The 69726-nt window shown below is 50.7% G+C and overlaps 4 protein-coding genes across 6 annotated transcripts in view; 1 reads left to right on the top strand and 3 right to left on the bottom strand.

Moving 5' to 3' along the window:
* Positions 1-10678: 10678 nt before the first annotated feature.
* On the bottom strand, positions 10679-20674 carry EFCAB8 (EF-hand calcium binding domain 8; the record flags this gene model as incomplete). Its single annotated transcript, XM_082490889.1, is given in 6 exon segments — positions 10679-10760; positions 14388-14407; positions 14409-14519; positions 15822-15975; positions 17886-17989; positions 20639-20674. Coding segments are annotated over 6 exon segments (507 nt in total).
* Positions 20675-24158: 3484 nt separating this feature from the next.
* On the bottom strand, positions 24159-32790 carry MAPRE1 (microtubule associated protein RP/EB family member 1). Its single transcript, XM_082491002.1, has 7 exons — positions 32741-32790; positions 31888-32011; positions 29014-29159; positions 27597-27801; positions 27108-27217; positions 26255-26407; positions 24159-25862 (listed from the first exon to the last, which is right to left on the bottom strand). The coding sequence occupies exons 2-7, from the start codon at positions 32006-32008 to the stop codon at positions 25806-25808; spliced, it is 792 nt and encodes a 263-aa protein (XP_082347128.1). The 5' UTR covers positions 32009-32011; positions 32741-32790; the 3' UTR covers positions 24159-25805.
* Positions 32791-36445: 3655 nt separating this feature from the next.
* DNMT3B (DNA methyltransferase 3 beta) lies at positions 36446-55216 on the bottom strand (the record flags this gene model as incomplete). The annotated part of the gene is given in 20 exon segments (XM_082491063.1): positions 36446-36587; positions 39419-39504; positions 40159-40313; positions 40316-40377; positions 40578-40663; positions 40820-40965; positions 41536-41620; positions 41883-42066; positions 42458-42570; positions 42853-42932; positions 43278-43322; positions 43788-43916; positions 44288-44429; positions 45476-45583; positions 46299-46457; positions 48027-48218; positions 48669-48821; positions 50082-50191; positions 50928-51072; positions 55112-55216. Coding segments are annotated over 20 exon segments (2427 nt in total).
* Positions 55217-64434: 9218 nt separating this feature from the next.
* Positions 64435-69726, top strand: part of COMMD7 (COMM domain containing 7) — a 6006-nt gene continuing 714 nt past the window's right edge. Inside the window, exons 1-8 of one of the 3 annotated variants that reach the window (XM_082491109.1) lie at positions 64458-64567; positions 66119-66172; positions 66271-66373; positions 67985-68041; positions 68121-68158; positions 68710-68800; positions 68919-68968; positions 69436-69533. In XM_082491109.1, the coding sequence (XP_082347235.1) occupies positions 64484-64567; positions 66119-66172; positions 66271-66373; positions 67985-68041; positions 68121-68158; positions 68710-68800; positions 68919-68968; positions 69436-69501 (543 nt within the window). In that variant the 5' untranslated portion in view covers positions 64458-64483 and the 3' untranslated portion in view covers positions 69502-69533. Of the gene's footprint in view, positions 64568-66118; positions 66173-66270; positions 66374-67984; positions 68042-68120; positions 68159-68709; positions 68801-68918; positions 69399-69435; positions 69534-69726 lie in introns of those variants that run through there. The other 2 variants (XM_082491108.1, XM_082491107.1) reach the window with 2 other exon arrangements.

Here is a 69726-nt window from a genome sequence, read left to right on the forward strand (position 1 = left end):
GACTTTTCTGCATGTGAAAAATCAGCAGCACTCACCTCAGGCTTATTCTGACATCGGTCAGACTCGCATGGCCTGCGCAGTCCCCGACACCGACTGCGCTGTCTGGCGAGGGGTCTGCCAGCAGGACCAGCACGCTGTGGTTCAACCCGAGAGGGACGGCGCCAGGGATGAGGGCATTTCCACTGCAGAGGCAAAGCCACACCGAGTATGCACCACGTACCATCGCAGCTCCTGAAAGCCGCTCTCTGTAGGAAAAAGCAGGATTAAAACCCACTTCCCTCAGAAGCCACCATCGTTGCTGCCCTTCCCAGAGCCCTCTCTCGGCACAGCTCTGCAGAAGAGCCTCAGTTTCCGACAAACGCTGCTCATCACGAGTGGATGGATGCACTGACATTTCTGCAGGGGAACATGCGTACTTCTCAGGTGACTGCTATATCCCAAAGCTCTCAGTCTGCCGTGAACACCGTTGAACCCCAATACGCCATGGCTACTCCTGACCAGAACAGGCAGCATCTGAGCTGGCATCTCACCGCCCCTTCACTAGGGCACAGACCCCAGGAGCTGGGGAGCTGCTGAGAGCTTGACGCAAACCTGCACACTGCTAACAGCCTCCAGGATCCTCAGGAAATCTTCTTGGCTCTTCATCATCTACCATTTTTTGGGACTCCGCACATATTTTAAACAAGAAAAGACCTAGGTATAGCGTTTCATTTCTGCAAAGTTTCTTGATGAAAAATTTCTTTTCAAAAAGACACCTTGATCCCAAATCCAAGGACACACTTGGCATCGATTGGAAGAATTGTAACATTCATGATGTACAAACTGTGAAACAAGACTAGAAAACACGAGCAAAGGTATTTAGCCTCAGAGGACCCCGCAAAGCAGCTCCTGCAGGGGCCTTTATTTACTTTTAAAACATCAACAATACCAAAAAAAAACCCACCACAAAACAAACCCACCAACACCCTCTAAAGATGCAGAACAGAAGAAAGAACTGTCCCTAACAGCCCTGGCAGGAAGCGAAATGCAGAGAGAGGATGGAGAGAACTGAGGCTGGCTTTTTCAAGGCAAGTGTCCAAGGCTGTCTTTTCTTGCCAAACAGACACAATTATCCAATAAAATGGGGTTTTTTGGTTTTATTTTGCCTTGTCATTTCTCTCCAGATAACCCCTTGTAAATGGGGTCTCAGCTTCAAGTTGTTTGCAAAGGCCTCTCCCTCAATTAGCTTGTTGATCCTGCGGGCAGGCTGTAATGGATGTACTCAACGCACCTTTACTTATCACATAAGTTCCTCCTGCAGCCACCAGTTTTGCTATAATGCATACGACGCTCACTGCAGAGGCACCTTAGCCTACAGCTGGACCTCGAGACCTTGTCAGAAGACACAGAAGCATGCAGAAGCCTTTGTTCTGTTTGCCATTCACCCTTTGATAGCTATTGAATCCACCTTTAATTCTGGGAACGAGAATCTGCTCATTTCAGACTCCAAAAGGATATTTGTTGAATCTTCACAAACTGTAAAGAAAAGCATCGCCATTAGGACTAATGCTCTGGGTGCTGACCTGTAACTATGGAAGAGCATCTAAGCTGTCATTTTCGCACTCCTCTTACGGGAGGTAACACTCAAAGGAAGCACAGTGCGGGCTCTCTGTTTTCAGTCACACAATAGAATTCAGATTTCTGGATGTGTGCAGGTGCACCCAAGAAAGCAAAGAGACATTCGTGGTTTTAATTCAAGTGGATCGCAGCTGAAAAATAGCTGATGCTGTAGGATAGATGGAAGAAGCGAGTCTTTCAAAACTCGGTGGCGCTGAGGAGGAAGGGGGTCTACAAAACAAGACTGGCTTAGTTTCCTAAAAGAGATGACATTCCAAATGACCGGGACCTTAATAGGACATATAAACAAACAGGGCAGGGAGAAAAAGGACATAGAGAAATGCTTATGCAGTGTGCAGAACAGCTGGGATAAAACCGGACAGGTTTTGCTCACCCTTCTGTTATGCTTCTTGAGAGACGATGGTGCCTTCTGCATTTGAATCTCATGGTGACATCAGCAGACCACACAGGAGACACTAAAACCTTCATCATCTTCAGCCTTATTAACCGCCAGGGACACTCCCATCAGTACATCAAAGAGAATTCTCCCTTTGCCACCTTTCTCACTAATAATTTGGACAGACAGACAGGCATACCCAATAACGCAGAAAAGCGAGTAGAAAACCCTACAAATACATAAGGTGTTGCAAATTCTCTTTTTACTTTTTCTCTAGAATAATCCACCCAACATCAGTGACTTCAGAGCCTGAAATAGTTTGCAAGGCAATTCTGCATTGCTATTTGAAGCATACTTTTAAGTAATGCGAGTCTCTATTTTTACTTAACACGCTCTGATCTGTTCAGGGAACACAAGGTGGAAGCCAGAGGTCCTTCCCCCGGACAATCCAGCCCTGGCAACAGCTATTCACGTGGCAGCCATCCGACAAACCGCTCTGGGTGTGCCTCGGAAAACCCAATCCGCAAAGCTCGTCTGTGCAAATGTCTCATCGTGCGCTGTTACGACTCTCAATTCCCCAAATCATGAAACAAAGATCGTTTTGTGCAAAACATTCATAATAAATACAGCTAACATTAAAAAATAATAAGGAACTTGCCCTGTTGCTTTACTCTTATCTCTAATGATGAGAAAAATGTGCTTAGTTCTGAGAAGTTGAGTGATGAGATCTGGATACCAAATAGCCCCACAGCACAAAAGCTTAGGAATACAAGACACCAGAAAAAGGCCTTAAAATCTTAGGAAAATTAGACTGGAAAGCCAATGAATTCATACACCTTCCCCATGCTAGGACACAGAGGCAGCCTTAGCGCTGACTTCTCAGGCACCTGTCCCTCCAGGCAAACGTACCCCTCCTGAGCTCGCCTGCAGATCCTTCTGGCTGTGCCACCAAACCAAAGTCCTTCTCCCTCCAAAGTAAAATGAGCAAATAAACACACTCCATCCACAGCACGAAGTGAAGGCGCGCTGCTCCAGCGGCAGCCAGTGTACCAAGAACACATCCTGCAGTCCCTCCTCCTCCACCCTGCCGGCTCCAGCAGGTACCCGGAGCCGCAGGGAACCCCCTCAGATAGAGATCGTCCTGCTCCAGTTGCCCGAGCAGTGACCAGGCTGGAAATGGTCCTTCGCACAGGTCACGCTAATCTCTGCGGCGGCAGCAGTGACTCACAGGGTGACAGAGGAAAGGCCGACCCGCAGAATCATGCTCAGTGCAGGGCTTCCCCTGCTTACATGGAGAGCAGGATGGGACCCTCTTCCTCACGACCCCCCAGCGTCCTCTCTCCTCTCCCACCACCCACCCTGCGCAGCGCATCGTCGCATCGCCCGCAGGGAGGTGAACACACCCCGCTGCCAATTTTCCATGATGGAGGCAACACACTCTGCCCACCCGAGCCCCCGAGCTGCTGCTGGCTGTGATGTTATCAGCAGCCCTTGTCCAGGCTCTGCTCCGTTTAAAGCTACTCCATAGATAATACGACACTTCAAGGCAGTCCTGTAATTGCACGCTAATGACCCCTCCGAGAGCTCTGCACGGCAAAAGGCTCCTGCACAAATCTGCTAATTGCTCATCTGCCACTGCACAGTAATGCCACACGCTTGGCTATAGTCCCAGGGGATACACCCCAAAAATATATACCTATGTTTTAAGTGATATTTACAGATGAAATGTCAATACCCGGCATTTCTGTCGACTGCAGGCCAACAACTTAAGGCAAACAGAAACACAAAAAGCCTCCAGTAGCCTTTCAGGCACGGATGGACACCATCTGGGTTTGAGCACCGCTCCTTTTTCTGGCCATCCCGGGTGTCACAGGAGCTCTGTCTTACCCGTCCACTTGACCAGAATCCCTGCTTTGAAAAGCTCTGCCCTCAAACCCACCACCGACGGTCCCTTTTTGCTCTGCCCCCTTGCCTCCCACGCACAACTTGCGGCAGCTTTGGGGCAGCCAGCGCGAAGGCCACTCGAGGGGAGGTTTTCGCCTGCCCTACGCAGTTAAACGTGCCGCCTGACTCGTGTCAACTTAAACTCCGAGTTGCTATTTGGCTCACCGAGCGTTAGAAGATTTGCACATCAGAGGTAATCGGTGGTCTCCTGCAGCCAGTTTTATTTCACAGGTGCCCACCCCGGCTGGAGCTTTAACCCCTGAATTTCTGCGCTGGCAGTGCCCGTTGCGGAGCCGCAGTGCTCTGCTGCGGGGACTCTCTGCCTGTGCTGGCCCAGGTATAGCAAACAAAGCAGCTGCCTGCATCGTTGCTCCTGCAGTCTCGTTCCTCACCCAAATCCAAGCTTCACACCGCTCATGTACACATACACGTTTTACACAGAGAACTTATCTCCTTGATGTCTGCCAAAATTGTTCAGAAGGATTCAATAGATAATTCTTCTGGAATAAAACACCGCTCGCCGGGTTTGTTCTCTGTTGCCCCACTCGGAAGGCTGACAGCTTCCCAGCAGGCACAGCCAGTCCCCAGCACACGAAGAAAGGCAGGAGCCAAACTGACACGAGGGAGACAAAATGCTCCGGACGCCAGAAGGTCTCTGGCAGACTTATGGGGGCTGGTGGCAGCGATGCCATCAGGACCATTGTCAAGACTCTGCTGGGTTCCCAAGCTTCAAGTGATTTCACAAGTATATTTTTCTAGAAAAGGGATAATTATGAATTAATAAAATATCAAGGCACAGTGTACAGTGCAAAACATTGTTCCACTGCTTGTGTTTATGTTTGTGTTCAACATATGTACTCAGACAAAAAAAAACCCACACCAATTACTTGTTAAAAGAAGATAAATACCTGTTTCTCATCATGCATTTGCCCCATAACTCTAAATACAGAGGAGAGGAAGCATTTACAGGCTTCCCTTTCTTTCCCTACACCCAAAAAGGCGGCTGAGACTTCCAGCATGACACCTGCCCTCCGAAGGATGCTCCTCTGCCCTTTGCTGGGGCAAGCTGCTTCCCATCGCTTTGCACTCAGCCTTTTTAAGGCTGCAACCCAAGCCGTGCTTACAGTGATGACGTCGTGGAAGCTGCCACATGTTTAAGCTTTCCTAACTGTCCCCTACGGTCTACTAAGGATAATTACCAAATAATGTGCGTGAACATGAATGCGTCCTGGGCAATTAGGGTGCCGCCAGGGAAGGGATATCAGCCTCTCAGCTGTCTCTCTTGCTGAGGGTCTCTGGCCAGCCGCCGTTATCACAACACCTCATCATCTTGCACAAGTTAACGGAACACCATGCAACGCTCCACTTTCCCCTAAGCAAAGCTGCTGACAGGCTGTTGCTCAGGATTTTAGGCAATAAAAATAACAAACTCTCAGTGTTTTAAGGACTCAGTGTTCAGAGGAAGGATTATGAGCCTGTACTAACGGTGTATTCGCACTTCACGCCAGCTGCCTCCCTGTATAAATCCGCACGGCCAGGTCTCTTCCCCACCGCACCGAGTCTCACCTGTAGGTCTCATCCCTCGGGCCCTGTAGCCCCATTCTGCTCCAGAGCCAGTGCCATGGGACGGAGCTGTGGCCCCATTCTGCTCCAGAGCCAGTGCCATGGGACGGAGCTGTGGCAGACGACCACCCTCAATGCCTGCAATGCCACAAGGACTAAAAACGAGGATCACCTGGCTGGAGAAAGGACTGCAAAGGAGACATTTTAGCCATTGCTAAAAATAAAGTTCAAGAAAAGTCCCTTTTCTTGCTCTCACATCCCTGCCCTTTCCACCAGCCCTCTACCTGCCCCCAACAGATTTCACTCTCAGAAAAGGGACAGAGGCAGCAACATGCCCACGCTGTTTGTCGGCTCTTGAGCAACCTGCTCAGCCAGTGCTCAATGAGCACGGTTTTCATCGTCTGTGTTTTGAAATAATCTATTCCAAGGAATGACTCCGCTCTCAGAGGACACTGGGAGGCCAGCACGCCCACACCAGGCACCTGAAAATCCAGCCCAGACGGGGCAAGGCTGCGGGGGCTCCCGCCTGGCGACGCTGGCGTCCTGCGACACGCACGCCCTTCTGGGGAATGCTCTGCTGGTGATGGGAGCTCCACGAAACCCACAAAGTTCAGGGTATATTCACTAACAGTTGCAATTATTGTAAACATGAATATTGGCTGTAAATATTCCTGGGTCAAAAATGACAATGTGAGGTAACAAGAATTGCAGCATTTTTCCCACGATTTTCAATTGTATTTTGGCCAGGCTGAAATTAATTTTTAATTGCTATAACTCTAAATTTAAAGTGTCTGCCCCTAGAATGGGGCAGAATTCCAACCTGTTTGCTCTAAGAGCAACAGATCTTACAACACCTTAGGAAATTAAAAGCTAGAGGCCAAAATAACTAACGCTTTGCAGACAAGGCAATTAAAACTAAACAGAGAGAAGTATTTATGTCTTTCTTTTTAAAATCTGTACATAAGTAGGAGCCTACTGTAAGGGCTATCAGGAACCCTCCAGAGCCACAGGCTGTTCCTGCACTTGCTTCATTTCAGCCCTTTCAGTGTTTGCGCAGCACAAGCTCTGGAGACCTGCTGGCACTTCAGCTGGACGCAAATCCTGCTCCCTCATCTCCCACAACAACTGACCAAAGACTAAAAGCGTTTTTAAGAACGAGACCCTTTTGGTAGGAACCAGGCATCCCCCACACTTTCAAATAAGAATATACAGAGTATAAACAAATCACAAGTTAATTATAAAACTAGTCATAGCAGGTAATTAAACACTGGAAGGTAAATCTGCTCAGATGGGACCATTCTGCTACGGAACCAACGTCCCACTTCACAAAAGACCAGCTGATGCTAACTGGTGAGTATTCCGTGTGGTTGTACCTACCTATCTCCCTGACAGCTTCCACAGTGTCACACCGCAGTTGCTGCCGAAGTAATGATAAGCCTGAGACTTTTTATACACAAAATGTGAGATATGTTCTTCAAATGACCCTCCAAGAGCTCAGAAGCTCTGAAGGGACCAGGGATGAAATCCAACCATTCACAATCTGCTGAACAGATAAAATAAAATTCATGAAGATTCTCACTAAGGACACGTTCTTTATGCACGTTCTTGTCAGTTTAACCTTTACATCTTCTCCACTATCTAAATTATTTCTGTTGAAATTGTCACTGTGACTTTAAAAGACTGCAAGAAAGTCATCTGCAAATAAAAAAAAAAAAAAAAGAAAAAGGCGACTTTCATCCCTTCAGGGATATGGACAGCAATAACATAAACAACTTGTGGGTTCAGTAGTTCACAGCACATATTAGACCAAAATCTATGATTCTTAGACACAGCATGAATCAGTTGAGCACAGTCTTGTTTAGAGATTTGCCTGATGTAAAGTCAGGACCCTGCTGGACCATATTTCTGCATTCAGTAGTGGTGAGTACTTTAGGTTAGTTTCCTCCTGAAGATACTCTAATTCACTTTCATGCCCAGTCTAGAAGACCCAGTCACTAGCATCCGTAGCCATGGTCTAGGCAACTGCACTCACCTTTACAGTGCTCTGCTCAGGATTTGCCCAGCAACCCTCCTTTCTTATCTACTGATGAAGCATAAACGCAGCCATCCTCAGAAGTGATGATTAGCATAGCTGTGTCAGGATGTTATTCACGTTTCTGTTGGAAAATCACCTAGAAGGGACGACACAGAGCAACTCATGCACTGTCTGCTCTCCTTGTTCTGTGACCAGTGGGTAGGCTTCAGAGCAGGACCGACACTTCCAACCTTTTGTACTGCTGCTGCTTCACGTCTTACATCTTTCTGCCAGTTCTGCCCGGTTTGTTTTTCCTAAAACTTCAGTTTTAGCAGCAGCTCTCTGGTTCTTGAGAGAATTGACACATATCTTGACATTTTCACCTTCTGCTGGTTGTACTGTCTGCAAACGTCAGAAGCACCATCTCATGCCCAAAGCTCCCATACTTCAAATCATACCCCACAGACCATTACACTCCTGCTTTTATCTGAAGTACATTCTACATGTTTGAAGTCCACGACAGCACTTTTTGACGGGCGTTATTTCTTTCAAAATTAAACATAAGAGAATGTCTTGTAAAGGCAGATTCTGCAGCAACTTTACTGAGCTATAAAATAACCAGAATTAGAAAGCTATGCTGCTGACCAAGATGAGGCAGAGAGAGAAGCAAGAACGTTCAGAGGTGATGCTTCTTCATTTCTAACAGAATCCATTGCTTGGGAGCAGGATTCACAGAGCAGAAGCAACAGTGCTTATGCAGGGAGCAGTTTGGATCAAGTGCAACTCTGCTCCAGGCCTTACCTAAATCACAGAACCACGCTTGCTGATGTCCTTTTGCTTGAACAGCCTCTTCTCCTTTGGGATCTTTCATGAGAAGTGAAGCAGATGCCAAATCTCTGCAAAAGTAAAAACAGGAAACAGAAGTCTCTTTAGCACCCTGAGGCTCAGACTGGCTACATAAGCCCACCCAGCATGTTTTCCTCTCATCAGCCTCACTTGTAGTTCACACAAAAACTTTCCGTTTCTTTCGCATACTTCTCATGGATTCCTCTTGATTCTCAGTAAGTGTCTGACCACTGGAAATGAGTCATGTTCCATCATGAAAAGCCTCTACTGATTTTTTCTGTCTTTCTTTCATCATGCTGCATTTAATACCATTCATTGGCTCTAATAATAACCACTGACAGCAAAACAGCATCCACTACTAGAAGCACTCGGAAAAGTCGAATCACTTGTCTAGAGCCACGCCTGGCAGGATGGCTGCAGTGGTTTCCACTACAGTCAACTTATAATGGCTCCACTGAGAATCACAGAGCCATCGGCTCAGCGCAGGATCAGCTCCAAATCCAAACAATATTCATTAGAATACCAAGAAGATGAAATCCTCCCTTATTTTCCTCAAAATCAACTGCTTTGGGAAACCCAAGAACATGATGCATTTGCAAAGCACGCAACAAACCTGCTCCGGTGCTAGCAGCGCTGCTGGAAGAGATTCCGAGCACCAACATGTAAATCAGAGTGCTGAGTCACCATCGGAGTTTGTACCTAAATTTGTTCCATTGATGTGACAGAAGATTTGTTCCACATCAAGCTGTTTATGTTATGATGTGCACATGAGTAGTTTCAGTTCATGTTTCAGTCTTCTAGAAACCAGGATATTTCTAAGAACCACAGTCCATTTAATTCTACTTGTTTTTTACTGATAGAGTACTATTAATATGCATACTGCTTTTTATTTTTATAACTTCTCCACCACTCTTCAACTAGTTTCTAGTGGGCACTTCTCCAAAACCATAATACCTCTACAAATATTCACCACAGTTCCAGCTCAGGAAAGGCTCAGGACTGCAGAACAGCGATAAAGCATAACATAACAAAGCCCATCTCCATGTGTTAATTAGCACTGATAAGAAACAAATTTAATTTGTAAAAAAATTTCTTAAGTAAGCATAAGTGTAATTTGACGAGCTGGACAATATATAATTTGAGTGCCTGCATGTACCGAACAAAGCATTCATCAGAAGAAATGGTAATTGCATAGTCCAGAGAGAGAGAGGGAGCAGCTACGTGTGCACACCCAGGTCTCGGATACACCTACGCCATCAGGAACGGGATGACTTCACTACAGACGTGATTGCATCAGGAGATCAGCCCATATTTCCAACACCGGAAGACACACATATTGCAGTTTCATCCAGTGTTACCAAAGAATGCCTTTGTATCCCTGATGGATTGTGTAGCTGGGGCTCACGCAAGCTGTCCCCAAGAGGGGAGAGCACGCTCCATCACCAAGATCTCATCTGCTCTGCACCAACTCTTTATAAAACACAAAACTTCAGAACTATTCATTATACAAACTTACAAATGAGAACGAAGAACAAACTCATTACTAGCTCTTGGTGGAGACAGAACATGATAGCTATCAGACAAACGCAGTGGCATGATAACGGGATTAGGAGATCTATAAATATAGCTTATTGGAATTAGAGGCTCTGTAACAATTTTAAAGGAGAAAGGAAACAATGCCTTAAGGACATCTGCAGTGCTGTATTAGTAGTGAGAGTGCCATTAAAGTCCAGCATACACCAAAATACTCTGTCGTCACGCAGAGTTTGTCTAAATCATCATCTCCTTGCAGGTACGTGGAGGAATTCTCTTCTCTCTCCCAAGACCCTCTTTCCCCAGGAAGGTGGTGCGTGTGAAGAAGTTGCTTACTGTACTGTAACATCAACAACAGGACAATGGCCCATCAATATATTCCTGCCAGGAATGGTTTGCAGACAAAAGTGATCCATCAAGTGCAATGCAGTAAAATCGCATTAACATGCAACAAACATCATGAGGTCAAAAAAACTGGGAATCAGGAGGCAGAAAAATTCTAATTGCATGAATCCTACTTAGTTATTTTTAAGGTTACAAGAGAACCCTGGCAGAACATAGGCTTTATATAGCAGACATTGCTTTGCAGAAATTCCTACCAAACTTACTACAGTTCTGCCCTGCTACTAGAACAGTACTGCCATTAATGTGGACCAGCATCAACTGGCTGACTAAGACACAAATCTCAATATTACTAATAAAACAGCAAGCGTCAGAAATAATAGCCATTATAAGCATGTATGATTTCAGCTGCAGAACGGAGGAAAAAAAAAAATAAAGAACTTTTATGGTGTCTTGCCACTAACATTCATCTCTGGGGAACCATCGAAACAGAGGATGCCTTTCTCTAATGCAATCACTGATGGCCTACGAGCAGAGAAAATACACAGCTACACATGAAAATGACAGCAGGTCATTGGAAACATGTTGCAGATTCTCAGTGAAGGCTGTGTAGGAAAGGTCTGTGTGTCTGTCAAAGAATCTACGTGAAGGAGAGGAATCGCACGGTAAATAAAGAGGGCACAAAAGATAAAGTTACAGAAAAATCAGAGAATATTCAAGAGCAGGGATTGGATAAAAGGCAGGCAAGGCAAAGAAAGGAACAAAGGAGAGACATTTATAAAAGTATCCAAACTTTGAATCTCTGTAGTGGTCACAGACAGAAGTTCCTGACCTAAACAGATTTAGAAATAAGGCTCCATGCTCCACCCAGACAGTGAAGCTCAATCGATTAGATCCCTATCCAGGTAAAAAATGATTACAGAAGAGCAGGGGCCTTCTGGCCTTCAACTCTTGCGAAGTCAATGCTACGTGCAAGTGCTATGCAAATTCTTAACTTTGTTCCCAGAAGGAAAACCAGAGAAACCCAGCACACAGCTGGTCCCTTCACTCCTTTCCGAGGAATAAGAGAGGAAGAGCAAATCCCCTTTTGCAGTGGGCTGGCAGGAGGATTTTAGAAGCTGTTAAAGACTGCAAGGAAAAGGAAAGACAAAGATGCATGCTACCATGATCCATGTAGAAAACACAGCAGAGAAACAAGATGTGGAAAGAGCGGCTCAGGAGAGGGATCCAGCATGTGCTCTTCCTGCAAGCAGGAACAGCTATGAAGCAAAAATCAAGTGCAACCACTCTTCATACAATCCCTCGGATACCACAACAGCACAACAGCCAGGACCGGGCTCTGGCAAGGAACATAGTCCGTGATTTACAACCTAAAATCAGAGAGTCCTAACAGAAAAATAAGTCTGTCAGTGTAAGCGGTGGTGCCTGCAGAGGCCTGCCAGCCTCCCACTGCAGCTGCTTAGAGCAACCGCTGGAAAGGAAAAGGAATGACCAACCTGGGCAATGGGCTCTTCTGTTGGGAACGAGGATGAAGGGCATTCCTGTTTTGCTTTGGGGATGGTTGGCTTCTCTGGTTTACAAGACATCGCCCTGAGCAGAAGACTCAGACATCCAACAGGCACTTTCCAGATCAGTAGCACCCGGTACCCTAATGGAGGAAACACAGTTACAGCTAAACACTAGAACATTGGCAAAAAAGGAGGCGAACACTGAACACAAGTGAAGGAGGAAGCACAGGGCCAACTGATTAAAAACCAGGATCAACATTTGGCTTTATAAGGGTCCCAAACAAAAAGCTCATGCCTAAGCGTGTATCAAGATGCTTGGAAATTAGTATCTCCTTGCACTAGAGAAGACTGCTTTGCAAACAGAAAAGGCATTTCGAGAAGGAACCTCTTTTGGACTGGCATTCTCCATCCCCCTGCCATGAAGCATACATGAGAGATGGCTCTGAGCAGCAGTTCTGGCCCTGCAGCGTGATCCCAGATTTGCTCAATTCCAAAAAAAAAAAAAAAAACACACAAAAACACACACACACCACACACACACAAAAAAAAAAAAAAAAAAACCACCAAAAACACGCACACAACACACACCCCCCTACCAACCATGGTTTGAAATGATGCAGGTGTATAGATTAACAGCAGCAGTGGGCCCCCCAAAGAAACAATTTAAACAACCAACAGCACACCTCCAATGCCAAATTCTGAATATCTGGGGAGTACTCAAGAATTTGCAAGCCACTCACGGGCTGAAATTCCTTCAAACACAAAGCTGATGTGCAAATAACAAAACACACACAAAAAAAAATCCGCAGAGATGACCCAGGTTAATCCCACCATATAAAGCCTTCCCTGGAAAACCTACACACAAACCCAGGCTGTTTACAGCGCAAACGAAAGCCCAACAGTACCACCTGGTGGTAATCCTCTTCTGCTACAGCCAGAAGCACAAAAATCATTACATTCACTCAGCATATTAAAACAAGCCATTTTAAGCGGTGGCAGACCGTTACACTGCCCTTAGAATTCACTCCTCTACACCGAGAGGGACCACCAGAAGCTTTGGGCTTAAAAGCCACAAGTTTGTCTGAAGCACAGAAAAACCACTTTCCAGAGGGAGAAAGGCAACAAGCCCACGTGGAGAATAATCTCCAAATCACCGCACCATTTCCTTTAAGCTCATCTATCCAGATGCAAGAAAAGATGCACGAGAAAGATTTTTTTGGTAAGACAATACAAAATTTACAGACTTATGAATTATGACAGCCACAGAAGACTCAACATTATCCTGTCCACCAGCATAAAAAATGAAGCAGCTTAAGAGTCCAGGTGCCAGCAATTGGGATTTTTAGACTCTCGGAAATGGTAATTTAACATTCACATCTATTGTTATTGCAGAACTGTTTGGACAGGCGAAACGGCAGTTGCAGAGACCTACAATTTCCAGGCAGACATTATTCAGCCCAGGTTGCTGAAGAGCAGAGCACAGCCCGAATAGGTAAAACAGAGAGGAAACAGGGATTAGTGAGGGTGAAGAAAAAAGCATAAGCAATACAGCTGTAGGTAAAAAAAATTATCAGATGTCTCCCAACTTTATAGCAGACCAGATACAGAAACACGTTTGGACAATTGCCAGCATGCTAAATAGCAACTATGGGGCTTTCTGTTGTACCCCATTAGCTTGCAGGAGATGGTGGATTGCTGCCAGACTAAATGCATTATGAAAGCAGAGAAGGGGGATGGGAGAATGCAGAGCCACGAGAGGGGAAAAAAAAGTGAGAAACAGGAATGAAAAGAGGAATGAGATGCATATAAAGACGACACACAATCAAGGAGTATGAACAAAAAAAAAGGGAAAGGAAGAAAAGGGGAATTCAAATGGTGGGAAAGTTGAGTAATATTTGCAAGAGAAGGCAGACAAATAGGACTGAAAGGTGAACCAGGAAGTTGAGGGAGGTGATCGACAGGGAAGACATCCGGCTTCCTCCACTACCTCACCCCATCTCCCCGCAAACGTCTAAACCTCCCCAGGCTCACCCTCCTGAGGCAGCCTTCCTCAGCAAGAGCGCGCTCACACTCATCCCAAGCCTCCGGTCAGCAGCAGCGCAGCCTGAGCCTCTCTGCCACAACCCACTCCCCATGTCACCACACTCCATTCTCACTTCACCCCCCCACACCTCGACCGCCAATTCTGCCAAATGCAATAATTCTCTGCTGGCAGAAGACGACAAGTTTTCCCTCAGCCGTAAAGCCCTGAGTCACTCCACTCCCCTCGGGCTCCTAAGCCAGAAAGGAGAATGCCTTCGGACCCCCTTCCAACCCAACGGGATGCCAGCAAAGGGCAATGCTTCCTACAGAAACTGATCCTGTCATACCCAATCAGTCTCCTGCTCTGGAGCAGCTGTCCTCATACAGTCTAAAACAACTTTCAAAGGCTTCATTTATTTACAGGTAAAAAAAAAACAAATCATAAATCATTAAAAAAAAAAAGTAAGCCCCTTCCACATTTTCTCCCAACTCATTTTTCCCAGCAAAGTTTGGTGCCAGTACGTTCTATCTGGAAGGGAGGGAAAGTTAAAAGACCAGCAGCATCGCTTGATACCATTGTGCAATGGTTAAATTACAGAACAGAGGCAGAGACCTGTCTTACCGGAGTTTGCCTGTGTTATTTTAATGGAAGCGAAGTAAGCATCGTGGCTCTCTTATCAGCTGCTGAGCAGGAGGCAACAAGCTTGAGCTCAGGAATGAACTTTATCTGGTGGCACCAGTTCCCAAGGAGTGCCTGCAAGAGAGGAAAGATTTCACTTAATGACAGTGTGGTTTAAGCCTCAAAGTGTTTTACTGCTAACACCTTGCTTTTAGGGGAGGAGATGGGTTAGGAGGTCCATTCAGTCTCGTCAACTATTTCCGCTTCTTCAGAAAAGAAAGATCCAGTGGAACATAGACCATAAACTGTAAGTCTGAGGGGAAGCAGAAAACAGGAGGGAGTGGAGGGGGCTGGCCACAGAAGGTGGAGAAAAGAGAAACGCGATAGAAAGCCAAAGGAGAATAGAGGAGATACAGCATTCCTGTGCGTAACAGTAGTTTGGGATAAACAGAAGACTAAGCGTGCATCATTTGCACCGAATAAAGGCCACGAGTGTCTTAACTGCAACAAGAACAGTAACACTCTCCCAGAGGGATTCCTCTGTCTACAGTCCAGTAAGCAAAGGTTACGTGAAGATGATGCATTAGCCATCTGGGGCAGCGCGAGTGCTGTGTACAGGCGCGTGCTAGAGAAGGGTCACACCAAAGTCGCTGCTCTTCGGAGAGGTGGCCCTATGGGGGTGCAGACAGCAGTCACCCGCTCCCGGTGGCACAGAAGGCGCAGGAGCATCAGCAGCAAAGTACAATTCCCGTTTTGATACAGGAAGGTAGAAGCAAGGAGAGAAGTAGGAGTGCCACTGATCCACTGTTATTAATATTTATATGATGCCAGTATCTCATGAGCAATAAAAATACCCAAGAGTGATTTTATACAAAATATTCACTGCTTGTTTGAGATACACAGCCACAACAGTTTGCTGCACTGCCGTACAAGAAAAGAGTCTGACGTCTTCTCTGTAAAGTATGGAACTCTTGAAGAGATGCGTCAGGTCTTCTGGCAGGAGAAAAACGCATTGCTTGAAAACCTGGAAGAGAGTTACAAATGGTTGATGTTCAATTGTCTACATACCGTTCCGTAGCAAGAAGTAAAAAATATAAATAAGAAGTCCTTACTACTTGCAAAACATGAATGAGCAACAAATGGAGACTCGAATAAATTTATGAGTTACAAATAAGGGACTACCCGGCATTTAGCACCGTGACTACGCTGCCCAGCCTGGACATTGCGACACGCTCAGTGCAGAGCTCAGTCCCCACAAACTAAAGAGTTCCCACTCCCAGCGCTGAGCAGAATCGTCTCTGAGCATTAGGAGCAGAGAGCCCAGAAACAGCAATCATCATTTCACACCCCAGGGAATGCAACCGGAGCTCATAAGCACTGCTTTTCTTTTTTTTCCCCCGTCCTCAGAGACCTGTTTCGTGAAAGGGAGGCACAGACGTCTGCCCCAAAGTCCCGTTGTACAGAAGTCATTCGCCCATTTGGAGAAGCATCCCACCAGTAATCCAAGGCTGTGTCACAGCTGTCCCATTCAATGAGGCAAAAGATCCTGTCACATTTGTTGTCACCAATATCAAAGAATTTAGTGCCGGGTCTGCAGAGAGATCCCATGACACAGGGCTAACGACAGGCTGACCGCACCGTGGCTTCACACGCTTTTAACCTAAGCCATCCACAACCATTTTGACAGCGATTCATAAGCATGCACAGTATCAGACATGCTGGCAATATCCTCAAATATATAAAAAAAAAAAAAAACACAACAAACAAACAAAAAAAAAAAACTGACAAAGGCAAAGTTTCTTTGACTTTCAAGACAAAGACACTGTGCACAGCCCTAGAACAGGTAATTTTTGTAAATATTTACCAATAGTTTCATCAGCAGATCCTATCTCCAGCAAATTGACATTGCTCAGACCCACATCTTTTGATATAGTCCTTGATCAGTCTCGCCAAGCTGCAGAGAAGAAACAAGTTGTTGTCAGAATTCAGGCAAAAGGATGGCACCATCCGCCCCTCTGAACTTCACTGTCGTTCTAAGTGACAAACGGGCTTCCTCGTGACTCTGCTCTTGGATGAACTCCACCCCAAAAGAGCCACAAGTCAAATGTTTTTCATCCACAATAACCTTTACAGAAAAAGTTAAAAAAAAAAAAAAAAAACACCTCTACAATGTTAGCTTGAAGCTCACTAACGACAAAATGGAGAGGAACAGGAATCAAGGGTCTACTTGTACCTCTCCAGGATTCAACCTCGACTCGTTCCCTCGTGCTCAGTCTAAAACAATTGACTGAGCAGGCAGTAATTTCAGCCAAGACTAGATGCTTCTGTTTAAACAGACCCTTCTGGGAAATTAATGAAAAATATTCCTTATGTGGAAATTTTTTTTGTTTTCCCTCTTACATTTCCTAAAATGTCTCCAGGAGAGCAGTGGCAATAGAAAAGAAAACGATTTCTCACAGACATCTTCAACCATAAATTCACACGCACTTCCACCACCTTCTGACACCACTCCAGTCCTTGCTTTCTCAGCACCCAGATTTGCTAACTTTGAAGTCAGCTGGCAGGGTTCCACCCCACGGGCCCTCTCTGGATGGAGAAGAGAGAGTTGCAAGGCAAAGGAAAAAGATGGGAGTGGGATGAAGTAGGAGAGGGGACAGCGTGCTTTGATGATGAGGCAAGCGTACACAAGAAGTTCATAGTTCAGCTCACTGAAAACCCCTATACTCCCTAAAGAATCAGAACCACTTGTTTTATGAATCACAAAATCAAGAATGGAATCAGAAGGGACCTCAGCGCAGGGGGGATCTAATCCAACACCTGCCTACAGCGGAGCCAGCATCTTTACCTTTCTGCTAAATGTTTGACAAACTTTTGCACTCTCCTTAGAAAATCATGTTCTACTACTGTCCTGCCTTTAGTATTGGAAAGGAAAAAAATTATTTGACTGATGTGGAATTTAATTCCAGGAGTTTGTTTCACCACGGGCATGGCCAGACTCTTTTCTTTGCAACACCCTCTGATGCATACAAAGACTCAAGTCTCTTCCTCCAACCTCAGTGTAGTCTTCTCTCTAGGTTAGATTAACCTCATTCGGTTCTTTTCATCTTCCTAAATAGGCCATTTTACCTTTGGAAATCTAAAACCCGTGAAGGAGAATAGCTGTCATATCTTATAACCTGGTTTGCCTTCCTAACAGGCACAATCTACTAAATTCATGGTTTTACATACAGTGGCCAAACCAGACTGACTAAACCCAAAAGAGAACCCATTTAAAGGAGTCATTTATCACCAAAACTATTACTTTTTAGTAGATATTGTTCTTATACGAGGGACTGGTTTATTAAGCCAGTGTCATCAGGGAGGATGCTCACGTTTTCTATTTGATGAAAAAACGAGTGCTTAAGTAGTAGACGTTTTTCACGGCAGCACAAGAGAACCATTTAAGTGGAAGACAAATACAAGCAGCTCTTAATGCAGGATTGTGCCTCAAAAATACCTTACAGTGGGATTACTTTCTTGAGCATTTTGGAGAGCTGGTGTGATTTGCTTTCCAGCATGGTATCCTTGCTTCTGAGTTTGGGTAGCACGTAGCCCAGATACTCTTCCTGCAAGACAGACAGCAATTTCATTCGCACAGTATCAAAGGGAGAGCAGAATTAATTATCTGAGGTTCTGTAGTGTTGACAGAGCAACAATTATGGAAGATAGCTATGAAAATAAATGCTGCCCTACCACCAGTAACAAATGATGTTCGATTTCTTTCTTTTTTTTAAATAAATCAGGAAATTACTTTTGCAACTGCTACTCCTTAGCCCTCATCTTTCATCACAGAGGACAGTGTCATTACCCAGTCTATGAAGCGTCACAGTCAATGTCAGTCTTCATAACACGTCACCAATGTCTTTATTGTTAGCATTAGCTATAATTTCTTTCATTGCCCTGCAGAACTCATTCAAACTCATTGAAAACAAGCATTGCAAATTGAGATTTAGACCCAACCAGATAATTCGTAACTGTAAAAAAGATCATAAAGATGGCATGCTGTAATAGCGTTGTATCAAAGGTGAACCCAAAAAGAACCCTGCGGCACATATCTACAGTTTCCAAATCAGTGAATATATTTATTAGAACCCTAAATAGTGCAGTTCCCAGCCATTATGCACCCAGACAAGTATGGCATGCAGTTATTTTTAAATTGGCCATTTATGTATGCAGCTTTCCAGTTTGCACATGTATCTGCAGTAATTTTGCACACAAGGCACTATGTAACTTTGAAGTATTAAAATTGTGTTACGAATACCACTCACTAGTCAAAACTTTCCAAAATTGATCAAAATGGAATGAGAGGTTGCAGGTGTTATCTTGCCCTACTGTTAGAAGTCCCTAGCCTGTATGTTCTTGCCTTTAAATATTGGATGTCTGAAGGAGGAAGTGAAGTTACATTTTTCCATAAAGAGCATATCATAAATTAGGAGGAGAGGAAACTCTTTTTTCACCAAGTATTCTGAGAGATGGTTCCCAGCCAGCTCGTTGTGATCACCTACAGTTCTGATCACTGTAGGTGATCAGAAATAACATCTTCCACTTGCTGGGCACAGCAGATCTCTCCGAAGGGCAGCCTTTGACCTCTGCCTGAAAACGTCCTAGGCTGAAACACAGTTTGATTCAAGAATGGACTGCATGGAGCTTTTATGGCCCACAGAATCTCATAATTCTGTGTCCTGCAGAAACAGAGAAGAGTTGCAGTACAGCAAATACACTGGAAGACTCTTACAAGGTTACTATTTCTGACACACTATCTATAGCTATAAGAAATGGCCTCTGCTTGAAAAGCTTTATCATCCAAGGTAACCCAGCTAACATCTGCTACGGTAAGCATGCTTTAAAGCCCCATGAGACCAGAGCTAGCTGAGAGAAATTTAGGAGAACGCAAGTGTTAAACCCCAATTTTGATAGTGCTTTATGACAAATTTCAAGCCCTCCTTAGCAGCACAGGTTTCCATTCATAGCTGCGGTGCAGCTAACAGGAAATTACCAGGATAAAGAGGGCATCAACCCCCATGGACACACCTGACCTAGCCACGCTCCAGCCACCCTCCTGCAGTAGCTGAGGCTTGGGGGACTCTCGGGGCTCATTTGCCCAGAGAGCAATAGGGTGAAAGTAGTAAAGCCTCTGAACGCTTTGCTCAGCACTGAAAACTAAACTGCTCTGCAGAAGGGTTATGTAAACATGGATGTTTCCTGCTTAGAGCAGTCTCAAAGGTAGGGACAACCGCACACACATACCCCTGATCAAAGAGCGTTGCAGGACACTTCTAGTACAGAAGAAAACTTTTCTTCCCATCTCTAAGGGCCCCGAGAGCACTTCGCCCTCCTATAGATTTGGCTGGCAGGGTTTACACCATCTACTCATTCCAATGTATTTTGTGAACTTATCACTATTTATTGATCCATTAACAAAAAAAAAAAAAACCAACCACCACAATGTAAAACACCCAAAGCAGTCATCAAAAGTTTCAAAGAATCTTAAAAGCAATGAGTGGCCTATTGCAGCTGTTTCATTCAGCCCATTCAAATTGTGTTTTAATAGAGTTAAAGAATGAAGATTTTAATTTTTTTTGCTTTCTATTCACCTGCATCATTCACCTTGTGCTCTTTCTGAAGACAAAGAAATCATGAAACGAGAGCAGCCCACGTCTACCCTGAAATTTCAAATCAATGGAAGTAACCTCATGAACGTGCTCGCTGTGACGATGCCTTGACTGCAGCTCACGCCCGAGCTAGTTTAAGATTAGCCAGCTCAGATAATACTATCAGGGTAGCCATGGCAGTACCAAGCCCTACACATGCTAATCACCCGCGCTTAACCTCCCGGGCCCGCATGACTTGAACTAACCTTAATAATACAGCAGTAAGAAGGAAGATCTCTCATTCCTTTATTACGTATGAGGAAACTGAGAGCTCTTAAGCTTTCATATCCATCCAAGTATTTAATAAGGATCTACCACAACTGGGATTTCTGGGGAGGTTCAGAAAGAGCCGCCTTATCTGAAAAAGAAGGAAACCAGCTGCCACCAGGAGTCCTTTGCGTACCGTCTTTCAGCACAGTGCCAGAGTAAGACGGTTGTCGCTTCTTGTGGTGCTGCTCACCCTTGTAGCACCACAATTCATCTGTTCCCACCTCCCTGGGCATCCACTGGTCACAGGGAGACAGGTCCCAGAGATGACCGCTCCACCCCTTTGCCCTTCTCTACCTTTATGTGGGGGCTGCTGCGGAGCTTCACTATCATGTTGACAGCCACCGTCACAAACCTCTCTGTCCATTTTCCTCCTTGTTCTCCCAGAAAGCCCTTCTTTGAGAAAAAAGCAAAGATTAAATATGGTCTTGTATTCAGGTTTTGAAAACGGACCCAACAGCACTGTCTCCTCATTTTAACCTCATCTGCTCATCATTTCATAAATATCAATCTGCGGATCTTTGAATACGTCGAGATTTATATCCATACTGTCCCACGAGATTTAATGCCTCCTGAATGCCCATTCATCCTTATGCATCCCCTGGGGACAAAATCAGAGTCAGAGCACTATGAGAAGATTGACAGACAACCATTTTACAAAATTATTTTCAAGAGGAAAATGTCTGCAAAACATCTCTCAGACTTAAAAATAAAAACATCAGTTCGTTTCCTACAGTTCTGACAGCTCAGCCAAATATATTTTAAAATATATAAATACGTAACATGTGTATATACAATTTTAACATTATTATATGTTTATTGTCATATTATTTAAATATTTATATATCATTTAATAAATATTTATACATATAATTATATATCCATATGTTAAATATATTTATTATTTAAAGGCCACAGATCAAAGAGTCAGCTGTGTTGATGAAGAGAGAAAGGTAATTTTGAAGAGGCAAAGGCCGCTTTCTGTAAAAGCCAGGACTGCCTTCTGGGAACTTTCTTTTTGGTCTCAGAAAATTTGAAAAGTTAAGTTTAACTTTGTTCCTTCTCTATTAAAGAGAGAAGAAAAACATTTTCTTGGAAGATACAGATTGTCCATCTTAAACATCCTCAGAAATACTGTTTTCTTCCAGATAGTCTGACCCTTCAGTTTCACAGGTATTACTCAAGAAAGAAAACCCTTTTGTTTTCCATTTCTTTGGATGGACTTTGCCTGTATCAAAACTGGCTCCTTTTCTACCCAACCACATATTCCCTGTCCAGTATTTATGCACCCATTATTCCTCTTTTGCCATAGAACATCGCATTTTTCCTTCCTTTCCTTAAAAGTTTTCCCTCACATCACGTTCAAGTGTTAACTGTACCATACATTTATCTTGTTCCTTTATAAGTACAACCATCTCTAATCTCTACTTCCATGCCTTCCATGTTCTCTAGTCACTTTGTTTAACGCCCGCCCTTCCTCTCAGTCGAGGCCCATTAACTATCCAAACGGAACTTCTGTGAGGAACTGACAGCCACCGACACAAAACCTCATCCCCGGAGATCTGACTTACCAACAGAGCTTATTCAGGTCTCCTTTCAGCAAAACCACGGTTTGCATTTTTGCTCCCTGCGTTCTAAGCATCATCAGCTACAGTACTGTATACTCTCATCCAAATTCCTTGCAATTTCATATTCCAATTAACCAGAAGCGGATCTGCAATGGCTTCGTCTCTCCTTGCTTTCTCTGCATTAAAAGATCAGTAAACTCTTTAGCCGTCCTGCTAACCAAGCGCAGGTGCCCTGACGCACACCCGTTTCCCTGCCAGCAGCCCGCGCTGTTCGCAGCCCCTGCAATAACACATGAGGCCCATATTATCATCCCCTCTATTTCTTGCACCAGTATAGAAACTGAGAGGTACGGTCTGCGTACCACCAGGCTAGCTCGAAATCTACAATACAGCCCTCATTAGGTTCACATACTTACTTGCAAAAAATATCTTTCTTTTGTGAGAATGGGATGCCAGCCTTATCCGTGGACGGATGTTCTAAGAAAGAAAAACCCCCACTGCTGAAGTACGCACACGTTTCTGTGAACGGACGTTCGACTAGACAGACTACAAGCTACGGAGCACTCAAGCAGCCACATTAAATAGTGATATGATACAACAGCAAGTAAGTTTTTGGCCTTTATTTGAAGGCTTTTAACAGTTACAGTAAGAATTGTCATTGCAAACCAGGGATTTTTAAAAAATCGAACAATAAAAGTTAAAAAAAAACATCCACAAGTCCACCTGCAAGTAAGACATGTTGGTACAGAAAGGAGATGTGAGTTTTTGCTTCTTCCATTCTGTTCGTTTTTCAAATATCTGATAAAACTAAGATACTAAGAAAGGTTGGATGCTATTGGAATTGTTCCAGCAGGTGCGCATTTAATATTTAACAGCATATACTGTACCAGTGTAACAGAGTAGCTGTGTTAAGTCTATGGGTTTGAGTTGGGCTTATTGTTGTTATTTTCTTCCCAAAAAGGACATAAAAAAAAACAGATTGTGCCAAGACATCTACAATGCAGTCATAATTTGACTACATGAGTTTGTCCCCATTCTAATTATAACTCATCTTGGTAGCAAAGAAGTGATGTAAGCAATTGGAAATCTTAGCAGCATTTGACTTAAAAGACTGCACTTTCAATTTAGTTTTATAATGCACGTCCAATAGGTCCACACATTCAATAGTCTCACAAGACGCACTAGCAGTATTTCTGACTCATCATTCTCTTCGCATAAAAGGATATTTGCTTGCTTTGCTAGCAGAGATCAAAATCAACCTAAAGCAATCCATCTGATGACATGGGTGCTTCAGTTCCACACATGCAATCCTGTTAAAAAGAGACTTGAAGCAACCATGTCCCAGTGCGCAACTGGACTGCAAAGAGCAGACACTCAAGAAGTCCTCTTCAAATTCAGCCACAGACTATCACCATCTTTTGCTTTGAGTTGATGGAATAAGGGAATATTAGAGTCGAAAAAATATGCTTCCGACCTCAAAGCAAGTAAGTAATGGTAAAGAAGATTTTATGTGCATCAAACCCCCTGTTCTATGTCTGCACTTCTGTAGTCCAACACCAGTTTCACAATCCCAGTAGGCAATGCCAGCAATGCCTATTCTTTAGAATAAGGCATCCATAGAGCACTTCAGGGGCAGGGAGGGCGTTCTGCAGCATGATAGAGAAGCCCTGCAGGGAACACTTCCAATTTCAAGGTTAAATACGTCACATAAGCACTTCTCTGAAGATGCAGGTCTGTGCACGTACCTGGGACGGTAACATTTAAGCTCATCTATGAAACACACTTCAAATGAAACAAGTCAACTAAGTTTACAATCACTCTGCTCATAGAAAGCGGTGACAGATGCAATTAACATCTTATTTGTTCATAGCTAATAACCAGTGTTTTAGCAGTTTTCAAACACTTTAAACACACTTAAAGTCATGCGACAGCATTCCTGTTATACAGGACCATCTTCACACCATTAGAAGGAGGAAGCCAACAATGCACTCACATTTCATCCACTTTCGGGGGGGAGAAAAGGGGAGAAAAACAAAAAACCAACCAACCCAAAACTCAAGCAACGGTTTCCCCCAGCAGACTCCAAGGAAAAAGTTTCAACATTACTGCTACTCAAGTTAGCAATGACTGTAACTAGGACTGGTGAATGAAAGCTGATATTCCAGGTCCTGCAAGCTTCATCATGAAAAAAAATCAAACTTTAGCTTTCCCTAATTGTATCTGAAAGCATGAGACTCCAGTAGACATGACACTCTTGAAATACAGAACTTTATTTAGAAACTGCTTAAAATAGAAAAACCCTGTCAAGAAAAATCCAAGTCAAATATGGTTTCTCAGTAAAATGGAGTTTTAGGGCAACAAAAGTCTAAAAGGCCACAAGAGAAATAGCACCACTGCAATTTTAAACAATGGCTAGATTACTTGCATTTTTGGCATTCACTGAATTTGGGTTTTTCTCTGAATTTCACAAAGATTCATGCACTACACAACAATTACCATAAAATGCTCTCCTACACATTTTAGGACAAGCTACCACCAGAACAAATGAATACAAGCACAACAGGACTGATCAATCTCAGTAGTGAAGGGGGATCAGAAGTCTTGCAAGATCTTGCCAAACACAACAGTAATGAGGGGTATGATAGCAAAAAAGGACAGGTAAGTATTTAAATATTAATATTTAAGTTAGTCTCAGTACTGTATTTTCTGCAATAACATTAGCTCTGTTAGCCAGCATCTTTTAGTTTTTACCCCAGAAGACTACTGAACTGGCAAGTATTATTATTAGATATGCCCTGATTTGAAAGGGAGGAAAAAAAAAAAAAAGGAAACAAAAGGGACAGGAAAATCATCATCCTCACGTGCTCAATTCACTTTCACTCTAAGATAGTCGCACAGTGCAAATCCTGTTACAACTATTGGATTTGATCAGCATTCCTTGGGATAGGAAAGAGAAAAGAAGTGAGAGACGAAAAAGTATACCAACAAAAATAAAAAGAAACAGGACAAATAGAAGAGCCAGGAAGGAAAATTACTTCTGAAGAACATTTTAGGCAGTAAGACTGGATGCCCTTTGCTTTTTTTGTTGTTGTTTTGGTTCTTTGTTTTGTTTTTCTTACAGAAAACACAGTACATTTTGGCAAAGTCATTAGCCACAATGCCATCGAAAAAGGCTTTAGCACTCTTCAAGGTAATTTATGTGTCTCAGCTGTTCATACTCCCTCTAATCTTGTGACAGGCAACATTAAGGCCTATTTCATCGAGAACTAATCACTTAGTAAGCAGCTTTACATAGGAATGGAGTTTTGTTTTAATAGCCCCTTTTGAGCACTTGCTGACAAAGTGAGATTGCCACGCAAGGCCTCTCAGACAGCAGTGAATAGAGTTAAACAAGTGTCTACCCCAATATGAAGCACATAAAATCTCCTGTCACATTACTTCAATTTGGCATATGGAAGCATATTTTAAATACTCTTAAGGCATTTTACTATAATTTCTGTGCTGCAATTTCACATTAACTCAATCTTTCTGTGAGTCAGAGTCTTTAATTTCTCTACTACACACCACCTTAGATGCAAAAAGTGTCTTCCCACAAACCAGTGTTTTACCAGCAAACCATTCTGCAACAAGTTCCAAATATTCAGCCTCTTGCTCCCTAAATATACCACCTAGATATGAATACTGCTCTGCTACAAAGTGAGAAAGAGCTCCTAACTCAAACCCACTGTAAAAAGTGAAACTTCTGCAAAGTGCACTTTAAGAAGAGGTACTTTTTTTGCTTATGAAAGGAAACCAGTGAGTCCTCTAAGAATAAAGTGGAGTATTTTACAGTTAAGCACATGATCTGGGGCAAAGAATTCTGATGTTGCTGCTCTGCTGGTACAGTATGTGGTCTGTTAATACTCTTCTTGTTCCTCCTGCGGTGCTCCTTCGTCAGGTATCACAAAGCCTTCCTGAAGGGGAATAAAACAAGTGCTTTAATGAAAATCTGATGTCAAACCAGTTCCTGGTTACTCTGTATGCGCTTTTTTTTTTTTCATCTTTTACTTAGGATAGTTACCCTTAAGTCACCCTTTACAATGTCAAGATATATTACCAGAAGAGTTATTTTCCTCATCTTTGATCTATCTGTTACATACTCTTCATGAAAGGCTAACCTTGTTTGCTGCCTGACTGTAATTATGTTATCTGTTCCTTTATTATGGGAAAAAGCTAGGCCATAAACCTAAAGAAAATAAAAAGAAAAAAACCACAAGTAGAAATAGGGAGCCCTGGAAAGCAAACCAGCTTCCAATTACAAGGGGAGGGAGGAACTACGCGATACAATTTATACCAGATTACTTACATCTGTGGCATAAAGAATTTCCACAATCCTCTGCAACACTGGATCATTCTCCCCTTCATTCTCCTGGCAGATCAATTCAATGTTCCTCAATTTGCCAAAGTAGAAGTCTCTCTCCTTCTCCAGATCTTCAACAGTAAGTTTCAGGACATTGATCTGTCAAAGGGCATCAATAATTATTTATCCACCAAAGAGAGAATTCAGTAGTATCTATTCAAAAGGCAGGGTCCCCAAAGCTCTCAGAAGGGCGTTAATATGCAAAGCACTTCAGCAGTAACCAAGATGGGGCGGGGGGGAAGGAAGACTACAAGAGGAGGAAAAGGTCTATTTCTCAAATTGTAATATTACTGCCACAACACACACACACAGTCCAACACATGCAATATCACTTGGAAATTATAAAGGCTTATTACATGAAGTAGGTAAAACACTAACTGCCTGCAGTTTTCTTTGCTAACGTGTTCTTTCAAGACAACTCTCATGCTGATGGCGGTTTTAGTTGTATTACATTCAGTATTTCAGTGAAGTAGCAGCTGCTCATAGCTCAGTTGGAATGCTGTGATCGCTGCAACACAGCTGTGGAAATACTTAAAAACAATGCTATGTGTGATATGGCACATAGTAGGTTTAAATGTCTGGGTACTCATGTACTACAGAAGGGGTTTTGCTCCGATCAGGAGAGCAAGACCACTACAATGAAGGCTTCCAGTTAAGTGATTTTTAAATGAGTGTACTAGATTCGGATCATTTTCTTCCATCTGCCTGACCCAGTCATTTCATGCTATTAAAAAAAAAAAATCTGTACATAAATCTATAAAGCACAAGTCAGTACAGAGGGCCATTCTGATCAACACACCTGCTCAATCAATCCTGCTGATTCATCATCTCCTGCAGCCTTTTTGACCATTCCAGTACCAGTTTTTGGATTTGCTGCAGTCCTCTGTGTAACAATGGGCCTCTGTGGGGCTGCAAGATTAATTCAGTGTTAGTTCCTCTCAGAACATCTTTCTTCCTCCTGTAAAAGTACTATCCCCCTTCCAAATATGCTCAGGCATGTAAGAATTTGAAGATATGTTCCCTCCTTCTTCGTGACTCTATGCAACACGTCCATTTTTTTTGGCACGTGTTGGCTCCAATCCTTGCCATTTTCTCTTTTAGAAAATATTGTTCTTTCTGTAGCTTCCAGATAACTGGGAACTACAGGATGACCCCATGTTTGAAACCTAGCATCTCTGAAACAAGATGCAAAATACTGTAATTTCATATGCTGATTTGAAATAGCAACCCAGTCTTATTTTCCCCAGAGTTTTTAATGAGCTAGATAATTTTTAATCATTTTCTCTACCTGCACTGCTAGAACTGAGAGATTTCTTGGGTTTGTTCACAACTGGAGCAACGAGGTTTGGTGCTACTGTCTCTTGGCCTTGTCGAGCAGCAACAGGATCATACTCCTTCCCATCATAGTTTGCATCAAAAAATTTTTTGAACCACTGAACAAACTCAAAGTTGTCCTGAAATTTTCCTTTCACTAGTTTGTCCACAGGAATTATCTGGAGAGGGGGGGAAAAAAAAAAAGTCAAACTCATATTAAGGGTAAAGAACCTCTCTCTATATCTTTAGATAAAGTTTTAAAATAAGTGCACTCAGAAGATATGCAAATGTAATTCTTTATCCAGTCTACAGAAAATCCTCTTTGAACATAACTATGTCAAATAGTAGGATTTTTGCTAATAATTGGAATTAAAAAAAAAAATCATGCCCTCAGTGAGAGGGTCCAAATAATTTTAAATAGTTCTGCAAGGTTTCTGCTACACCGAGTTTCAACACAAAACTTCTTTCTGTAAAACTGAAGCTGGCTCATTCTGTGCTAACTTTCATCAATCTGAACTGCTGACCAATTTCATAGACTGCTATCACACAGAACCACTACAACATCTAAACCTCACCTTTTTAGAAGACTACAATTATAGTTTCTCAGGAATGAGGAGTATAAGTGAAGATTATTAAAAAGATGCAGCAAATTGTGAAGTCTTGTCTGTAGGCCATGTGCTGAGAGTCCACAACCTGGCAGGTGCCAGGAACCATTATCGTTACGTGATTATTCAGCATTTGGAAGCATGGCTGGCTGTCCAGTTCTAGACACACTGCACAAGCTACCTTCTCCAAACAGAAGACCAATTAAGTGTGTGTTGAAGCTGCTAGCCAACACGGAATGAGACGCCTTCTTAAAGACAGGTAAAAAGCTTTAACACAGAAATGTTCTGCATCATACCAAACATGCTGTCAGTAACTATGACCTAGATAAATCACCCTTCCATAAGCAGAACTATCATTCGATCTAAAAAAGCTTTTTCACAGATCTCATTTTCACTAGCTCAAAATTACATTCGCTTGTAAAGAGGAATTTTAAATCCTTAGGACTACCACACCTGGGAACATACCTGGTACAAAGATGGTTCAAACAGGAAGCTCAAGTAAACCTTACCTCATAGAAATTTCAATATTAGTCTGTGCTACATAAGTTGCACAGAATTAAAATGGAAAAATCCATCTAATCATTAGGAACTGGAAACCTAACCTCATCTGGAGTAAAGCAGATATTGTCCTAAATCAAGTGAGGTCCCCAATGCAAACCAAAAGCTTTGAGATTTACAAACCAAAAAGCAATCTCTGTTGCCAGATTTACCCAGCTCTAAATTTGAAAGTGCATTCCATCTACTTTGATATTTAGAACACAGACAATCAGTTACAACCCAGCTTACTTTGTCAACACCCATTCGTTTAAAACCTGCTTGTAGAACCTTGAAGTTTTGAATGTACTCATGTTCCAATTTTGCTTGAAACTTCACTTTCTTGAGTGCTACAGAACCTGGGAAGAGCATGTCCATAAACTGACAGTATGCAGCACCTGACAAAAGAAAAAGAATACAAATCCCAGGATGAATCAAGTCAGCTCACTAGCCTACGTAAGGAACTTTTCAGTCAGATCAGCAAACTGACCTGACTCATTACTCAGCTACAGGCAACAAAAGCAAGAAAGCAGGAACCTTCAGTCTCCTGTTTTAGTGCAGTGTGGCCATAAATAAGCTTAAGTAAACTGCAGAACCAAACTTCTGGTCTCAAGACTTGAACTCTTAAGAACAAGAGCAATACTGCCTCCAAAATGCCAAAAGAAAAAAAAAAAAAAAAAAAGTCCAGTGAGTAATTTGACTTTCCTTTCTTCATGGATATCAGTACAGATCTGAGATGTTACATGTGTCCAACAGGCACGTAACCTCCTCTTATCAACACTAATAGAACTAAACTAGAAAAATAATTATTCTAAAAGTTATATTTAATCATTATTAAAATAGTGATATATTTACTTACTACAAACAGAACCTATACACAATTCACAGTGCCCTCTAAGGTAAGAGGCTAAATTAAGCTGAATCACATTTAAATCAAGCCCTAATCAAAGAACTGAAACAAGACAGTGTTTCTTTTTATTCATTTTAAATCCTTTACGTCGTTCAATTCAGCTCTTACTGTAAGAGCAGAAGAGGGATTCAGTTCAGTCACAAAGATAAGACAACCACCTCCAAAAAAAAAAAAAGCTTTGTAGAACATACACACCCATTAAAAAATTTTATTTTTTTTTTAAACTATACCCTCATTCTGCAGTGATGATATGCAACTGTGTGCCACTGAAAATGTAAGCACAACATTCTGAGTATTATTCCCCCCACCAATATCAATGAACTAAGTGTACACGGAGAGTAATGGGAACCATAACCTAAAACATCAGCAACATGACACAGTTTTGTGAGATATCTAAAGGCCAAGAAGGAATACCTCATGGTGTTTCCCTAAACCAGTCTATTCATCTCAGCCACAGGTAACAGAAAGTCCTACCTTGTTCACTTTCTATCACAATATTTTGCAGGTCTTTTGGGGCTCCTACTTTCACCTGCTACTAGAAGATTGCTGCTTATCCACTGGTGCAAATAATAAAAAAAAAAAACTTGCTGTTTGATCTCCACTGTCTTTCAGTTACTTGCTGAAGAACTCCAATGCCCAGCTCAAAAAATAGATGACTTGCTAGAAATCAGGGTTTTTCTAACTATTGGTAGTTTGAGCGATAAGCGTGATGAAAAAAAAAAGAAAGATCACAGTGTAAGTCAAAGGTCGTTTTTTGTGCATTTATGCAACCTCAAATTGCTGCTGTTACTACTGCCCTTGCCAAAGGTAGCAAAGCAAGCTTGGAAACTCCTGTTTTCACATGACTATGACAGACAGTGAAAGCCACTTCCATACCTGCAGAGGCATGAAGTATTTTTGCAGACACAGGAAAGGGACATTACTCAGCGCGTACCACATAACAGCTCTCAGCCTTTTCCTGAAAACAGGTGAGCTGAAATTCTGCAGAGCCAGTATTAACTATCCTCACTTCTCAGGGACAGAGCTCTCACAGAATCCAAGACTCACACCAATTCTAAGCAAAAGTTCTCACCCATATAAATCAAAGCTGCACACAACTGTTTTTTTAATCTGCCTATCTGAAAGCAGACAATGCTTACAATTTCCTTTACTTCTGTAGTTGTAGATCTTTAGTTCCTTCATCCTTACAGCTTTTCCTCCATCATCTCACTAGACAAAAGCCACTACAAATACCTGTCAGATGTCTATTGTAAGTCCCCTACTTCCCTGTAATCTTTGTGAATGTTTCTTCCATGATCTCAGCCACAGGCTGTACTGACAGTCCCAAAATTATTTTAAACTTTATTCCACCTCCAATTTCCACATCTCTCATTCTGTGAGCAACACCTTATCTCACACTCAGTGCATGAGCTGCACTTCCACTTTTCACCAAGTCCCTTTCACCTGCCTCTTGCAGTTATCCAAATCACCATCTTTTACCTAGGCTGCATTTTTAGCCTTGGTTGGTTTGTTGTTTTGTTTGTTTGTTTTTTCTCCAGCTCTTACTCCATAGACTATTATTTTTATTCATTTCTACAAGTCTCCTCCCACACACACACTCCTCCCTATGATGACACTTGACTCCATTTCTGTACCACAATCACTTCCCCTTTTCTGCATACAACTCAGATTCAGCTGTGCTAAAGCCAGCTCAAGTCAAAGTAAGCTCGGGTGACACAGATCGACGTACTCCTTTACCATAAGGAGTTGTAAAGTCCTGAAGGCGAACCCAGGAGTCACCAGCGTGCCTTCCTCGCACTGCTCCTTCTTCCCAGCCTTCCAAATCTCCTAGTAGTTCTCCTCCATGAGAAATCACATTTGTTTATGCTAGTTACTATACTTGTAATACTTACTCTATCCATCAAGACTAAACACTTAACTCCTCATTGGAAAACACCTTCTCCTAAGAGTATTTTCTCCACATTAACCACCATTCCTTCTTATTGCATCTATGCTGCAGTGAGTCAGAAGAATATGCCTTTTCATTATGCTTACATTATTAACAACCATTTCAATAAAACTCTAACCACAACCAGATTATAACACTGACTGTGAATCTGTTCATACCAGGAATTAAGCCAACAGCATGGCTACAGAGGGCCAGCGCAGACGGTTCACACAATGCGGCTGGATCTCTACAGAACAAGGGTGCACATCATATTTGGAACTCCCCTCACCTGAGCATAGCTGTTCAATCTTTGTCAGCGTCAGTTGCAGAGACTCGTTGATCCACGCAAGCATGTCATGTCGACTCAAGTTATCGCTAGTCACTGAAGTAGAATACACATTAACTGCCATTTTCTGAAAGACAGAACCAAAGGCGTTAAGTACCACAAACGGTAATGCTGCACATTTTCATCACTTCTGTTAAGGCTGCAGTGGAGGCACTTCCTTTTGAGCCCTCATGACACAACAGCTAAACGTAAAACAATTGCACAGGAAACGACGAAGCTGTCCGCTGCTAAGGGAGGACCTTATTTCATCACAACTGTAAAGGGCACGGTTTCGTGCTTTTTGAAGGAAAAAAGGCACTCACATGGAAACTTTGATGAAAGGAATCGCAGCTGTGGCAAGTTATTCATCCCTCTCATTCACGCCAACCGAGCCGGGCAGGAATACTTCCTGGTCGACCACGGTATCTCTCATGGGAGAAATACCAAGCGGCCGGTCCCCGCCCAGCCCCGCCGGCACAAAGCGGAGCCGCCGCTCTCGCCGCCCGGCCGCCGAGCCCCGGTGCAGCTGTCGCCGGGCAGGGCCGGACGCGCCCCCCGCCCCCGCCGCCTCGCCTTCCCCCCCCCCCCCGCCACAGCGGGCGCTCCGCCGCCTCCCGCCGGGACCCCGCGGCACCCTGCGCCCGGGGCAGGCGCGGCCCGGCCCTGCAGGCCTCACACCGGTCTCCTCACAGCCCGCCGGGCGCCAGCCCGCCCCACCCCGCCCGACAGCTCCCCGGGCCCGGACCCGGACCCGCCTCTCTCCCCGCCCGCCGCCACCACCACCACCCCTCGCCGCCGCCGCGGCCCGGCCCGTTACCTGCCCCGCTCTCGCCCCGTCTCCTCCGCGTTCAAACCGGCCCCGCCCGCCTGCCCGGGACCACGTCACTCGCACGCTACGCGCTGGCGTCACGCGTACGTCACGACGGTGGTAGCGAGCGCCGCTCGTCGGCTGAGGGCTGAGCAAGCCGCGCGGAGAAAGGGGATGCGGTTGCTAGGGGGCGGAGAAACCCGCCGCGCTGCCACGGCGCGGCTCCGCCCACCCTGCCCTCGGGCTGGCCTGCGATTGGCGGCGCCGTCAGCCCCGCCCACATTCGTGAGATCCCGCGTGCCGGCGGGGTCTCTCACGGCTCCGGCCCGAGGAGCCGCGATGGCGCCGGCGCAGCCTCAGGCCGCACCGGGCCCGGACCGGCCCTGGCACCCCTCCACGGCCGGGCCGGGCCCGGCTGCCGTGGGCTTACGCATCTTGTTCCCCCGGGGCTGCTGTGCCGGGCCTGTCGCTTCGAGGGGCAGCGGGGAAAGGGGCAGAGGGGCTCATCTGTGAGACTCGGCCCTCTGTAAAACCCCCTCCTCTTTCACGCGGTGAATTCATCAAATAAGGACTGTCCGGTCATACAGAAATACTGATTTTTAATTAGACGGTGATAAATGGTAAACTGTTGACATGGATCCCCTTTCTTTCCCACACAAAAACCGAGTTATAACTGCGTGGACAAGACAGTTTTTGACTTCTCGCACGCTCAGTACAAAAAGCACATGACATGTGTTTAACAGAACAATAACATGTTTGGTTTTGTTTTTAAAAGATTGTATAAAAACCCGCCAAGACTTTTGACATCAAAAATCCTTAACCTAAAAAAAAAAAAAAATAGCACCAGGGAGAGTTAGAAACCTTTAAAAAAGTATTAAAAAGGCATTTCTGAAATCTACCTCTCCTTACGACACATAATAAAAGGCAGCTTTACAGGGAAAAACAGTTCAAGGAAGACATGCCTACTGCAATCCGTATCAAGCAAGAAGATTCTCATTCTTTTTAATCTTTGTTTACTTTCCCCGAGTCCTTTTTTTCTTTTTTTCCTCTTCTATTGTTTTCCTTTTGATGAGACAGGAAAGGATGGGAGATCTGGAGTACGAAATTAGAGATGCCATGGAGTGGAGGTTACGTGTTGGCCCAGTTTGGAAAAACAAAAGCCATCAGAGGGTCCCAAGGGGGAGGACGGCTGTCGCCCCTATGTCAGGCTCCATACAGGGGTTGAGGCTGGTGCTGAGCGGAGGAATTAGCATTGTGACTCAGGTCCAGGCTGGGCATAAGGATGGGAGGTTGGTGAGGGGTCCAAAACCAGCCGGAGCAGCAGTGGCTATGCCAGGCTTCCCAAACACCTCCAGCACCCGCAGAACCCACCCCGCTGTCTTCCCAGTCAGGGGCTGGTGACAAAGGTGGTGAGAGGGTGCTACTTGTCCTGGAGAGCTTGCCGAGCATTGCAGATGCCAGCGGTGATGCTGAGAAGACCGCTTGGCTTCCTCCAGCGTTTTCTTAACAAGGCGTGCGGCTCGAACGCACGTCACTTGAGAATGAATCCCTGTGGGAAGACTGAAGAGTAACCTCCGGGCAGGATCAAGGAAAAAAAAGATATTAAATGACCTGGGCTTCCCATCCTGCCCATTTCCAAGTGCAGCCTTGGGTTGGAGACCAAGAGAAGATGGTCCCCACAGCCTGCAGATGAGGTGGAAAGCTGCACAGAAGCAGCTCCATGACAAGAAGAGTGGAAAATGGGAGGCTCCCTCCTCCAGAGAGGCTGCCGTCCTCCACCACCCGTGAGGGGGGTGCAAGGGGGTCCCCCATGTGTCAGAGAGGTAGAAGGAGCCAGCAGAGAAGCTCTCATTTCCCGCTGATGCTGTACAACACTTTGTGAGGCAGCCTGGCATCAGGCGGAGGGCTGGCCCATGGTTTGCACCCGATTAATCTTGAGAAGGCACCCAAGGACTCTGCCAGACCCAGGCGACAGGTTGTAGTGACCAGCAGAGGTAGGGGAGGACAGAGGGACTGAGGGGTCCATGTCATGAGTTGTTTCAGTGCATTGAAATGTGCATTGGAGTCAAAAGTCCCCGGGAGATGCTGGTTGGGACAGCAGCCCCGTGGCTACGGAAAACCTGGGGGAGAGGGACGGGCTCTGCTGCGCACGCACCCGCATCTCACAGGATGCTGGCCATGGGAACAGTGTGCCCAGGACTTCACGGACAGCGAGATAATCACTCTGGCCAAGTCAGGGAGCGGAGGGAGGAGAGCAATCACAAGTGAACACAGTAGTGGCCACAGGAGCTCCTGGTTTGGGGGAACGGCCCCAGGAGCCCCCCAGGGTGCTGTCAGGCCAGCACCGGGCACATAACAAGCACCAGCAGCATCCCACCTCTGTGCACAAAGTCACGCATGGGGAGATGGGCGCACAGGGAGGGAGAGGTACAGCCTCTCTCTGCGGACCCCCAGGACCTGCCCCTGTCCCCGACACATACCCCCTGCCCCAGCAGCAGTGCCTGCAGCGGGGGGACGCGCACAGGACCCGGACGCAGCAGCTTTCACACTTCGCTGCCACCGTGGGATCAGCTCCTCCTCCTGTCTGCACGCAGAGCAGGATCGGTGCGGGGTGAGGCCAGCACTGCACTCCTGGGACCCTACAGCCCCGTGGGGTCAGGTGGGATTTTCCCTGCAAGGAATCCCCTGCACCGCAGCACTGCCAATACTGCTCGGGTCCGTGACATTGTACGTGACATTTGAGGGGGGGCTGTATTTTGAAGCCGACATTGGCCACTACGCTATCCTTCCTGCCGATGCACCACATTCATTTGGGAAATGAATGCTCAGAGAACGTTTTCCTTTATGGCCACATTAGAGCCCAAATCCTCTGTGCTCTGATTACTGTGTAAGCTTTGAAACCGCTCAGCAGGATTTTAAAATGTAAGGAAAAAGTTTTAGATGTTTTAAAATGGAAGTAGTGAATATTTGTAAACTACAGCCAAACATATAAAACAATATTTCTTTAGTTCTAGCTAGAAAAGTAATTCTATCACCTCACAGTTCAGTTTCAGCTACATTCAGGTCTAGGAATCTCCACATTCTTATGTAATGCCTTAAAGCAGCAATAGACATTAAACAACAAAATTAAAGTTTATAAAAAAATTCTTAAAAATAAAAATTAAAAAAAAACAGATTTGGTTTCTGTATCCTGCATGTTCAGTGTATGTAACCTGACCAGGGTCCCTTACACCTGCTGCTACAGTTTGGGGATTTTTGGCAGTTGCTTCAAGAGAGGTTTTGTTTGTTTAGGAAAAGCAATAATTCGCTATAGTTCAAGTTTGCCTGCAGCACCCCGGCAGCTGCCTCCACACTTACTGCTCAGCAAGTTGTGTCTTTCCAGCTCGAGGCTAAAACGGAATATTTAATGCTCTGGAGGAGACTTCTCGTCTCATCAGTTATGCATAGAGCTTTCTGCCCTGGGTAATTAAAGCTCTTTTGTCCATCATTTTCTACACATCGCTGCCGTTAGTCCCTTTAAGAAAAGTTACCCTGCCAGGTTCTTTGGTTAAAGACATTTCCTCAGCTCTCCCTGCAGGGCCAGGCTGCCTTCCCGCAGCACATGGCCAGGGAGGGATGGTGCCGTGGCAGAGTCCGGCGGCCGTGCCAATCCCTCTCCCGCCAGGGCAGCGGAGCTGTGCATCTTTACCAGAGAGACGAGGGACGCTCGGCTTGCTATTCACAGGCAAAGTAATCCTTGAGCGGGGAAAAGAGGTGCCGGATGACGGGGACGCTCCACGATCTTCCCAGCAGCTTCTGGCGAGCCCCACGGCTGATGTTGGAGACGTCCGTGTAGTGGAGGGGGAAGCCGAAGATCCTGCGGAGCAGAGGCAGGAGAGGGGGAAGGTGAGGTTTGGCTGCTGCCCCGCTCCCCCAGTGCCCACTGACCGCGGCCAGGACGCAGCATCCTTCTGCCCCATCCCCACATCCAGCCCGCGGCTCCCTCGAGCCCCAGCCTGTGTTTTACAGTCTCGCTCGGCAGAAGCTTGTGACTGCTAACAGCCAGCACTCCCCACCAGCTCTCAGATTTTCTTTCCCAGAGCCGCAGCAAGCAAACAGGTATGGCTTTCCACCTGAAGCCCTCAGAGCATTCAGCAAAGGTGATGCAGTCATTCCTGCTCTGCCCACAGCCAGCGGCACGCTCGCCCCAGGGCAGCGGCAGCAGAACAGCACCCACATCTCCTGCAGCCCTGCTCCTGCGGACACACACGGGTAGCCTGACGAATCATCCCACACGTATCTGTGCAAACTTATCTGCTCCATACGACTTAACCCGCGTACGGACAGGGACAAAGTGCCCAGTGCCAGCTGTGAACTCGGGATGCGACCCATCCAGGGGAGTCAAGCCAGGAATGAAGGAGCCCCACGCTGCACCTGCTGGCCCGCAGAAATCTATACGCGGCAAGTATGCGCACACGCCTCCCGCCCCAGACGTGCCTGCGGGCAGAGAATGGCGAGCTGCCCCAGCTCCGGGAGCTCACAGCACCACTGCATTTACAGACGCTGAAGGCAGCCAAAATTAACCACCAGCCACGCTAAAAATTTCTATTACGGCTCTGGAGTCCACTAAGTTGCACTCGTATACACTGTACTGAAGCACCAGAGCCCCTGGGTGAGCCGAAGGACGGGCAACAGACGTTGACATACACCCCAATAGCTGACAGGAGAGCAGCAGCCCTGAGCAGTCACTATCATCTCAGGTTTTGAGTCCTACTGAATCTGAGAGAATCTCTCATAGCCGGGACGCAATACGAGGCTCCTGTCTTACCAAAGCGCCCCGACGTGCAGCCCGTCAGGTGAAACAGTAAATGTGCTGTGCCTTCCTGAAGGACGGTACTGTGTTCATCGCAGCGATGGCCTCTCCCACAGCCACCACAGCTTTCCTACCGACATACCCGTCACCTCCGCAGATTGCCTCAAAGGATGGAGCAGAATTGTCAAATACTGGAGCGTCACTGCTCCAGGCAGTTGTCAGAAGGAGCAGAACCACTGCCGTCCCCGTGCGCTGCAGGAGGGTCCCAGCCCACCGCCACCAGCACACCCAGCAGCCGATGCCCCCGGGAACACACCCCAGCAGAGCTGAGATTTCACAGTTAAAGGGTGAAGCTGGCAGGGATTAAGAACCCGGCATGCTGGCTCCATTTTAAAATTGGATTAGAAAAATAAAAGGAAAAGCAAAACAGAAGAGCCACCAATAATCTCTCAGCCGGGAATCAGCACTAGCACTGAATACTGGGGAGTAAAAAGCAAACACTAAATATCTAAAGACAATAGAAAATTCCTCCTCCCAGCTCTGTGTGTCAAGTCCTCATGCAGCCTCTCTGGCTTGGCCGAGGTCAACTCGTCACTCTCTGGGAAACCACCAAGTTGTCGGAGATCATTTAGCATAAACTCACAGCTCCTGCCTGCTCCGGCACATGCCAGACCAGAGCAGCTCCTCCCAGGGCAGGCGAAGGAGCCCTGTTCCCAGGGCAGCTCCCTTCCTGAGCCACCCAGCAAGGTAATAAGCTTCAGGAGTCTCCTACGGGAAGAGTACTCAGCTCCCCAGCATGGCCAGAGCCCTGAACAATCCTGAGCAGTATCAACATCCTCACTCGTTGGCCGTTCCTAATGGGGCTGGGCAGTGCCAACCCACTTTCCCCAGTGCCCTCAGTAGCGCTTTCAGAGGAGCCCTGTGCCCTGTGCCATCCTGTCTGCCTCTGCTCAGCAAGGCACCTCTGCTAGCACCGCCCCGGGCCACTTCATGGCGATGGCTCTGAGTCACCCGCGCTGGGCGCTTCCCCCTCATTCCGACCAGATGAAAGTTCCAAGTGCCATTTAAATGGCATGACACGACAAAGGCTCAGTAATTGCTATTACACTTTCAAATACCTACATGCCTCTAGCTCAGCTTTAATTACTTTTAACTCTAACAAATACTGGCAATTTAAATATAAACAAGCAAAAATATTTAAAAACGCTCCGTGTTTATTGGCTGAGGCTTTGCCTGTGCGAAAACTCCAGTTTTTGTTGCTAGAAGTAGTTGGTGTGCAGGACTGCTAGCAATTGGGTTTTACTTTACTCCAAGTCCTTCTGTTGTGTTTTGCTGTGAAATTAGGGTGCTACGAGGCATGAAAAAAGTTTGGAGGGGCGCAGTCGTGCTTTGCTGCAGCAGCAGCAGCCGCCTGCCGTAGCGTGGGCTTCCCCACGCTGCCGCACCGGGCTGAGCGGCCCCGGCCAAGGCGGCTGCTCGGGTCTATCTCCGGCAAACCCCTGCACAGCACTGACCGGGGCACGGGGCCGCCATGTAGCACCCCAAATCAGCCTGGGTTTTAAACAAAGGCTGGTACACATGTGCATCCCCAAGCTATACACACCGTGCAGCATCCTGCACAAGCCCTATCACTCCTCCCTCCACAGGCTTCAGGTCTGGGGGCAAGAGGACAGAGGATGCTGCTACACTTTTCCCAGAGTCTCATCTTTGCTCATTAACAAGCGCATTATCATGTGCACATCACCGCAGGGGAACTGCACCGTGCAGGAGCTGCAGCTCCCTGGCTCCCAGGAGCCGGGCTTAGGGCCAAGGAGGAAGAGAACCACCACACAAGCACCACAAAACAAAACAAAACTACAGCAAGAGACTCAAAATGACAGCGAACGACTGATTACCTGTTCATCCCCGGAAGGTTGCCCCAGAAATAGCGTGCTCGGTGGGCAGCAGATATCTTGATAGCATCGATCATAACTGGGTTACACTGCAGACCACGAGAGGGGGAAAAATAAAAGTTAGAGGAGGTGTGGGCTCAGCCCTCTCCTGCACGGGAAACCCCTCTGTACTGCAGGGACTTCAAAGCCTTCAGCAAATGCTCCTAAGGATGTAGCCCCCCCAACAAACCCTTGTCCCATCAGGGCACAGTCCCGTCAGCCACACAGGCTCCCACGACAATGGCCAGCAGCTAACAAAAATCACAGCATGCTTCAGCGCCGATTTCAGTGGGCCAGGATCAGGACCGTCAGCCTCTGATGGGGCTTTTACACATGTGGGTTCCTGCTGACCCACAGCCTGACTTGGCTACCACAGAGTTAAAAATCCTTTCCAGTCCCTGACCTCCCTAGAAACAACAGGCATTGCTCTGAACAGATGCTTTCTGCAAGGCTGGCAAAACCCCTCCCCCAGAGAACCAGTGCTCGGGGTTAACCTGCTGAAAGCCAGAGGGGATCCAAAGCCAAGACTGAAAAGTTAATTCCTGGTGTGTGCATCATCAGGCAGGGTTTTTTCCAGCATCAGGGGGCTTTCCAGCATCAGGGCTATACCAAACCACAGCCAGACCCTCACAGCCTTGACACGCCTTGCACAGCCCAGCGTCTCCTGCTCCAACGCCTTTCCCGAAGCCAGCAGCAATCCCTACCTCCAGAAACCGAGAAATGTCCCTCTTGTCATTGACCCTCATGGCCACCACGTTCTCGAACATCCAGAAGAAGGGGCGCTCCTCTCCCGCCTTGGGACGGGCATAGTTGAGCAGGTGGTAAAATTCAAAGAACAGCCTCCCGGTTCCTTCTACAAGGAAAAAAGCCGGAGCAGCAGGTTGGGACCAGCTGTGGGCACAGGGGGCACGGGTCCAGGCAACCTGACTGCCCTCCCCACTGTGACTGGCATGGAGACAGCCTCTGCTTTGCAGGTGCTACCCCACGGTTTGCAGGTCAGAGAGGAGCCACCACCACCAAAGACTGGGGCTGAACCACTCCACCTGGACTTCAAGGTGACTCCGCACCCCAGGAACACCCCAGGGGTACCCAGCCCTGCAGAGACCAAGCAGCCTTACCATACAGCCCCTTCCTGGCCGGATTGACGAGGGAGAGGTCATTACAGGGGCTTCCACCGATCACCAGGTCAAAGGGACCCCACTCCTCGATCTAGAGCAAATAGACAGACCCAGTTAGGAGACGCCACACAAGTGGGTCTCTCCTCCCCGGCAGGACAGGGGACAAGCCCATCCCAGGGCTGGTAGGGTGAGACCCACGTGGCCGTGGTGCCACGTTCCCCAGCCCTCCTGCAAAAGCGGTGCTCACATTTCTCTTGGTTATGTTCCTGACGTCGTGCACATAGGTGATGTTGCTCTCGTGCTGCATGGTGCCCACAGCAATGGGGTCTTCGCAGATCTCTGAGGCAATGTACTTTTCCACTTGGATGCCCAAGTCCTTCAGCACCAGGTACCCTGCCAAGGGACAGAGGTCTGATGTTGCACTGCTCTCTTTAGTCTCCAAGTCTCCTTCATCAGCACTGAAGTTCGATGTGGCCACTCTTGCATGTCCTAGGTGGGTGAAGTCACACAGGACTTCTGGATGAGCAAACTATTTTTTTGGCCTGTTCCTCCAGGCACGTTTGCTCCCAGAAAGCAGAACTCCAGAGCTGAGTGAACTGAATCGAACCAGTTTGCCCTCAGGCGTTTCTTCACCAGAGGCTGGGCTACCAGCGCTCCCACAGCTCTTGCTTCTCAGTGAAACCAGCCACCTGACATGGCACTCGGTGCAGTACGAACCTCTGTGAGCGAAATTCCTATGCCCTCCATCCATCCCTTCTTCCCTTCATCCCTCCCTCCTTCCCAGCCCTGTCCAGCAGGAAGGGGACCCCCTGCCCTCATCCCCTTCTGATGGGGATACCCCTGCCCTTCATCCATCCCATTCTCCCCACCGAGCTTTCAGAGACAGGTTTGAGGCCATGAAACTCTTCAGCCCTGACATCCACTGCTGTAAGCCACCAGGACGGTGCTCTTCCAGTGCCTCACCTGTTGCTATGCCATCAAATAAAGAGAGCACTCGAATAGGTCTCCTCTTCGCTGGTGGGACCGTTGGGTAGATTTTGGGTGCAGCCTGCAATGAAAGGACAGCAATGAAGCCCCAGCTCTGGGCAGTGCTGCGATGCCCCATGAGGCTAAACCTTGGCTTTACAGGCATCGCCTCCACCTTCAGGGCAGCATCTGCGAGGCCAAAAGCCCAGCACCCTTGGAGAGGGCGGATGAGTGAGACCAAGGCAGAGGGACAACGAGGGACAACGGGGAATTTTGAGCTTTGCCCTCTGCAGCCCTCCCCCCCAAAGCCCAGCGCCCTGGGCTTGTCTGCCCGCAGCCCTTACGTATTCCTGTCCCTTGTCACTGGTGAAGAAGTCCTGCAGGCGAGTGTTCCAGTCCTGCCGGCGCTGCAGCACCCCGTAGCTCCTCTGGGGCTGGCACATGTAGCAGTTCCAGGGCTCCTGCTCTTTTGCCTTGGCCGACGTCCCTCGTCCCACCAGCACCTCCAGACACTCCACACAGAAGCACCTGCCCAAACCACAACACCTCGTGCCTGTCACCCACAGAAACCTCTCTGGGTCACCCCAGCCTCTCCTGGCGTCTCCTTTGCCATGCACCAGAGCCCCACCCCATTTTGTAGGATGCTTTTCCATGCAGTATCCTGGTTTTTAAGACCACTAACACAAATTGGTGACCAGGGTGTGGGTAATGCTCCTGCCATCCTCCCCAGGGCTTATTCAGGTGCAGAGTGGCTCAGTGGGGATGGGTGGGCTATGCTGGGGTGGGCTGTGCTGGGATGTGCTGTGCAGCAGCCAGCTGGGCACCAGCATAGCACCCTGCCCAGGCTCATGCATGACCCCGAGTGGCTCCTCAGGAGCTCTGCTGTGAGCTGAGATGGAGGAGCAGAGACGGGGCCCACCTGCAGCAGCTGGCGTTGCTGCAGAGCAGCAGCTCCTTGCCTTCGCAGCAGACAGTGCAGTAGGACTGGTAGCCGTCTTCGTCGTACATGTAGAAGAGCTCCAGGAATCTATCCTAGCAAAAGGACAGACGGGAGGAGAGGAGGACAGAGGATCAGGTTCTGTGCTCAGAGGGTGAAGAGAGAATGCAGCTCTGCTCCATCCCTGGTGCACGCCGAGAGCGCGGAGATGCACATCCTCGGTGCTTCATGTGGAGAGAACGTGCTGAGGGACAGCCCCGTGGTCATCAGGACCTGGCACAGTCACCCCTCCCGTCCCGACAGCGCTGACTGCAGCGGGGCTGGACTCTGCACCCCAAACTCCAGCCCCCACTCAGCCCCGGCACGGCGGCACTTACCCTGCACGTCTGGCAGAGGCCCCCCTCGAACAGTGGGTGGAAGGTGGCCGGGTTTCTCCTCCCGCAGGACAAACAGCTGTCTGTGTGACAGAGAGAGCTCCGCTCACCCTGGGGCAGGGAGCCCCGCACAGGAGCGCAGACCCCGCACCTCCGCCCCACCGCGGGCTGCAGACGCTGGAGCCGCTCCTCTGAGCCGCATGCCGGTCCAGATGCAGCTCCCCGGGAACAGGCCCTGCGGGGAGGGTCTGCACAGCAGTCTGCTCCCCTCAACGCTAAGGGAGGCCCAGTGATCTGCAGTCACAGCACTTCCCCCCTTTTCTACACGGTGCGGTTAAGAAGGGACCCACGATCTTTGGCCAGTGCTGCCTGCAAGCACCCGCATCAGCCCCACACCTTTTCCCAAGGGACACAGGGCAGTCGATTACCTTCGAGACTCCCACTGTTGTTCGTAACTTCGGAAACCATTTGCTCTTTATAAAATTAAAAAGAAAAAAAAAAGATTTATCATTCCTTATGTTACAAACTTTAAATGCGCTCTACTTACAGATGCCTTATTTCTTGCGTTAAAACTGCTACAACTTTGCAGAGTGCTGCACAGAGAAGGCAGCTCATGGGCACAATAGAAATTTTGGTGCAAAACCCATGTCCTTTTGCTGCTGGAGATATTAGAGCTAGAGCTCCAAGTAGCAACACACAAATCATTTCCAGGCTGAGCAAATAATGGAGCCCAGCTTGTGGCCCCGCATCTTGCAGTTGGGTTTGTGGTGTCTTAAAAGGCTCAAGTGAGCAACACGAGACCACCTATGCTTTTACCTTCAGAAACCACACTCATGGCCCCCCGGGAAGAGCCAAGTCCTTTCCCAGAGAGGTTTCCCAGTGCTTTTCAGGATGCAAAGCCCAGGCCATGCTGCTCCCCAGCTCTGGCTGCCTGTTACCTCGGGTCTGGTCCTCTTCCACTCGCTGCTCCTTGCTGTTGTTGCAAGGGTTGGTCTTCAGCCTCTTGGTGGGGGGGCACTGCTCGAGGGACAGCACCTCCTCCGTCCCATTCCTTAGAGCCCCGTTCTCTGCAAGGGAATGGCGGCTCAGCCTCCGGCCCCGGGAGCTCCCCAAGGCACCGGGGGATATCTCCTCCTGAGCCCTGGCAGGTCCCATCCCAGCCAAAAGCAGAGCCCTTCCTGGCCGCCCGGGCTCCTCACCCGCAGCTCGAGGCTCAGCCAGGTCATTGGCTTCCAGGAGCAATGGCTTTGAGGGTGCTTTACTCTGACCTTTTGCAACGCTGCTGTGGGGGACCCCATGAGGAGCAAGGAGCCCCAGGGCCACCTCGGGACCAGGTCAGCATGGCCGCAGCAGAGGGCGAGCAGGCTCAGACAGGGCTGACCACAACGTCTGGACACCAGCGGCTGCTGCCCATGCCAACCCCATGCCACCACCTCACCTGAGGCTTTGGGCGGTCGCAGTCCCTTGAGGCCCAAGGGTTTGAAGCCGGTGAGCGCCCAGTCAATCATGGGCTTCAGCTGCTCCTCCAGGGACTCCCCAGGGGTGGCTGCAAATGTCTTCCCTGACCGGCTCCGGGCAACCTGCCGAGAGAGGAGGGATGGCGTGGGCCAGGGTGACTGGGGTTGGTCCGTGGCCAGGAAGCAGCCCAGCTGCAGCGTGCATGGCCCACATGCCTGCCAGGTCCCAGGCCCCCTCCCCACCGCACACACGTGCGCAGGGCTCGGCGTCCCCGGCACAGCGGCAGCTGCCGGATTCCCATGCTGGGTGCGCCCTCGGCTGCGCTCCTGAGCCTCCGCTCCCTGCAATGAGCCCGTCTGTCCTCCACCAGCCCCAACCCAGCTGGGAACAGGGACGGCCCAGCCCCAGCCCTCGCCCAGACTCGGCTCCCCGGACAGGCAAAGCGAAGGCAGAAGAGGCGCCAGTGGGTTTGCAGCACCGTAACCCAGAGCGTGATGTGATACCTCCCCTGGATGGGGACCAGAGCCACGGGGTGCTCAGGGCCAGCCCCGATGCAAAGGGCATCCGGCACCAGCCCAGGACACCTCCTGCCAGTGTGACATTGCCACTGCGATGCTGCCGTGTGTCAAGAGCCCCCAGAGGGAGCCTGGCCCCAGGGGTTTCTGGAGCGGAGACCCTGGAACGGCAGCAGTTACTCCTGAATCCCCCGGGATAAGGAGAGTTTGGCCCCATGGTTGCGCTTGGAAAGAGCCCCAGCAGAGAAAGGAGGGTTTTCCTACAGACACCTGTCCACATCGCCCCAGCAGATCGGGGAAATGATTAATTCTGGACTCTGGCAGGAGCTCACTTGCTGATCATTCTCAAGGTGATCCACAGGCATTATCCAGAACCTCCCTCAAATGCAAAGCAGAGCAATGTGTAGGGGCAGAACCGGGAAGCCCCAGCGCCAACAACCTCCCCACACACTACCGGAGCTCTGGAGGTGCCTGGGCTAAGCAGACCCCCAGCTTCCCGGCTGGGGCATCTCCTGCTGCCCTGGCAAAGCGTTTCCTTCGCCGGCTCAGCTGCATCAGCCGCCCTGAGCACTGCCCATCTCTCCCTGCATCCCACGGCCCCCTGCAGAGCGCAGCACCTTATCCACCCAACCCCAGCTCTGCTCCACGGTTACCTCCAGGGCATGGTATATGGCTCGTCGGTAGGAGACCAGCTTATTAAACGTGGAAGAATTGAAATGCTGCCTAAAGGCCATCAGTCCCACCAGCTTGTCTGCAGAAACCTGGGAGAGAGCGACAAAAGCTAACCACTGGGCACGGGCATGCCTCGCATCGGCCGTGTCCCCCACAGACCCGTCTGCCAGCACGGCTCTCACACCGCAGCCGAGGGCGCTGGGCTGCAGCCATGCCGCGCCGCTGGGGCTTTGTCTGGACCATGCAGGCGGGAGAGGAAGCCCAGCGTCAGCTTTGCAGAGGGCGACAAGCGGCAGAGGGAGGAAAGCAGAGAGGCGGCAGCATCGCATTCGTGAGTAGGACGGGAGTTTTGCACCCTCTGCTGGCACCGCACCTCTGCCGGCACAGCCAGCGCAGCACGGGCACCCGGCACAGCAATTCCCTCCCTCTGCCCACAGCCCAGGGGAGGTGCGGGATGGCCGAGGCGTGCTGGGGCTCCGGGAGAGCATCCCTCACCAGGCAGGGAGCGACGGGGGCTGCCCTAGAGACCAGGGCTTGGACGAAACCCCGCAAAGGGGCTGGGCAGACGTCCCTGTCGCTGGATGCTGTTACCAACCTGCGGTGGCCAGTCATTAGTTATAGACAGTAGAGCCACGAGAGCATGCCAGAGCTAAACACCGGGGTCCCTGCCCAGGGAGGCTGCAGGTGAGCGCACACACATGTCAGAGGCAGCCCCAGGAATGGGACAGACAGTAGAAATGTGCAGAGGAGGGGATTTCAGCCTGGGCAAAGCCGGGCGCAGGCAGGGGCAGGCAGAAGGCTTACCTCAGAGAACTTCCCATCTCCGAACCACTGCACCCACCGCATGCCCGAGACAGCCTGGCGCTTGGCCGTGGCTCTGTAGGAGACGACGATTGCAGGCCACCAGGAGAAACCTTTGATCTTTCCCCAGACGAGCTCCCCAATTCCAAATTCCTTTCCATCCTGAAAGCAAAAGAGAGCAACACAGGTGAGTCAAAAGCACAAACTCCCCATTTTATCCAAGCACCCATGTGGGGAACGGCCACGGGATGCCCTGCAGAGCTGCTACGCCACATGTGTCACTCGCTGCAGCATGCGTGGACCTCTGTGCAATCATCTAGAAAAGCTGCACCCCCTCCCTTAAAAAATAAAACTGCAGAACGCATCCCTGGCAGCGCTGGCTCCCAGCCCTGCGCCACGCAGGAGCTCGGCGGGAAGGTCTGCGCGTTGGCAGCCCCACGCCAAGCCCGGCAGCTGGCACGCACAGCGCGGCACGTGCTCCCTCCTGCACAGCCCTCCTGGCACCGGCACCCCGTGCGTGCCCACTCCTGCCTGCCCTCCCGGGGTCTCTGCAAACACCGGGATGCCTTTTCCTGCCCTCACAAACCAGAAGCTCCGGCTATCCCAGAAGGGCTTGCAGCAGCCCTGGTGATGGGAATGGGCAAGGCAGGAAGGCAGCAGCTCTGGGAGTGCAAACGGACTCTTCCTGATGCCCTCGCCCATCGCAGCAATGTTTGTCCGGGAGAACTTGGCTCACTGCACGCTGCTGCCGAGCCACGAGGCACAGCCCAGGCTGAGGGATGCAGGAAGCACGGCAGGGGATGGTACGTGTCCTGCCTGGCTGCAGGGAGGACTTTGCACCGAGGCTGCTCCCTGGGCTCCCCGAGCAGACGACGTTGCTCCTTGGCGCGGGGAAGCCCCCTTCCCGGGGCTCACAGCTCAGCTTTGTCTGGCTGCGCCCCAGGAAGAGGACACCCACCCTCCTCTTGTTCCCCCAGGGGAGAGCAGAAAACAGGGCAGAGCGAAAACAGACAGAAAAAAAAGGAAAAGTTGGGAATTTTGGCAGGATCGTGACAAGGGCCCCCAACAGGCAGCCTGATGGGGACCACGCGGGCACAGTGCTGTGCCCGGAGAGGCATCACCCACAGGAGCAGCCACCCCTGCCTGCAGAGTCCTCCTTCCCAGCTTTGTTCTGCAATTAGGCACCTAATTATGCAGCAAGAGGCGATTGCCCAATTCCTGCAAATCTCAGGCCCTGCCCTGACGCCTGCAGGCACTGAATCACGCTCCTCTGCAGCTCCAGCAGCTTCAGCTTCGTTCCTCTCCAGCATCCCCCGACAGAAACATTTTCTACACATGTAACTGCCTGTCTCAGCGGGGCCGGGCACGGCTGCCAGCCCGGCGTGTGCCGCGCACGCGTCTCTCGGTGGCCCTTGGAGGCTTTTGCAGCCCTACATGCGGCGCAGGCAGGGGCTCGGCGCGGCGGGTCCCCGCACGCCGCCCATCTGCAGCAAGGTGCCCCCGGAGCAGCACCAACCCCACAGCCTGATGGACGGGGACAGCCCGGCACCATCGCACCCTGGACACACAGGGAAAGGCAGGCAGGGAAGAAGAGGCAGGAGAAGCAGCAGTGAGGTTTCCAGAAGGTCCCCCTGCCCACAGGCTTGGGACAAGCCAGGAAGGTTCATCCTCACCCCACACCGTCCCAGGCGCAGGATTCTGGTGCAGGAGCAGAGTTTGGCCCCTCTGTACCTGGTACTCCAGCGCCATCCCCGCTTCTCTGCTCTCCGGCTCCTCGACCCCCAGCTCGGCAGATCCATTCTGCCCCTCCTGGGAGCTGCTGCCGGAGAGCGTGCTGCTGCTCCGGGATGAGTCCCGGGAATCCTCCTCCGTCAGGTCGATGGTGGTCACGGGGATGGACGTGGCCAAGCGCCGCTTGGAGCTCTGCGCAGAGGAGGGAGCAGAGTGTGAGTGCGGCAGGAAGGCTGGGAGAGGGGCAGGGGGGGCAGAGACCTGCCCCATGTCACTCCCAGGCCCTCAGCGGGGGATCGGAGAGGGGGAGTGCCAGGGCGAGGGGCACCGCCACAGCCAGGAACGGAGGGGAGGTCTCAGGACTGGGGCATCTGAGGGAGAACTGCTCTGCTTTTACTTGCAGGACACATAGAAAATGGTGCGCCACTTGCTCTCTTCCCTTTCCCTCTCCCCAGTTGACCCCAGGGTGTTAAAAGCATCCAGTTCATAGCAGGGGCGAGCAACAGCACACACGCACCCACTTCACAGGGGAAACTGAGGCACGGAGAGGCTGCAACATGGCTGAAGCCCCTTGGCCAGGGCACAGCAGAAGTGCAGGTCTCCAGAGCTCCAGGGAAGCCCTGGCCCCAGGCAGACCCTCACCCGCAGGGGAGCTGGCAGGTCCCTGAGAGTCTCCACGCTGTTCGTTTCCTTGATCTTCATCTCGTGCCGGGTCTGCCCTGCCTGGAAGATGAGGCGGACGGGGGGCTTCTGCCTGAGGCTGCTCTCCCAACCGGCGCTGCCCCTGGGCCGCACCTGCAACCGGAACAGAGACGTGCCATGGCGCAGACACCCTCCCCACGCCAGAGGCCATGTGGGGGACAGGGACAGCCCAGTGGCACCGAATCCTGGGGGATCGGGGCAGGGGGAAGGCGAGAGGAGTGCGGATGGCTGCAGGAGACACCTCGGGCTGAGCCGCTTGGTGCGACCGTGCACGTCACAGCATCTCTGCCGGGCTGCAGCCACGCTCAGCAGCTCCCATCGCCGCAGCCCCCAGCACCCTGCACAGGGGGGCAGCGGCCCACCAGCAGCTGCTTACAACAACTTTTGTTTCCAGCTCTCATGTGCATCCTCGACTATACCCTCCTATACACTCCCTCCTCGCAGCTACAGCTGCGGCGGAGCGACCGAGACCAGCAGGAGCCAGCAACCGGGAGGACCGGCCACCGGGAGAGACGTGGGCCCCGGCAGAGCCACCGGCACGGCACGGCACGGCACCCGGCTCACACAGGCGTGGGTGCTCTCACACGTGCGTGGGTGCGCTCCCCCCCACCGCCCGGCCCTGCAGAGGCACCCAGGGCAGCCTTCCCCCTGCGGCCTCAGCACCCGCAGTTTACAATCAGTCTAACCCAGGCGTGTTTCCTGCATCCGGCATAACAGTTTCAAAATGAAATGAGATTTTGCAAGCGAAGAAGAACCCTCGAACCCACCGTAGTGGGAAAGCAGAATTTTTCACCCCAGTTGGATTTATGGCTCTTTCTTTTGGAAGCTGCCTCATCACAGGCAGATCTCCAACCTTGGGGTTTTATTTCAAAGTCAAAACAACAAAGCCAGAAGGCAAAAATGCTTCCAGACCCTGGAGGTTTGTCAACCTAGTCAACAAAAGGAGGGGGGGGGCAAAACTGGGATCCAGCCCCAGAGCAGCTAAAAGCAGGCCACCCTGAGAGTGGGAGACAGATGCTTCGGTCCATCAATACGGCCAAGACTTTTTAAAGAAAATATCAGCATAATAATTATTAGAGTGCTGCACCACGTAGTGGGCATCACTGCATCATGCACCATACCCTCCTGCTGCTGCTGACACAATGTAAACCAGGAATCTAAAAATGAAAACAAATATTATGCTTGTAAATGATTATTGCATCTATCACTGGACTGTTCCCCCAGCAGCGAGCGCAAGAGCCACCCCAGAGGGGAACAGGCGAGGAGGGTCCCGGGCACCAGCCGCCCCGCACAGACAGCCCACAAAGCCCCCCCGGGCAGAAAGGTCTTATTGCAGCCTCAGTGAGCACTTACCTCCTGCGCCCCTGAGAGAGCGAGCGGCCAGGACAGGTCATCCTTGGAGAGGTCTCCCTTGCTCACCCTCTTGTTGTTCTTCAGGGACGGCAGCCCCAGGCCCCCAACATCTGCGCAGGGACAAGGCAGAGCAGCCTCAGGCTCCGTGAGCCGTCCTGGCCGTGGCCCTGCACGCCTCCGCCCGCCGCTGCTCCGAGCAGCAAGGTGTGATTTGAAGAGACCGAAACCTCATCTTGGAGAAACGTGGCCAAGAGCAGAAGACAACCGGTGTCCCCAAGGCTCCCCATTGCAGTACTTACTGCTGACACTGGCAGTCCCAGATCGCCCACCTGCCCCAAAACTGGGAGGGACTCTAATAGCAAGTGTGGGGACCTTCTTGTGGACTTTTCTGTTCCTGAAAGCTCTGAGGCATAAGGAAACCGTACTCCCACTATTCGGGGCTTGTCACTAGTACATTTAAAGCAGAACCTCATGAACCCAAGAGCTGGGATTTGGGGACAATGACCAGAGCATCCCAGGAGCTGTGATGCAGCTGGCAGCAGTCCTTGGGCACGTGGGGACTCCCCATCTCCCTCCTCCCCAGCAGGGTTAAACCTTTAAGAGGCAGAGCCAGCATCCCAGTGTGGGACCCGTTTCCACAGTCACTTCTGTTGCCATGGTCTGGATGTGCCACCAAAAAGCAGAAACCCAGCGGAGTCGCGGAGGAATCCTGGCCACAGCCACGATGTTGCAGCCCCCAGGAAGCCCTTGGGACAGTGGCTGGGAGATCCCTGGCCCCGGGCATCCCTGAGCATCCCTGAGCATCCCCGGCATGGTGCATCCTGGGCACGGAGTGGCAAGACTCACCTGGAGCACTGGGCTTTCCATTCGCCTCCAGAACAAGGGCAGGGGTGTCATTAGCGGAGTCAGTGCAATCCCCGTTGATGAGGATGAGCTCTGCCCTGCAGTCTGCCTCCTCCCGGCTGTGGCTCTTGTCCTTTTTCACGGTTGCCTGTGGAAGCCAGAGTGGAAAGGAAATTTAGCTGTGCAGAAAGCCCAAGGGAAGGTAAAGCGGACAGCGTAAGCTCTGCAAGCCAGCCATAACATTTCATGCCCTTAGCAAAGGGGTAAGGGGACTGGAGAGACGTGTTTGTAGTAGTATTGGGAGCCAACGGGCACCTGGACAAAACCTCCGCACAAATGTGGTGGCCCTGAAGATCCACCACCTCCAGCAAACAGAGGCTCCAGATGCAACCTGCTTGTCCTCAGGGAAGTGCCGGGGCTCTTCTCTGGGGCTGCGCTGGCCCAGCCCTGCCATCCGTACCCCGTGGATCGCTCCCGAGCTCGGTGCTGCCCAGCCCAGGCTGCCCCTGCTGAAGCACTCCCGGCCACGGCTCGAGACCCTGTCTGGAGGGGAACTGCATTTCCCAGTCACCCTGCAGAAACCAGGGGACATCCCACCCACCCCGGGGTACCAGTCTCACTGTGCTCCGGCTGCTCAGCACACCCAGGAAACCCAGCACATCCAGCACGCCCAGCAGCGGGTGGGCTGTTAGAGCAGCAGCGGACACGGCAGACAGCTCGCCACGGGGGGGCAAAGTCCTGGCGCCTGCAGTGAGTTAAAACTCTCCTAAAGGCAGAAAAATCCTCCTGCCCACCCCCATCCTCAGCTCCCAGGCCCCAGGGGGAAGGGGCAGGGCAGGGGGCTGCGCTGGCTGCACTCACCCCACCACCCCCGGCCGCAGGGGCCAGGGGAAGAGTGTCAATGTCCCCCCGCCCCAGCGTCCCCCCAACCCAGCGTCCCCCTGCTCCGGGAGCTGCGGCTGTGCAGCTGAAGCCCAGCCAGGCGTCCCCCCAGGAGAGGTGAGGTACACCTCGCCTGCACCCAGATGCCTCTGCCCTCCCTCGGGTGCCCTCCCTGGATCCTGTTTTTGGAGGTGGAAGCTCCCAGGCTCTCCCAGAGGCACCCGGGACTCCGCTAACAAAGCTGCCTCACTGCTGGGCTATGGATCTGTGCTGCAACTTGCCCCTTTGCCAGCACAGTCATTTCAGGAGAACGTAACTCAGCTCAACGAGTGAAGGAGCAAGCAGGGCTTTACCCACCCTTTCCCTGCTAGAAAGCAAAAGGAAACCCCCCCCCAGCCCAAAAGAGACCCTGGGCTCCAGCCCCGCCACCCCCTCCCCATCGCTCTCGCTCAGCATCGCCTCCAACTGCTTCCCTAACAATTGAGATTTCTGCTTTGAGATAATCTGTCAGCACCTCTGACAAACAAAGACCAGTCGGGGTTTGATATTTCAGATGCCGAGGGCAGCGTCAAAACCCTGGTGACATCCAAACACGAAGGAAAACAGGTGTCCAGAACCCACCTCCGCAGGCAGAGCCCCCGGGTGCACGTCCTGCCTCCCCCCACAGACACATCTCAACAAAGGATGAGGAAGAGCAACGGCACCAGAGGGAGTCTAAAGCTGCGTAAAACCCTACAGCTGTGTGCAGAAATCCCACTGCTGCAAGCACATCTGCTCCCAGACCCGGCGAACAATTCCTGGGAGCTGCCCAGACTCGCTGGGCTGCCCCTGGCCCAGGCGGCCGGTCCCACATGCCGGCCCTGCGCACGCCAGCCCCGGATACTCTCGGATGCAGCAACACATCCCGGTGCCGCACAGCCGGGTCAGCTCTTCTGGGGTCTGTTCCCCCTCCCCAGCCTGCGATCCAGCAGAACAGCAGTGATCATAGCCAGCAGCGATGCTGCCACTAAAGAAACAGCAATTTTCACAAAATAATAGTGCATCTCACAAAAACCAGCGAGTGTCACTTAGGAATCCGTACAGCGCGGTGTGAGAGGATACGCTGCTCTCTCAGCATGAGGGTGACCCAGAGGAGAGGCTGGGGACAGGGAGATGGGCAGCGTGAGGCTGTTAAAATCCAGGGAGGACAGGAGCAGGCACGGCCACCTCCCAGCCCTGCAAAACATCTGCACCCTCAAAACCCTACTGGGACCTTCGGTCCTTTGTCAAGAGTCTGTTTGGGAGCCTCAGACAGGACCCTGAGCCCAGGAGGTTCACACTTGCACCTCAAAAAGGCACGGCCAGCCCACGGCAGGCGATCGGGCGAGCGTGTCCCTGCCAGCCCTGCGCTGGGGAGGTGGAGGGGAGGGTGACACAGCAGCCAAGTCTCCCCGGGGGACACAGCCAAGACTGAGCACACCCGATGTGCCACTCTCAGCTTTGCCGCGTGCTCGGGGAGCTCCGACATCATCTTTGTTCCAGATATAAAGTGGGGGGGGGGGGGGGGGGGGAAGTTATCATTTTGGAAGGAATTGCTCCCTGGCAGAGATGGGAGAGACCCCCATGCCAGGGCTCTGCCGGGCCATGAGACCTGGCTGCAAGCACCAGCGTAAGCACAGGCACTTCGGCTCACCGGGTGCAGGCAGGGCCTGCAGCATACATGCAGGAGCCAGCAGTGCATACGCAGGAGCATACGCAGGAGCATACGCAGAGCTGGCTCCGTGCACTTCTCCAGCTGCACCACCTGAGATCACTCGAGGACATCCCGTCACCATCCTCTGATACACAAGTGGGAAAGGGAACATCACACCACGACTCAAACTGCAAAGCTAGTTATACTCTTGCTATCCCAAAAACTTACACCTAGGCAGCGGGACTGCAATTCCCATCCCTTTTCCTATTGTTGCTGCCTTTTGCACCAGGCAATGCAGGCACATGCTCAAGTCCATCCTGGCTGCTGAAGAGGGCGGTCGGTCCTGTCGCCCCTCCGACCACCGAGGATCTCCTGCAGGAGCCACCGTCCTCACAAGCCTCACTACCTCCTGCTCGGAAGGCTCAGCCCTTTGTCCTCGCCTCCCCTTGCAGAAACACCCACCAACATGTGCACACAGGGCATTACAAAAATAATAAGAAACAGAGCGCTCCCCTCACATGTTCGGTCTCACGGGAGGAGGAGAAAAACAGCACCGCAGTGTTTGCATTGCTTAACGCACTGCAAACATACAGGCATGCACTACAGCCATACGCTTCCTACAAGAACCCACGAAGAATGAAATAATGCAGAATTCTGGCTCCGATGCTCGAAGCTCCCCAAGAGACTGGCGCGAGCGGCAGCCCCGACACTGCCTGGTGCCCAGGACGTGCCCTGCAGGGATACCCCACCGAGACAATGAACCCGCTGACTCCGGATCCCGCCCTAGTTTTGCAATACCAGTTTCTTTAAGGTTTGCCAAACTGGTTAAAGACCACGCCACAACATTAACTGCTTAGAGAGGCTCCCGGGCCCTGCCCGGCCGAGCTCGCCGGCTGCCTCGGAGCAGGCAGAAGCGGCCGCGCTCACCTGCGGAGCATCCCGGCAGGGCCGTACCTCTGCCCCCGGGCCCAGGGCTGCTCCCCCCAAGCCTGGCTGGGGCTGGTCTCAGTTTTCCTTCTTGAGAAAACAGGCTGGCCCTTATCAGGTGCGTTTCCCCAGTAGGTGGAGAGATTGCAGGGGAGACAGCCGGACTTTGCCTCCAGACAGGGGCATGCATATCAAAAGGCTGGAGGGAAGCGTTTTACATGATGGCTGGGATGGCAGCCATCACCCAAGCCCTGTTTGAATAACAAAAAGAAATAAAGGACCCCAATGGCCGGGGCTCGCTCCCTCCAGGCTGGCTCCTGCCGAGGGCTCTGGGCTATCGCGCACACAAATGGCCTTTAACTCTCCCCAAACTGAACATTTCCCTCTAATCCTGGGAAGAAAAGAGTTGCTGGGTTGGCAGTTTAGTAAGAAAGGGAGCCCATTTTGGCAGATATGCTCATTAAGAAGGGCAGGCTCTCCCCTCCCCTGCCCGTTTCCTGTGCCTGGCCCCTCTCCGGCTCTCGCCGCGCTCCCGCGCTCCGGCACTTCCCTCCATTTTCCCCCTGTTTCCTCTCCTGCCCCCCCCTGCCCCGCTCCGCTCCCCCTCCGGACCGCAGCAGCCCTTTGCGGCCACCCCCAGGCTCCAGCACATCGCCCGCTGCCTTTCAGCAAAGCTCCGTGTAAAGAAATGAAACAAAAAACAAACCGGCCCCTCCTCTCCCAGTGAAGACCAGGCCTGAGAAGTCTCCTGGGCAGCCACCATCACAGCCAGCCGCTGCTCCAGCCGCTCTAGGCTCTTTACCATGCTCATCTCGGTCACGTCCCGCTGAGATGAGCCACTCTGGCTCTCCCGGGCCCCCTGCCCAGGGACGTGCCCGGCGTGGAGTAGACACCCCGTGCTGGTGCTGCCTGCGGGCAGGGCTGGGGGCAGCGGGGGCTCTGCCGTCTCGCAGGTGGGTCTTGCTCAGCTGTGGCAGGTCCTCCGTCCGGAGCGGTTACTGCTTCATTTTTCCCCTGCAAAAGAGGACATAAAGCGATGACAATGACACCTCACTGTCCCCATCTCTTCCCACCTGGTCCTGTACAGTGGGGGCTTGAGCCTACAGCCCTCCCCAGAGCTGAGGGCTGGGACACCTTGGCTCATTCCCCCTCGCAACTTAAAAAATTAGGAGACCGGAGGCAGGGGGAGAAAAGGAAAGTCCTGCTGAAGGGGCAGCAGGTTTCAGCCCCCTCGCTCCTTCTTCAGCCCCCTTTCCGAGGGAGTTCAGGGCAACATCAGCGAGAGCCCCAGGACCAGTGTTCGCCCCACGAGTCCACCCGCTGCTCCTCTCTCCCGGACTCCTGGTACTTGTGCCCCACGGTGGGACCACCCTGGAGTTTACTTCTCTTTCTCCGACGCTTTCCCTCCCCTGCCTCTCCCGCCACCGGAGTTTTTCCCCGGGCTCGGGAGGAGGAGGATGCCGGCAGAGCTTCCCTCGGGACTCCCGGGGTCGGGAGGAGGAGGATGCCGCCAGAGCTCCCCCCGGGATGCCCCTGGCTCGGGAGGAGGAGGATGCCGGCGGAGCTCTCCCCGGGACCCCCCCGGGTCGGTACCTGCCGCCTGGGCCGGCGCCTGGCAGCTGAGCGTGCCCCGGCTCCGGCCGCCCCCTCCCCTCCGTCCCCAGCCCCGGGGAAACTTCACGCCCGAGGCTCCGGCCGGGAGCTGTTTTCCTGCGAAAAGAGAAAAAACAAGATGCGCTGACACATCCCTGACCCAAGAACCGAAAACAAAGGTGTTCAGCCCCGGCAGCGCTACCCGCCGCATCCCGGGCTCCCGGAAGCCCTCCCCGTGCCCCCCTGCCTGGGGGCGGCGCTGCCCGGGGCCCGCCGAGCCACGGGCAGGGTAACCCCAGCCCTTCCCGAACCCTCCCCGCCCCGAAGCCATCCCTTGCCGTTTCACCGACGGCAACCCGAGGACCCCGAGGCTTTGCCGCGTTCCCGCCGCGGCCCCGGGCTGTGCCCCTGCCCCTGCCCCGTTTCCCCTGCCCGTCCCGGCATCGCCGGGGGTCCCCGCCACCCGGCCCGACCCCGCCGTGACAGCCCCGAGACGCGCCCCCGGGATACGCGGCCACGGCGCCTCCGCGGGAAATTCCGAAAGTTGCGACGGGAGCCGGAGGGGCGGGCGGGACCGGCGGGAGCCTTGCCTGGGGCTGCGGGCGCACCGAGCCCCCCCCGAGCCCTCCCGGGGGCCGAGCACCGGCAACAAGTGGCGGCGGGGCCCGCCGCCCCCTCCTCCCGCCGCCCCGAGCCCCCGGGGCGGAGCAGCGCGAGTCCCCAGGAACCGGGAGCGGGGCCGCCCGATCGGCCGGGCCCGGGGCGCTCCCCGCAACACCCTCCGGTGCGCCCGGTGCCGCGTCTCCGCCCGCCCCATTGTCCCCCCGCCGCCTCCGCTCACAACAAAGCCGCCCACGAGGATGCGCCGCGGCTCCGGCCCGGGCGGCCCCGGTGTCCCCGATGTGTCTGTCCCCGGTCCCGCGCTCACCTGCGCCGCGGCGGGACGCGCCGTCCAGCGGGGCCGCGCCGCCGCTCGCCGCCGCCTCCCGCGCCCCGGCCGGCCCCCGACAGCCCCGCGCTCCGGTTACATGGCGCTTTAACCCTGCCCGTGCTGGGCAGCCCCTCCTCCTCCGCCGCCGCCCCACGCCCGCCGCGCCGCACGGCGGGGGAGGGGAGGGGAGCAAGGGGGCCCGCACCCGCCCGCCCCCGCGGGTCCCCCGGGCCCGCAGCCCCCCGGGCCCCGCATTCCCCCGGGGTTCACATCGCCCCGGAGCTCCACATCCCGCCCCCCTCCCCGCGGCTCCGCACTCCCAGTGCCCCTGTATCCCCCCACAGCTCCGCATTCCCCCAGTGCCCCGCACCCCCGCGGCCCGACACACACACACACACACACACACACACACACACACACGCACACGGGCCTCCACATCCTCCAAACGCGGCTCCGCACTCCCGGCGCCCCAGTAGCCGCCTACTGCTGTGCATCGCCCGGGACTCCACATCACCCAGTGCCCTGTATTTCCCCCCCAACGATGCCCCGCATCCCATCCCCGAGGCTCAGCATCCCTCTCCCAGGGCTCCACAGCCCCCCCGATGTCTTGCACCCTCCCATGGCTCTCCATCCCCTGGTACCTGCCGGCACCCCGGTGTCACCCACAGTGCTCGGCATCACTCAGGCCTCAGCATCCCTCCGGGACTCGGCCCTCGGAGCCCTCCCCGTAGCTCAGCCCCCGCGGCAAAGGACCCCCCCCTCCCCGGGGGGAGAAGGGGCACCCCGATGATGCCGGGCAGAGCCCTCACCCTGCCGAACCACCCCTCTGCCCACCGGGTTTCCATCAGCACCGTGCCCCTCGCAGCGTGGCACAGCCTCACAAGTTTTACAGTCAGTTTTTGTTTGTTTGTTCTTTCCCTTTGCCGTACAGAGGCGAGACACTTGCGAGGGCTGTGCTGGGGACGAGGAAAACAGTCTGCGCCTCTCCTGCCCAAGACAAAGCATCCAGAGTCCACGTGGGGTATAATCTTCTCGGCTCACTTGCTATTACTTCTAGATCCAGCAGAAAACTGTATAACAGTAAGAAGATGGAATATGATTATCCCTGGTGTGATAGAAACAAGTTTTCAAAGCCAGGAGGAAAAAATGAGTTAGCCAAAGCATCCGAACCCTGTGGGAAGTACCTGGACCAGCCCAAGGCCTGTGCTGCAGGTTTCCCCAGACCACCCCTCCATCCATGCAAAACACAAGCATGAAAAATGTGGCTGCACATGTGAAAAAAGCCCTGCAAGTGAAAAAGAGGAGCTGTGAAATCTGGTCTGGATAAGCCTTCGGGAACACTGGATATTACAGTTCAAACAAACACACGCTGCATAAACCTAAAGCTAATTTGCAACTCTGCCGAGTAGATTAAAACCCAGCAAACAGATTTTACTCCTGGTTGGTTTTCGAAATTTGAGAAAGCAGAATGCTTTTGCGGGTTGTGTTCATGAGTTTCTAGGGCACTGTTAGGGTGGAATTAGCCCTTGCTTCAAGCATCCACGGGCTCCTCTCCCTTTCTACGGAAACCTTCCTGCCTCTGTTGGCCTCGCTGACCTGCCATCAATCTCCCGCCCGGCTGAAACGCCCTCTTTCTCTCTCTTCCCCTCAGTTATCATTTAATTCAGGAGAGCACGTCTGTGCATACTGTTCGTGAAAAAGGCCTGGTACCAAACAAAGCAGCTCTGGGCAGATTATGTGCCAAACCCTGACCCTTTTCCCTGTCTCCGCTACACGCAACTACAGAGAGATGCTGTGAGTTTATTTCTTAACAGTCAAGAAAATTTGTATGCCATCTCACGGGGAAAAAAGATACCTCTAAAGAGGATTTTATGTTTAGGCTCCTGCCAGACATTTCTGGTACCCTGCACCAGGCTCTCAGCCGTCCCTGCTGAACAAGGGCTTGCAGCTGGCAGCCTCTGCCAGGCAGGTACCAGAGCATCCCCACCACTGCTCCCCGTCAGCCCTGAGGCTCTCCAGCATGGACATGTGGTGGGACATGGCCCGGGGGGCAAAGCTCCTCCGCTCCATCACTGGAGGCTGCAAGAAGCCGGGAAGCATGTCCAGGGCTTACAGGAGCAGGGAGCAGCGGCTGGGGAGAGGTGTGGGGGGGGAATCCCTCCCCACCCCTTGAGCGCAGGCTGCACATCCTCTGCACACCGTGCCACAGACATGTCCCTCCCCGTGACAGAGTGACTCCCATCAGTAGCACAGCCGGACTACCCAACGCTTCTGCAAAAAATCATTCCAGCAAGAAGAGCCATTTTCACATCTGGCTGGCCTCCCTTGGCCAGCGTGTCAAATCCATGGAGCCGGTGACCCACCAGCCGAAAGAGCCGCCCTCTGTCACCATCACAACAGAGTTGAGACTGGCAACATCCATTCACATCAGAAGTGACTCCTCATCCTCATCTTCCACTCTGAATTCTTCCCAGTGACCGCACCAGCCCTTCCACACATAACTCATCTCTCCCATCTCTGAATCCTCCTTCTCACCAAAGGCTGCTCAGCCATTGCCTTCTCTGCAGTGTCCCTGGGTTATGGCACCAGGCCCAGATCCTCTCTGTCCATCTTAGTCTCCCATTTCAAATCTCTTCCTAAAATTCTCCTTCGCCACCCTGGTCAGGAAAACCAATGCCATTCCCTGCCCGGAGCTCTCCTCTGGCTCCGATCACCTGCTGTCCCTTGCTTTGCACCCAAGTGTTTGAGTCAGGACCTGCTCCGTGTTTCATAAGTGATGTGCCTAGAGAACCCACACAAATAAAGCAACTGAGCAAATGTGTCATTATCTACAGCCGTCAGCAGTGCACCCTTGTCATCTCCGGATCGGTGGGTCCCAGATTCCCGGTCCCCAGTGACAGCTATGTGCTTGTTTAGTCTTCTAGCAGGTAGGGAGAAGCACCAGCACCATTAAATCACCTCGGACATTTGCAAGCTCTTCCAGCGACCCTGGGGCAGGGAGCAGGAGGAACTTTTCCGTTCGCTGAAGCCGGCAGTGACGGTCCTGCTGAGTTCAGGCTTTGGAGTCTCCCGTGTAGGTGTACGCACAGCACAGCGGCTCTTTCCCAGCCCGCAGTAACAATCGTTTTCACTGCCTGGCATTCTTCATTGCAAGACCCCATCGGAGCATGTCCCATGGGATGTGTCCTCTTCCACAAGCGGCTCTGTGGCCCTCACCCTCACCCCAGCCCAATGCTGTCCGCTCACCTCTCCACCAGCTCCACCAGCTCCGCTCCATCACAGCTCCCAGCAACAGGGCGCTCCTCACCACCACTCCATGGAGAAGCTTTCCTGCCACCAGCATCTCTCCTGAGCCCTGGAGCGAGATGTGGTACCCAGCAGCGCAGTGGCAGGGCTCTCTGGCTACTGAGATGACAGCGAGGTCTGTCCTCGCTGTGGGAAAGCCTCATCCTGCTGCCACATGTGGGAATAGAGCCTCCAGCCTCCCCTACAGCCGGGCTGGCTTTTCCCATCTGGGGGGAATTGCTGTTTACACAGACATAGGAAGTGTTATCCCTCCTACGTGAAGTTTCTAGCCCTTCCTGTGGGTTGGCCAGGACCACATGATACAAACCTCTAATAAAAATAAGGTTAAAAATAAGTGTCATCCGTGTAACCAGAACATCTAGAAAGTCTGCAGCTACCGGCGCGTAAACTTCAAACGCAAAGGCACACAAAGAAAAATCTTCAATGCCTCTCTAACAAAGCTGGCCACAAAATCCTCTTTTTCCTAGAAAACAGGATACGCCTGCTACAGCCTAATCTGAAGTGACGAGGCCTCCCCAGACCGCCCTCCTGAGCATATATACTTTTATCGCAGAAACACTGCTCCCCGGGGGCAGCTGCCCGCAGAGGCCCCTCCTCTCCAGGTCCAGAGCTGCTCCTTCCCTGGCGGGTAAGGGATGATCATCCCCGCTCACGGGCAGGGGAGGCGGCAGAGGAAGGGTTTTGCCTGCGGTTACAGGGCAGGAGCGTACCAGAGCCCAGCAGTGGTGCTTCCAGTTCCGCCGCAACCTTCGCACGCAATGCTTGCAATAATTTACTCCTGTAGCAATGTTTGCCTGGGAGCAAACAGTGCAGAGTGCGATGGGGGAGAGGAAGGGGCATTAAACTGCAGGAGAAACTGAAATTCTGGTCTCAGAGACCTCATTTATATCAGCCTCCCCTGGGAACAGATCTAACCCCTCCAAGGTTTCAGCCGGGCAATCTCCATCACAGCAGTAAGCTGGGAGGAGTTGTAGCATCCCTCAGCCCACGTACAGAGATGTTCTCCTGAGTCCACACAGCTCAAGGCAGACACTGTAGATGGGCAGAACACACTGAGAGTGGGTGGGCTCAGCACCAGCCAGGGTGAAAGGCATCTGGGTTTTACCTCCAGCTCGTTCACACACTCTTACCTTTTCCAGGCCTTTCTCTGGCCAGCAAGTGCAGGCAATGCTCTCCCACTTCAGGAAGATGCTCCAAGGGTGACCTCGGAGCAACTGCAAAGGGCTTTGAGAGCTTTGGATAGAAAGTAGCATCAGAGAACATGACAGTGACACCCCAAGAGTTGATCTCTAGGGAATATATAATAAGGACCCTTCCCCAGGTAACACTCTCCAAGTGCTGAGGAAGCTTTTGGAGTTTGACAGGTGAAATGAAGCTGAAAAATGCATCTGAAGTAGGGCGCACTGATCCTCTGGCTCATTTTGGAGTGCACCAGTTTTAATACTCTATTTACCTCTCTCTGTGTGTGTGTGTGTATGTGTGTCCATGTCCCATTGCCTTTTGCTGCTGCTTTCATTCTAGTATTTGTGGTGAACAAGCACGCATATCTGTAACTCGGAACTGCTGTCCTCAGCTTGTCCTCAGCTCTGATGAGTCCATCAGCAACACGTTCTGCATGAGAATAGCCTGGCAGAGGCACCCATCGGCTGAGGGCTGCCGGGGGACACAGGCTGCCTCCTGGGGCAGGGACAGCCCTGGGGGGTCTGCCCGGGGCTCTGGTGACCATCCTCCGCCTGGCACCCATGTAACTAATCCAGACCATCACCCTGCAACCTTCTCTTTTATTTGAGTAAATCCTTTTCAAAAACGAGTGCTGGCAGAAACAAGCCCCCCTGCGCCAGTGCCATACCAGGGATCGTGGCACTTGCATGGCATGCTGCAGCCAAACCAGCATCCCAGGAGGTGGGACTGCCAGATTTCCTGGTGATTGTTTGGACAGGATGTTATGAGCACATACCTCCACTTAAACTCTTCTTCTTGGATCCTATCACTCAGCTTTCCCCAAGAATTTGGTTTGCTGCCTGGGAAACTGTTTAACCACGTTGGCTTCTCCCTCCTGCATGCTCACACAAGCACACACGCGTGCACTGAGACCATCCTTAATTAGTTCCTAAAGCATTACCCTAGAAAGACAAGGGGAAGTAAGGATCAGTCGCAGGCTGCTCCTGCACAGCTAATCCTGGCACACAAACCAGACAGAAAATTGCCTCTTTCCTTGTTTCTGTTTTTTGGCCACTCAGTACAGGTGAATGAATTTTGGTGGTTATGAAAGTGTGCAATTATTAATTGCAATTAATTATTTGCACTTAGGAAAATGTACGTAAGGCTCTATGCAAAATTTTAAGACCAGAAATACTGTGTTCACACACACTGGCATCCCGTGCTACCCTGTCCATACATCTACCTGAATGAGTTTTAGTTAAGATTAACTATTTTTTAGAGACAAGCATATGCTGTGGTTTTAAACATGCCAATATGGCCAGTTCACCACAGAACCCGATAAATTGTTCCAATGTGAAAAATCTGCACTTTGCTTTGAGGTGTCCTAAATATTTAGGGTCAAACCGTGCAAGCACACCCACATGCAATTTTTTCAGCTAAACAACCCTATTAAATCAAGGTACACAGTTCCACCCCATGTATATGAAATAGAAAATCTCCCAGCTGGGGTATCTTCACAATGAAAGGCACTATAAAATTTCCTATGCTCTCATTTGCAATTGAAAGTGTCAGTAATAAAACAGAAGCGTTGTGGGCTGCCTTAGTTTTACCTTCCACAAAGGCTTTTATACACTGTCCATCTGCCTCCGTGAACACCTTCCCAGATAAAACGGATCAGACACATTCACACTGATAGTGAAATAACTGCTGGAGAGCTTATCTTCCTGCTCTTGGAAAGCTGTGAAATCACAGCTTAAGGCAAGGGTGTCTTCAAGCATGGGATCAGCTCCATTGTCCTCTGAGGGAATACATCCAGTTTTAGTATTTTCTGGGTCAAGGCCTTCCTCCCAAGCACAAACAGAAAGGAGACCGTGTAACAGAGGGTGAGAAGGCGATTTTACAACTCACCTGCCTTCCTACAGGTCTCTGAACCAAGGAGACCTCCTGTTTATGGGTTATGGTGAGAACGGGTTAAAATCTCGACATCTCGATACTTTCTGCCCCTGGGCTGGTCGAGCCTGGAGCTGCCTCTTCCTTACCATCCATCACCCGTCCATCCCAAGGAGCACAGCCATGGGTCCCAAGGAGCACAGCCATGGGTCGTGATGAGCTACTTTGCCCTGGGCCACCCGCCACTGTGAGCCTGTGCCAGTGCTGGGAGAAGCAGCCAGAGGGGGGAAAATCACACCTGAGTTTCTGGTCCTAAGTGGAATTTTCAGAGGGAAAAAAAACCATTCACCCTATAAACTGCTTTTTTAAACATTTTATTTGAGGGGTTTGTACAGAAAACAACTTATACTACTCAGCTGTCAGCCAGATCTCCACCCCACAGGTGAAACTTAAGCCTCCGCACACGGAGGGTACCCACAGCTCTCTCCCTTTTTGCCTGTAGTTTACTCTCCACACGTACTAGCAACCACACAGTTTACTTTCCATGGAAGTGATCAAGTGCATAAAATGAAACACGTGGCTAAATACCTCTAGCACAGAGAACTTCGAATGAAGAGTAAACATTTATTGGCACAAACACACAGACATATGCATGTACCGCAGCTCGAATTTGGGGGTTCTACCGATGAGTTTTAGGTAGGAAAGCACGAGGCTGTCCCAGACCTTCACACCAAAAATAATTGTTCTGTAAGACCAATTAACGGCGCATGAAGCCATGCTGGGAGGTGAACCCAGCCACGCTCAGGTGAACCCCTGCCCGCACGCGGCCTTAGGGCATGTGGCACAGCACCACTGCGAGCCCCGGGGTGGGCAACGGGGCACGCCGGCCCGCTGGCCACCCATCCCGCCAGCCACCGGTCCCACCGGCCAGCCGTCCCGTGCAAACGAGGGGCTCTGCCAGCACCGCAGCTGCGGCCACAGGGGCCGCCATGGTCCGGGCCGAGTGGTTGCTCCAGGGCACGGAGGGCGGTGGGAGCCCCAGCCGGTTGGGTGGGGTCCCCTCAGCCGCCCCCCTGCACCGGTGCGGTGCGGGGTCGGTGGCTGCGGTGGTGCGGAAAGTGCGGCCGCCAATGCTCAGGCTGAGGCGGGCCCCGGCGCCGGGGCCGGGCGGGGGCGGGCGGAGCCGCGGCCGCCGCCATGGGGCTGCTCAACTTCACCCGCGACCCGGTGCCGGAGGCGGTGAGCGGCGACATGCACAACCTCAACCAGCTCAGCGCCCAGGTGGGGCCGGGCCGGGCCGGGCCGGGCTGGGGGAGGGCGGGGAGCGGCGGCGGGAGCAGCCTCGGCCCGGGATCCTGCGGGGCCGACGGCTCCAGGGCAGCCGCAGCCGGGGTCGGGGCGAGCCACCACCCGGGGTGCCGGGCCCAGCCGGCCCAGCAGCAGCTCCGGTACCGAGCCCGGACGGGCCCAGCAGGCCTCACACCCCCAGAGCAGCCTCGGGAGTGGGCGCCATCGGGCCTCCAGGCCCCGCAGCCCTGGAGCAGCCTCGGTATTGTGCCCAGTCAGGATCTGCACCCCCAGAGCACCCCGGTACTGGGTCCCATCGGCTTCCAGGCCCTGTACTCCCGGAGCAGCCCCGGTACCAGGCCCGCTCAGGCCCTGTGCGCCCAGAACAACCTGGTACCAGGCCTGGTCAGGCCCTTGTAGCCCCAGAGCACCCCGGTACCAGGCCCATTCAGGCCCTGTAGCCCCAGAGCACCCTGGTACCAGGCCTGGTCAGGCCTCCAAGCCCCAGTGCCAGGATCCCTGCTGGGTCTGAGCCCGCTCCGGAAGGGAACTGTGTTTTCTGGTGTCTGGGGCAGCATTGCAGAGTGTGGCCCTGTGCTCAGCGGCACAGCCCCGCACCCAGCTGTGCGAGCCCCTTGCATGGCAGGAGCCTGGTTTTGAGGGCCACAAGGCACTCTGAGTGATGGAGGGGCTCATGTCGCACCCTGTGTGGGCTGTAGGGTCCTGTCGAGTGCTGTTTTTTCCTGGTGGGACTGCATGGCATCGGGGTTGTGATTGCCACCCTGCCACCCTCCTGTCCCGGTCAGCAGCACATGTCTGCCTCTGAGTCGCCCACACACTGGGTGTGCAGCCACGTCGCAGAAGCTGTTTTAGCTCATGCTGAAGTTAGTGGAAGAGCTGTAGCTTTTTTAGCTTAGCTTGCCAGAACCATGGGTAACAGCCATCTCTGTTACATGGCTGACGACAAGGATAGGATGGGATGAGCCATGTACAGCAGCGGACCAGCCAGCCGTACCCAGAAGGTCACAGCCAGTGCTGGCAGAGGAGAGAGGATGGTAGTGCGCTGCCCTACAGGCAGGCTCTCCAGCCCTGCCAGCTGCACGCTCAGAAAACCGAAGGCAGTGACTAGAGCTTTAACCAGTTCTTTTCCTTTCTGTAGTTAGTCTGGTTACCTCATGGGGTTTGTGAAAAAGAGGTGTTCACATCTTTTCCCATTCAGTTTTTGGATTACACAGGACAGAACAGCAGCTTCCAATTAGCCAAGGGTCACAACAGTCCCGTGCAGTGCCAGCTGCTCAAACCCTTTGAGAGTCTCTGAAAAGCACCCATGAACAAATCCCATCCATAGGCATCTTGTAATGCCGAGGACTGGGGTACCTTACCAGCACGGGAGGTCAAACTCTGGGACCAATGTACTGGGGGCAGGTGGAGCTGCATCAACGTGGTAAATCACCCGCTAGTCGCAGTGGTGATGGGGGTGGCAAAGCGCTGAGAAATGATGCACGCTGATGCCCAGCTCCATAACACTGTCCTGTTCTTCCACAGCAATTCTCAGCGCTGACTGAAGTGCTCTTCCGCTTTCTAACGGAGCCCAAAGAGGTATGGCATGTGCAGAACTCCAAGGAGTATGTGAATGCAGCTCTCTGGTGAGAAACATGCAGAGGTAAGATTGTGTCTCTGCTCTTTCTCTTGAGCAGGTAGAAAGGTTTCTGACTCAGCTCTCAGACTTCGCCACCATGAATAAAATCAGCTTGGGCCCCCTGAAAAACATTGTCAAAAGTATTCTTCTGGTACCTAATGGTAAGTGATACATTTGCATATGCTACCCTGAGGCCAAAACTATTGCGTCTATTCCTGCATGCTGCTAAAGTTCATCTTAAGAACTGCAGTGCGCTTGGTTTGCACAATAAGTGCTAACAGTAGCTAATAAATGGCTTAGCATTTAAGAATCAGAAATTCTCTTGTTGAAATGTCCATTTGGTGACTCGGACTTTGTATTCTTTACACCCTGCCTGCACACACATTTCACAGGCTTAACTAAACTCACTTATATATTTATGCATTAAATGCAAGCACAACACGGTGACAGTGCTTGGTTTAACTTGTGCCTGTAAATCTGTTTTTTCCAGACCTGTGCAGCCTTATGTTGGCACTAAATCTTTGTAGGAACTTCCATCCAAGTGACTCAGTGCTGTAATTCCTACAAGGACAAGCGCTGTTTGAGACAGATAAGACAGTGTACACACCCCTCTAGAGTGGGCTGGAAACTGGCATAGTTCTAGGCCATGTGAGGGAGACATTTGTCCTTGCAGTCTCATTTTAGAAAAACACTTATGTGCCCAGCAGTTTCTCATTCATAAATAGTGGGGAAGAGGAGCAGGAGGATTCCCCTTGAATACCCCAGATTCCAGCACTTTATGAGATTACTCTGATGTTGTGGCTGCCGTTTGACATGATAATGCATCAAACACCTCCACTGCACGATCATCCCATTGATCCTTCTTGTTATTAATAGTCCCTTGCTATTATCCTTCTGTCCTGGGTTTCCCATAGCTTTCTGCACAGCAGTGAAGCCGTGCACAACTGTTTCCTGCATTTGGTCTAAACTTTTGTTCCACTACTTCAAGCCATTTCTTCTGTCCAGGAGTAGCACTGGATATTTTCCTTTCCTACAACTGTCCTGGGGATATTTAATGTGGAACTGGCATTTTCTCCCGTCCTGATTCTAGCCTAGGCGCACTCGGTCTCGTCGTTCCTGTTTGTGTGCGCTGACTCCAATCCCGTTTTAACTTTTTGTTAGCTCTGGGATGCCACAGACAGTATTGGAACAGATTACAGCAGATAACTTTGCTTATGCGCTACACAGACAGAAAGCCACGTGGGACTGGCAGTCTCTTTGAATTTATGAGATTCCTGCTCTTGGCTTTAGAGAACAGAATCCTTGTAAACTTCCATGTGCTGCCTGTGCCCCAGAACAAAGGAGGCAGGCACAGCAGGGGAAAGTGTTATATGCACACGTTCACACCCATAATCCAAAACACAGCAGGTAGGTCAAATTAGTAGCCTGCCAGCCTTAACAGTTCTCCTTTAACAAGCAAAGCTTCTATAGGAGGGAAAGCAGCAACTTCAAAACACAACCGCTGCTGCTGTTTCCATGGATACCCTCAATGAAATCTCTCCCTTTCTCTCGGGCACTTCCATCGCCCTGACTTTTAAAGCACTGGGCATCTGCAAAGATACCGGCAGGCACAACTGTATTTCCTATCTTGACGAGCTGTGGTTTGTCTCAAAACACAGTCCAAGAACAGAAGCTTTCTATCGCAGGGTCTCCGTCCCAGCATTTGTTTGACTCGGTAAAGATGGCTTTGACTCAGTAAAAAGTGATTTTTCTTCCTTGCATTGTTTATTCAGGTGCCCTGAAGAGGAATCTGTCTTCCGAACAAGTCAGAGCAGATTTTATTGCTCTAGGTAGGTCACCTGACTTTCGCTAAATAAAAGATAATTAATATTTATCACATATAGTAATCTCATATGGTTTCTCCCACAGGCCTCAGTGAAGAGAAAGCCAGTTATTTTGCAGAACAGGTATTAATACATTTTTGCTTGTCTCTAAGCTAACAAAATGTCAGTCTTTGAGTGGGAACTTGTAAAACCCCACTGAGCTACTGAGATGTGTCAGCACTGTGGGTATTTTCTTCAAAACCAGCTCAGAATTTTGAACAGGTAACTGATAAGGATAACTTTGTCTAATGCCATGGCCTCTACCTAATCAGTTTAGTGAATCCTGCACTTCTGTGTGGCTTTCATTTGATTGTTTTCCTGCTTTGCATGCCTTGAGCCCTGGGGTCATGCAGTTACATGAACACATGACGTTTTGCGCAGATATTGTTACACTGAACCAGTGTTAAAACAAAAACAGTGAGTTTCACTTACAGAAGTGACAAGGCAGATGGAAATCCTAGCAGGACTCAAACATCTTTGAAAACCTTCCCGACCACATTAGTTTGCCCCTTTGCACACCTCCAGTTTGGGCTTCTGCCATCAGTCTCCCATGTTTCTGACTCGTGTTGAAATGACGAGTAACATAAATGGAGGCCTCTCTGAATTGATTGCTTGTGTGTCTTTTGCTCTTGCAGTGGAAGGTGAATTCCCCCACCCTAACACGCCTGGCTGTTGGTCAGACGCTGATGATTAACCAGCTGATAGATATGGAGTGGAAGTTTGGAGGTAACAGAGCTAAAACATAAACGGGTTGGGAAACCCAACAGCAGCTCTCAGCTAAATAACTTTTTATTTCACAGTTTAGCTAACAGATTATCTCCCTTCTTTTCTTTCTGACTCACAGTGACTGCTGGGAGCAGTGAACTGGAAAAAGTGGGAAGTATCTTCTTACAGGTAAATCTCCTACATCAGAGAGTTCGGGTTGTAGTGCAGTTAAGGAACAAGCTACGGACAGGCATGGGGGAAGTACTGGCTGTGAGAGGAGCTAGCAGAAAGCTAGATCTCACAGGAGCAAGCTCTGCAACAGTGCATCTGCTTCAGGCTTCTGAGTGCAACTGCCAGCAGATAGCAGGCACACTGCTATTTGTTTCTCTTCTGAAGACATCATGTATCACAGAAGCGTAGCCCACTCTGAAAAGCTGTTCAAAAACCTCAACCTAGCAAAGGTCACGCTATCTTGGGGAGGGAGGGGGAATGTGATCGTTTATACAGACTTCCAGAGATCCTCCCAATGCCTAAGGAATCTATTCCTACAGTGACACTTCCCAAAAAGCCTGTTAAAGATGCGTGTGCTTTGCAGCAGTCTGCCCGTCTGAAACTCACAGCAGACTCCTGTACTCCTGTCTTTTCATGGTGCTCAGAATACGGGTCTCTCTGAATTAAAACACCTCTGCTTTTTCTTCCCCCAAGCTGAAGCTGGTGATTAAAAAAGGGAGCCAAATGGAAAACGTATATATAGGTGAGTTAACAGTTCTGGAAGAGAAGCAAGTGTTTGAGTACGTGAAAGCAGAGCGGCAGCTCAGAGCTCCCTGGTGTTGCTGGAGGTGGGGGAGCTTTGGGCACGGACCCAGCAGGGGTCACTGTGAGAGCATCGCTGGGGGACGCTGCGGTTGCTCCTGCCCTTACCCCGCCGCAGTCACTCCAAAAGTATT

The sequence above is a fragment of the Vanellus vanellus genome (genome assembly GCF_965231255.1).
Source record: "Vanellus vanellus genome assembly, chromosome: 15".
Classification (NCBI taxonomy): domain Eukaryota; kingdom Metazoa; phylum Chordata; class Aves; order Charadriiformes; family Charadriidae; genus Vanellus; species Vanellus vanellus.

What these genes read in the sequence shown, in the direction of transcription:
- MAPRE1 (XM_082491002.1), bottom strand. Translation starts at nt 32,008, where the DNA reads ATGGCAGTTAATGTGTATTCTACTTCAGTGACTAGCGATAACTTGAGT. An exon ending in CAGCAGGATTGATTGAGCAG is followed by an intron (nt 26,408 to 27,107) that starts GTGTGTTGATCA and finishes GCCCTTTGACAG; the next exon opens with ATCAATGTCCTGAAACTTAC. An exon ending in AAATTCTTTATGCCACAGAT is followed by an intron (nt 25,863 to 26,254) that starts GTAAGTAATCTG and finishes ATTCCCCTTCAG; the next exon opens with GAAGGCTTTGTGATACCTGA.